We start from the raw sequence: 72,089 nt of genomic DNA, 5'->3' as shown, positions 1-72,089 counted from the left end.
CACATATCCATAACGGAGCAAACCGTGTAATACAACTTTAATAGCTAAGCACTAGTCTGTTTACTGGTGATTACGTTGCTAGCAAATTGCCCTAACACAACCTGAATATCAACACGTGGCTTCACAAATAATATTAAACAATCTGCACATCTATCAGCTATGCAATAAGAAACACAGCAATAGCAATATTATCAAGGCGATAATATATCTCTCGCACTCCAAATAAATGTCACATCGTAACACGGGCTAAATTTATTCACATCGTAGCATAACACTTATTGAAATATGACTAAACGAAGCGTTAACATTTAAACAGATAACTAGGCAGTAAACATGCTTTCTGACACGGGCCTCTGGACTAACACAGAACAGAAAAACAACTCACACCTTTTAGAAATTTAGAGCTTCCATGCCACCCGACACGCATGTATTTAGACTATAGGGTTTTGTATGGAACACGTCATCCTACTTAAAATCACTGCAAAATATATTCTCATCCTGAGGCACCCATTTACCTCACACAGCATGTACTGCAAGTCCAATAACATGAGCTCTACGCATCCATTTTAGCATGAGAAAATAGATCCATATCTTGGATTTCCTGGTCAGACCTGTTTGCTTGCATTTAAATCAAAGACTTGGATGTTTAAAATCACATCTTGAACAAGGATCCATATTTTCTGCACAGAGATGCTTATCATAGTGCAATACATCACAGGCAACATGCTAGCTTGCAATAGCCCAGCTCAAGCATCGAGCCAGGTTGACAAATGAGAGAGTAAAGAGTTGGAATGTGCAGATGAATGATCCTGATGATTGCCCGGGACTGTAGTAAAACACTATGTCAACTCTAATGCTGTAACCATTTCGTTGGTCTGCCAAGTGAGATGATTCTTGGCTTGTCTGAGTGCTTAGGTTTCATTTCAAAAGAAACCGCTGGATGCCGGTCGAATCTGTTAGAGTCAACAAAAGTTCTCGGCGAGCAGAGTAGCTTTTTAACAAAATTGTTGTCCTAATGCAGGTTAAAATACTTACCGTTCCTAGATATAAATAAGGGCTTTGTCTATTTTTCTATCCTTCGGCCTCATTTCAACTCTAATATTTGAATCCTGTGTACATTTTATTTTTTTAACAAGGTACAAAAAAAAGGACCTGTAATATTTGTATGCTTGTGTGTGCGTTGGTGTCTTTGTGTGTGCTGTAATTTTTTTCATAGTTATTACCCTGTCATAAATGTAAGCACCATCATCCATCAGGATAAAATTTCAAGACCGTTTTCAGGCTGATTCAGATTGTCCTATGATTTATATGTGACTGAAGTTACAAACCAAAGCTGACAGGGAGCACAGTAATACAACAACAAATTCATATTTAATTGCCTAATTGCCCCATGTTTTTTGTTTTGTGGTATTTCTCTGGGTTGGGTTGCTGCTGAAATCCCACACAGCACATGTTTCAGTGCACAATGCCACACAGTTTCAGTATTGTTCTGTCAAACTGTTAGCTTTCTGTCAGGCTATGATTTGAGGCAATAGCCTTTTCAGCTTCCCATGAGGTTTGATTTTATCCCGGCTCCAAATATCATTTGTTAAAGGTGTTGAGCAATTTCACTTTTTCTTAGTTTCAATCCAAACCCTTTTCTGCACTTAATCCCAAGTGTGCTTGTGGTTCTAGCCTTTCAGCTGAGTAACTGAAAAAAGGTCTTTATGGAGGCAGCCTATGGTGGGAAGCCAACTTGGTTCCCATTCGTAGAAAGCTTTTGAAGCGCAAAGAGAGGCTCCCTTGAAACAGCCAGGGTTGTCGAGTTGAGCGTTCGTAGAGGCCTGTGCCTGAGGCCATTCCTCTGAATGGCTCTCATCTCTGGCTTCCAAAGAGAGGGGGGCTGACGGAAAGCTTCCAGGTGACAACCGTGGGGGGGATGGCAAGAGAGAGAGAGACAAACAGTCCTAGTGTCTCACCCACAGAGACTTCTACCTACATACTTCTTTACTATTCATTTATTTTCTCCATCCTGTGGAAGTGGCTGACTTTCACATTCAGCATGTAAAATACTGCTGCACTATATTCATAAATATTATAAATAGAAAGGTGTCTCAGACTGCAGGAAAATCGGATTTGTGCGTCCAGACATCACCAACCTATCTGTATAGGTTGTTGTGGTAACGACGTAGGCGTCCATGTAGCTAAGCTGCTTACGTGGCTTTCCAAGGTGGAAGCTTGAGAAATGGAGGTCCATATTTCACCCTCCAAACGCACTGTCAAGTTGCCTTGTAGAACGGGCTGTTATTCTCCATTGCGATCTGCTCGTAGCAGCATCTCACACTGGATTTGAAGTCGTCAAAGTAAACAAAGGTGTCTTGGTTCACACTGGCTCAGACTACAGAGCCTCTATGTTTTTATTTTATAATCTGTAAAGTATAGGCGCAATTCATAACCCTCGGCTACACAAGTGACGCAAAAGACACTTTGAAATCTGATTTGGGCAGCCAGAGTGCCCGGACTGAGACAAATCCAAATCTGGTTTGGATCTGATTTGCTTAAGACTTAAGTAGAAGTGGTCTTAAATATATTTTTAAATTCATTATTAGTTTGTATTAGGTGTAGCAATGCCAAAGTATCCGCGCCATTTGCCAACAGCTAGCTGTTTTGGAGCAGGCTATTTCCAGGAACAAGAGTGTTCATTCCAAAAGTTACCACGCTGATGCTTATCAAATGTGCTTTTCAACCAATTTTCCCCCTAGAAGTGTAGGAACTTTCTGAGGTACTCATTGACGCTTCGACCACAGGGACTAGGATCTAAATTAAGTTCTGGGGGCTTTATTTCTCCCCCAACAAAGCCCTTAATCGGAGGGTAGTACTTTCTGAAAAAACAAGAACCTTGTTGTTGGGACAGACTTATTTAGTGATGGTTTCTCAGTGTTTAAGTTCTAAAGCACAAACAAATGAAGCTCAGCGCAAATTCTTTCAGGAAGACGTCAAATAACCCAATCACTACTCTTTCTTTTTAAATCAAATCAACTGTTGAGAGGTGCTACTTTTTAGTTAAACCAATCAGACTTGGCCATGAAATTCAAGACCAATCACAGCATTACAACTCTGCTTTAAATCTGTTCTCTCCCTGTGCTGTCAGCTGTCATTTCAGGCAAAGCGTTCAACCCTCCACCTCCCCTGCCGCCTCTGGTCATCGTTGTTCTTCGGGCTGACTGCTCCGTTGCCTTCTTCGGTCTGGTCTCTGGAGTTCTTCTCCGCCGCCATCAGTGTCTAGTCTCCATCGGGGGGTTATGTCCTATTCTCTACCCCTTTAAAATATTATTAAGACTGCACATTTTATTATGCAGTTGTACAATAAATCTGTTTTGCGTATCTGCAAACGAAGTCTCTCCTGATTGAAATATGGACTGTTTATATAAATAACCATCAAACACTCAACAGATGATTTTGTGGAGACAGACGCTCTGCATTTCCTTGACTGCAGGTGCAGCAGTCCTAAATAAGGAAGTAGGCTACTCAAGTAGCCTATCGATTTATGACCATTTTAGGACAAGGGAAAAACATTACTTTTTTGTTTGATATTATAAAAAGTAAAGTTAGGCTTTCCCTGCGCAATGGCAGCAAGCAACATTCCACAGAGAGAGGACAAACCCAGCCCCCCGTATTTGCCTCTCTATTCACATGCTGATTAGCAGTACTGTACTGAGGGAGGACCTAAGTCACACTGGACAGCGCACACGTTATACCAGATAAAATGCCATGTAGGTTTAATCATAATTCATTTGGAAAAAAAGATTAGCATTTTTGGAAGATAGACCTTAGCCATTCTGAATGGCGACGTCCGCGCTCCATAAACAGCAGAGCAGAGAGGTATAGAATTACAACATGTAGCACATGTACTAAACTGGGAACGATCCAGAGAAGAGATGACAACTTACGTTAACCTTGTTACTGTAAGTGCAACAAAACTTTTGTGAGTAAAAAGCCAATACTTTATCAATATGTTCAAGAGACATAAACATATACAAAAGCAATATTTCAATCTTCTCTGTCTGCATGCAGTCTCTCATCCACTGCCAACACAAGCACGGCACACTGCCACATTTGTGCAGTCGCATTTACCTTACCTTTTTTTTTTACAATTATGAAATAAATTCTACGTATTAATGTGGCTGAACTTGCTAAAATGTAAAAACTGTATAAAGATTACGTTCTTGGTTGTGAGAGTGAGTAAAATAAAACAGTAGCGACGCGGTAACATGTGCAGATCCGGTGTTTTTAGCTGAGCTAGACAGAGAGTATATAGTTAAAACAGCTCGGTGATGCTGTTCTGCCGTCATTGTTCTCCGTAAAGTTAGCTGGAAGTGAATGTTGCCCCGGTGTATTTTATGTGGACTGACTGCGTCGGAATCCGTTTAAAAATAGCCTTGCAATGTGGTAACTTAGAAGGCAATTGTGTCTTGTGTGCTCTGATTAATTTGGCATGCAGTTAACAGAACAGTCATCATTTAGTTTTAATGAAAATTTAACTCCTGGTTGTTTTAGAATAAGGAAATAACAAGAGTAAGAGGTGAACTAGAAGTGAGTCGTTGTTTTTTCACTTCTTTATAGAGAATACAGATATATCCCACAAACAAAACATGGCACATTAACAAATTCACTTCCAAACTAGAGACTTGCCTCGGGTCAAGCATAGAAATGACATAACCTAGTTTGCCGAGGGCAGACGCTGCGCAGCACAGCGGTCTAGCAGCTGAGCAGAGACAAAGCAGAGAGGAGTCCACAGCAGTCCGCTAACTTGTTGCTCTCTCTACAAAAATAAGCTGCTCTGTTTTAGGCTACAAAAACATGCATACAAGCTTAAAGCTCCATTGTGTAATTTTTTTGAATTGATTCTTAGCAAAAACCCCTTTGTTCTTTCACAAATATGTGCTCATTCATGTGTATCGATTGATTTAGATATTCTTGGACACACAGTTTGTTGCACAGCCAACCACCAATCACAATCAATGTTGATCAATTTATCAAACAACCAAAGCAGGCCCCACTAGTCGACCACAACCTTTAATTTAGAGGAAGCAACATGCATGCATTATTAATATCATTCACTTTGGCCTGGATTGTTAGTAATATATGAATACAATGGTGTCATGTCAGTCAACCAGTGTATTTCTACCTAATTTCGCTCTCCTAAATCACTTCAGAAGAGTAGTCACAGCGCTTACTTGCGTTGGTGTTGGTAAAGCATTTAAGTTCAACAAAGAATGGTTCACATAAGAGAAGTTCCTTTATCATTTTTATGCACTCCCCTACAAAATCACCCCAGTAGTTGAGAATAGATTAATTATTTCCAAATAGAGCCATTTATGTCAGCTTTTTTTTCTTTTATCATATCACAATATATATCGCAGGAAAAAAAATATTGCAATGTCAGTTTTTTCCTATATCGTGCAACTCTGATTATTGTGTTCACTATATTTTGTATCACACAACATATGCACTCTCACCAGCAAATAAATAAATAAATAAATGAGGTGATGACAGTGATGATGTCATCACCGTGGTAGTGTCACGTCACCGCCGGTATTGCGGTATTAAGTGCCTGCCCTTTTCTAACAGTTTCTAATGACAGTTTCTCACATGGTTCTGTGTTAACAAACCATCTGGCGCATTAAGTTAGCACAGCTGAGCTATTAATCCATTTATTTCTGCTCTATATAACTTCAGAATGTAGACAGCATTACCTCAAAAGGTGAGACAACATGCAACATCATGTCCAGAGGTGACATACACCACGGCTGAACAATTAGGCCCTGTAAAGCTCTTGAGGTTTGGCCATGCAAAGTGGGTTTTCGTTTACAAAATAGGGTGCAATCGTTCACAGACTAATCAAAAACGAGATGACGCATCCCAAGGTTACCTGACCTGTCACTGTAAGCAAACATAACAAGCAATCCTCTTTCAGCAGCCGTCCCTTTACTCATGCCTGTTTTTCTGTTTACACTTGTACACTATATGGCAATCACAGCTGCGCACAGCTGTCTCTTGTCTCCTGCTCATTAAACAGCTTTCTTTCAGTTAGCTAATGGACAAGGTGGATGTTTAAAACTAATCCTACATCCAGAAAAGGTAATTTACATAATGCAAAGGATGGGGTGGTGGGGGGGCAATGCTATCTACCTGGCTGTGGAAGATTTGTTTCTGTTGTTGTCTGAAATGGCATACCACATTTGTATACATGCATTTCATTTTTTCAGGTGAACTGGAAACTGAATTACTCCTAGGTGTGGATGTGAGTGTGAATGTTCGTGTTAGACATGTGATGAACTGCTGACCTGTCCAGGGTGTTTCCTTTCCTTCCAACCAGTTCCCCACTGGGGTAGGCTGACCCTAAAAAAAGAAAAAGTGGGTGTTAAAAAATGGAGGGATGTACTGTAAACGCTGTATGGACGACAAGCATCCAAGAAATATTGTGTCTGTACTTGAAGAATTTATTGAAGGATAGCCCCTTTAGATGAACCATCTCGTTTTCAGGGGGTCCAACATAGAACGAACTATACAACAGACAAAATTACATACAACCCACAACTCTCAAACTGAGAAAAAAAGTGAATACCACAAATAAATATATATATATATATATATATTTTTTTTAAAGTAAACATAAATAATGATAATAATAAGTAAAATTACTAGTAGCAAAAATAACAATACAATTATGGAATATGATAATTTTAAGCATAATTAATAATAAAGTTATAATGCTCGTAAAATGAAACTAAAATTACAATATATTGACAAGTGGATGCTTTACAAAATTAAAAGCACTAGAAGAAAACACCATTAAAGACAGCAACATGATATTTTGAGAAGGGATAATAGTGAGTTCTTGAAGATATGTAGTGATTTAATAGTTCCAATGTTGGCTAGGAGATTGTTCCAATCAGAATGTGCTTTAAATTTAAAGGCACGTCTGCCAATTTCTTTATCGGTTCTAGGAATAATGAAATAAGGTTGCTGAATATGTCAAAAGGGTAAATGGATAAATATAGGGTTAGATATTGTTTTAAATAGGAGGGATAGTTAAAGTTGATACATCTGAAAATACACAAGAGCCAGTGGTAATGACTTATAGCATTTGGGGATAACCAGTTCAAAGATGCGTACATGGAGCAATGATGAGTTTGGTACGGACACCTTAGGATGAATCTGCAGAGAATGTTGTAAATAAAATTGAGAGGTTGAAGATGCCGTTTTGCTTCCACTTATGTTTACTTTTATGTTCCATAAATGATGTGCTGCACACCAAAAAAAAAAAGAAACTCAGTTCTGTACCAACTTAAAACTTTGTGGTATTTATTTAAACATTCTCTGCCAGTGGGAGAGCAAGCTATGTGTTTCATGCATGCTTTTTAATTCATTGGTGGCCAATTACAGGCAATCCAAGTTAGCCTGCAATTGGCCACCAATGAATTATACTGCTGTGCGGAAAAACTCTGATTTTATTTTAAATATAACCTAACCTCTAGTCTTGTCTTTAATAAAAAAGATTTTAGATCAAAGGAATTGATTATTTTTAACAACACATAAATGTTTGCAATTTAACATATAAAATGTATGTAGTGTGTTTGTTGTTATTTTCTGTTTTTAATTCAATCAGCTGAAAGAACATGAACAAACAAAAGAACCAACAAGGAGCAAAGATGCACAAGTTAGAGAATAATACTTTGTAGATAAGCATTTGTATATATAACATGTTCAGCCACACAAAAAGCCCATCCTTTTAATGCTCACACAAATCGTACTCTGGCTACATTCCAACATACTGTACATTCTGCTGTTGTCAGTGACTGTCTATAGGAGCAGATCTTTAAGCTGTGAGCATGCAAAGAATGAGGTTGGGAAGGATCCATAGTTTCCATTAAGAGTAATTTCTTGTCTGATCATTTGCTGAGTAAACATACAATCCTTCCAACTAGCCCATTATGAACAATGACAATGCCAAACTGTGTAAAATCAATTCATCAAAATAGGTTAATGTAAAGCAAGTTAGTTTTGCTGGCAACAAATATGCATAGTATGGCTTTTATTATTAAAAATGCTTAGCAATATTCCTAGTAATACTATTTAATTTTGAATGTAAGATATTCACAATGACAGAGGGACATACAGGAAGCCAGTTTGTTACTGTAATCTGGGTACATCGAGGTCATCAAGTTCATTCTCACGTGTTTTAAAAACAGGCAGCTAAAAAAACAGCATAGTGCATAGCTTCATCACACCTTCTAAAAAACACATAGGTTTGAATATATTCAAATATCTATTTTTGCACATTATGTCCATAAGATGGCAAACCAATTCAACAGGAGAAATAACTACTTATATAGGTATATTTATTTCAACATAAACAGCAGAAGGCGGGACATGAGTCGAATTACACCGCGATCACGTATCCATTTTTTGATTTTGTCATAAATAGCAGAGTCTCTTGGTGTTTCTTGAAGTTTTCTGACGATTTTCCAGATCGCCTTCTCGTCGTCTTTCCATTTAGTCATTTTCTTCATGAACAGCAAAAGATTTGGGGCTTTGCTTGAAAAATGGCGGGCTTAAGTCCCATAAGACTACCCCTGGTGACGCCTATGGTTTTAGGTACATGATAGGAGTGGAACGTTACGGGCGTCTCGGTTCGGTACATGAATTTGAACTTGCGTGCAAATTAATTAATGTAATGTGGAACTACTGTTAGATACGCGTTTCTTTAGGGACACCTAATCTGTAGCCCCCCACCCCCACCCCCCCTTAGCTCTGAAGCTCCAGAGCTCCGCCTACATGTCGACAGTCCAGTGAGTGAGTCAGAGCTAGCAGCACTAAGGACGAGTAGCCTAGCCTAGCCTATGGCGAGTGGTGGCGACCCACAAGAGTTAGACCCGCCGGCCTCTTTAAGTTTCCCAGTCAGTTACAGTAGTACAGGCGACAGGGTGGTGGATAAGACGAGGACTGTGTGTCGGCGTTGTTCAGCAGTTGTCGGAGTGAGTGGAAATACATCTAACATGCTACCGCATATCCAACGCCATCTCCCAGATGTGCCAATCACTGGAACGAGACAAAAACTCCCTACAGTGCTTAACCAGCCTTTAGATACAAATACAAATAGGGCCAAAAAAATCACTGAAGCAATCGGAATTTACAATTTCAATGCGCCCATATTCACTCATAGAGGAACCTGGCTTCAAGTATTTGCTGTATGTACTCGAACCTCATTACAACATGCCACCCCGTCCACACAAGGCAAACTGTCCCTTCCCTATACAACAAAACACGGACGTTGATGGAGCATGAGTTGTCAGCTGCACCCTCCGTTTCACTAACGACTGATGGTTGGACTTCATGTGCTACGGAAAGCTATCTCACGGTGACTGCTCATTTTATTGACTGAGTGGGAAATGAAAGCGGCAGTTCTACAGACGCGGCCCCTGTATGAGCAGCACACAAGCACTCACCTGGCTGAGAAGCTACAGGAGGTTGTGGCAGAGTGGAAACTAGAAAGGTATGCCTGTCGCACTTAATAGTAAATACTTTCTTAAATCTTTTGTGGGGGAAGGTCTTGCCTTAAGTAGAATTTTTGTTTTGTCATTATCCTATGTAATTTGCACTTCGATAAATAAGAGATGCTGTTTTTTCAGTTTTATAGCTGACTGTCTTATTTTGTTTAAGGGGTGATAGAATGATTATATAGGGTATTTTACACTGTTCCTTAAGGTCTCCTAATAGGGTATGTAACATTGGTTGGGCTGAAAATTGCCCGAATGCTATTTTATTAGGCCTTTAACTACCCTGTGAATATGGCTCTATTTGGAACAAGAGCTTTTCTTCCAAATATGGTATGAACATGAATATTTAGATGGGCTGCGCACTGATTGGTTTGAGTGAACCACATAGAAACACATTGGAGACAAGACAGCAGGTCTTATATTTCAGACACTGCAAAGTTATACATTTGTCGGGCTATTTCGTTATTAAATTCACTTCTGAGACTTTTTTAAGAAGAAATCAACTATATAAAGCTCAAATATGGGCCGTTTTACGAAAATTGATGGCTAATTGCAAATTTGGTAAGATATGTCGGACTTTAGCTAGGAGCTCCACACAGTCTGACGAGAAAGCGGTAACCTCCATATCCAGTGAAAGTCACCGTTTCCCTGGGTACTGGACTACTGGAATACTCTGGGCTGGCTGGCTGCCAGCTGCCGACATAACTAGAGTAGCTACAGTATATTTACAGTTTGAATTTTGTCACGCCACTTATATAACATCTACCCAAGGTCTTATAAAGCTAACAATGGTGTCAGATTTCAATTTAATGCATTTTTGTGAACATTAGGGGTTTCTTTAGCTGTGACTGTCCCTTCAATCCTATGTGTACAGATTGCGGCTAGTTAGCTTCATTTTCAGCGTAATTAGAGTATATATACAGTTTGAATTTCGTCACGCCACTTATATAACATCTACCCCATATAAAGCTAACAATGGTGTCCGATTTAAATTTTATGAATTTTTGTGAATTTCAGAGGAATTCTAAGAGGATGCTAGCTAGCTCTCATTGATAGAGCTCCATCCAGCCAAAGGCTCTATCAATGATAGGCTCTATCGTTTGTTTAAATAACTCAACACATTATAATTACACACGCTATAAGATTAACTGGAACCTGTGGTAAGAGATTGCTGGCGTAACAAGCTCGCTGACCGCGCTCTCACTCACACACACCGGCCATTTAGCAGAAAGAGGGGAGCTGCAGGCTCTGGAGCTCTGTCCAGGCAGTGGTGTTTGGTAGTCCATTCACCCAAAAAACGGTGACTTTGCACGGGTATGGAGTGCCGTGGGCTGCCAGCCGTGACGGAGCTCCATCTACCTCACAGCAGGCCGGGGTCTGTGAAGGAAGGCAGGCCAGGCAGCAAGGCAGCTACACAGGCAGCACCGGCCGCTGAACTGAACCGAGGTATGAACCAATCCGAGACTTCTGTGTACCGTTCCACCCCTAGTACCTCAGGCTATCAGACAGCACAACAAGCACTTTAAACGTACATTTTTATAATTTTTTTACTATTGTATTGTATTACATTGTATTTATGATATTGTATTAGGCGGGTATGAGCACTGTAATTTCCATTTTTATGGATGAAATAAACTTGACTTTGACTTACATAATAGTCTGGCTGGGATAAAGCATGTTCTTTAAATTCAAAATGATTTTCCACCAAATCCATTGGTGGAAGATTTGAGTGTGTGATGTTTCAACCATAACTGCAGTCTTTCTTGTTTCCTTTGGTGTTGTTATGGCCTTTCCAGCACCTCTCAGCTGGCACACTGTGCACAAAGTTTTGATGCAACATAATTCTTCAGCAAAAAAAAACATTTCATGTTTTGTTTATGCTGGTGGTAAATGGTCTCAGGAGCTGCATTAAGAATATCCTGTAACTGCTCAGGTCTAAATGGTATAGAACTGTGTGTAGACCAATGTTGCCTTCTGCCACATGGACAGTATACTTGTCTGCTAGTTGGAAAGAGTATAGCTCAGTGCACTGTGAGATTAAGAAAACCAAAATACAGTATGTGTTTTCTTCTATTCTATTTTTAGAATTTAGGTTTAGTATTACATCTTTGAAAACTTCTATCCACAGATTGCACAAGTTCTTCCTTTAAACATGATCCTAATTATGATGGATATCAGTTCCTTATCTATCAGTTATTCATGTATTTTATTTTTGCAGAAAAATGTCCCCTGAGAATGATCATAAAACAAGTTACTCCCGATTAGCAGAAATGTGTTGAGATACACAACTAACTGTCACTTGCTTTATATGAATACAGTAAGATTTTTATGAGCAAATGTTACACTTTATTTCTTTTTTTGTGTCACTTATTTGTTTGTCGTGACACCCTCATAAGTCTCCAAGTTTCATCAGTCCAGGGGGACCTACAGTATTTTAACAACATCAAGTGTCTAGCAAAAATACTGTTGAATGGTACATAATTGGCAAATTATCATAACCTTATTTCTGATTATAAAATTGTGTACAGTTTTATTGAACTCACAACACTGATTTTCACCTGCAATGACACTCTGACTACTTATAAAACATAACAGGATGTGAGTTATTTATATTTACATACAATAAATTCAATTTACTCAAAAAGAGTTATGTACCAAACTGTAGAATGTTTAAAAAGGATTTCCCCTTTTACAACACAGCTACACTATAAAGCTGTGGTTGGTTTCTACCATTAACATCATAGCTGATTGGTTGCCAGCTATTTGGTCTAATGGGTGCATGACATGGTTTATTACCGTTAATTATAGTTAGATTATTGCCTGCCTCGGCTGTTCTGGAGAAAGCCAGGGGTGTGGATGAGCGCTGTCAGCTCTTTCTGCCCCAAGTCTTTGAATCGCAGCTTCATTGGTGGTTAAGTGTAACATATGGAATGCCTCTCCCCATCCATGTACTTCTCCCAGTAGAATAATCAAGTTACTCTCAAAAGCTCAAGACTGTGGCTGCCCAGCTTCATAAATTGTGCAGCCTGTTCATTGTCTCTGATAATGCAGACTGATCTCATGAAGTGGCATATGTATGACACGCCAATTCGCATGCCATTATAGGAGTTTTATCAAGATGCATACTCACTTTTTAGCGTGTTTATCAATGCAGTTTGGCCTCCATTGACTTATATTACCTTGCGATTGCGTGTGAATTTACACCGTAGCGAGTAGTATGAAAGGGCTAAAATCTGCATCAGGAGGTGGATGGGTCAAACACAGGACTTTCACCCAGGAGACCGGGGATCATGTCCCGTGTATCACGTTTCCTTCGCGTCCCGCATGTCAAGTTTCCTAAAGTCAACCGTCGCTTTCTTCTTTTACTAAACCCAACCGGTTCTTCTTTTACTAAACCCAACCTGTCCGCTGTATACGGTGCTCAAAATGCATACAGATAACACGCCACTTGGCTTTGGAAAGTGGTGTGTATGTTTACGTCTGCTGTAGAAAGCGTAGCCACACGCGGATAGCTCAAAATGCGTACAGCCACTTGGCTTAAGAAAGTGGGCGTGTATGTTTACGCAAAGTCATGATGTGATGTTGGATAATGATAGGCAGGGTGTTCATTGGCAACACACAGCAGCACAGATGCTTATGATAGCGTGACAAAAAGTAAAACAGTACTTTGATGCGCTGTAAAACAATAAGTATTAGAGGTTGGGTTGTGTACACTTTTTAGGGTACAACAGAATTACTCAAGATAAATCAATCAGTGTTGCGCTCCTGCAAAATGCCGGCAGAGGCCTTGTACGTATTCAAGGTTGATTCTCCTCCTTGGGGACTATTAGTAACAACCTTTCAGAAGTCCTGATTGGAATGAGAGGCGCTCTGCATATCAACAGGAGCATCCCCAGAGGTTGGCAGTCTGGTCGAAAAGGTGTCAAGAGGAGCTGACGAAGAGAGGTGGTGCGAAATGAATGAGAGGAGGGAAGATGCAAAAAGGGGAAAAAGACAGGGGAAAGCCACAGAGGAAAGGTGATTAAGATGCATTTAAGCTCAAATAAATTTACCAGGGGATTGGGGGGGGAGGGGTGTATATGTGAAGGAGGGGCGGATGGGGAATGCAAGAATAAGAAGGAATCAGTTAATCAAGGTTTTTAACTGGATCTAACTAGGGCAGGATGATAAACCAAATGTATTGAATTACCAACATTGGGCCTCATTCACCAATATCTTCCTAAGTTTTCTCTTAAATATGTTCTTAAAGAGGTGATAGAATGCAAAACCGATTTTACCCTGTCATAGTTGAATAACGACAGTTTGGTGGGTAAATAGGACATACATAGAAGCTCAAAATCCCACTTACACCCCTTTACTATGAAAATCTCATATTTTGAAACTGCCTCTGAAAACGGGCGAATCCCAACAAAGCTGAGTTGCTTGTGTAAGCGTCTCAAAATCCGGAACCTTAAAGAACAGTCACGCCCCAACGTTTACATAGGCTACACAACTGACCTGAGATCAGGTAGTCTTCTGAATCTAGCTAGGTCACGCAGATCTCTGCTATTCCATTACAAAATTCACTTCTGAAACTTTTTTATGTGAGAAATCAACCATATAAAGCTCGAATATGGGCCGCTTTACGAAAATGGATGGCTAATTGCAAATTTTCTCCGACTGTGTGTCGGAGTTTAGTGCCGGTGTTGGTGCTGCCTGGGTTGCTACATCGCCACCCTGACCGCAGTGTCAGCGAGCTTGTTACGCCCGCAGTCTTTTACCGCAGCCCGCAGGTTCCAGTTAATCTTATAATGGGTATGTGTGTTGAGTTATTTAAACAAACAATCGGGGAAATAAACGCTTCTTGTCCGCGAGTCTCATTGATAGATCCGTGGTGAGATGGAGTCCATCAATGAGAGCTAGCTAGCCTCCTCCTAACTCTGACATTCACAAAAATACATTCAATTGAAATCCGAAATCGGACAAGTGTTAGCTAAGCTTTGTAAGACCTTGAGGAACCTGTAATATTCATGCCGTGACGAAATTCAAACTGTAAATATACTTTAGTTATGCGAAAGTGAGCAAGCTGCGGTATTTCCCCATTGTAATGAATGGGACATATAGCAAGCAGCTGCTCGTCCTACAAAAACTCGTTCATAAAACTTTTCATGTAAATGCCTTAAAATCAAATCGGACACAACGGTTAGCTTTATAAGACATTGGGGAATGATGTTGTATAAGTGGCGGGACGAAATTCAAACTGTAAATATAATTTAGTTATGACGACAATGTAGCTAGCTAGCTGCGGTATTTCCCCATTGTAATGAATGGGACATATAGCAAGCAGCTGCTCGTTCCCTACAAGACGCACGTCAAGTTCATAAAAATGCCTTAAAATCAAATCGGACACAACGGTTAGCTTTATAAGACATTGGGGAATGTGTTGTATAAGTGGCGGATCGAAATTCAAACATAAATATAATTTAGTTATGGCGAAGTGTAGCTAGCTAGCGGCGGTATTTCCCCTTGTAATGAATGGGACATATAGCAAGCAGCTGCTTGTCCTACAAAGACGCCTCCGTTCATAAAAATGCCTTAAAATCAAATCGGACACAACGGTTAGCTTTATAAGACATTGGGACATTCAAAACCGTAAATGTATTATTTATAGATATAGTTATGCCGGCAGCCGGCCGCGGAGCCCTGTAGTGCAGTATCCACAAAGGGTGACTTTGCCCTGGGTATGGAGCCCAGCAGGCGTTTTCGTCAGCTTAGACTGTGTGGAGCTCCTAAAGTCCGACACGTCTTACCAAATTTGCAATTAGCCATCAATTTTTTGTAAACGGCCCATATTTGAGCTTTATATAGTTGATTTCTCGCTTAAAAAGTCTCAGAAGTGAATTTGGTAATGAAACATTGCAGTGTCTGGAATATGAGATTCTGTGGCTTCTCTAATGTATGTGTATTGGGGATTGCCAACCAATCAACGCGCGTCTCTAATGTCTGCGTATGGCAAGTCGGCTCAACCAATCACCGCGCAGCTCATCTAAATATTCATGACCATACCATATTTGGAAGAAAAGCTCTTGTTACAAATAGGGCCAAAACACAGGGATGCATAAGGGCCCATAAAATATCAACCAGGCCATTTTCAGCCCAACCAATGTTACATACCCCATTGGGAGACCATAAGGAACAGTGTGAAATACCCTATATAATCATTCTATCACCCCTTTAAGAAGGTTCCTAAGAAAAGTCTACGTCGGATTCATGACGTGTTCTTTAACAGCAGAATTGTTCGCATCTGTGTTCTTAGGATTGATGAATCCCATGTCTTCGTAACTGAAACAGTTGTTCCTAATTAGCATAAGAAAACGCCCCGCAAATTCCCATATAAGGACATGACACTTCCTGTGCACCTCCTGGGAGACTGGTTTTCGGAGATTGTCGGAGCCGCGGTGGAGGAAGTACTGAATCTCAGTACAAATAACCAGAGACATATTTACTTTAGTAAAAGTAGAAGGTGTCCACTACCACAAACTTTTAAAAAAAGTTCCTATCCTAACCAGCATAAAACGGAAATGTGTTGTTGCGGTTGGTTTTATTCATGGATGTATTTTATTTTCTTTAACCATGCAAGTAAGCAAATAAAGTGTGTGAAGCAGCGCAAATGGGGAGATGTGACGAGGTCCAGCCAAATAAATAAGACATGAACGTGTCTTACGCAGCCTGGCAGAGGAGTAAACGACGCTGTGGAGAGAAATAGATATAGCAAATTTGATTTAAAAATGGGAATAATAAAAACAAACGTTTTCATTTTCACTTTTACCGGGGGCTGTATTACCAAGGGTCAGCGGCGCTGCGCCCGGGCTCTGGAGCACCGGAGCCGGCTTGGATCAGCGGTGCCCCATATATACAGTATCTACGGCAACCAAACTTTACTGGTGAGACAAATGTGTGACGGTCAGGAAGACGTTTTGGCAGGTGGGAAACTGATCAGAAAATGTAACGGAACATTGTAGAACTGTAGCGGAGTAGAAAGTATACATAATTGCTGCAAAATGTAACAAAGTAAAAGTCAAAAGTAGGCTATGCACTATTGAGTCTACTTAAGTAAAGTACAGATACGTGAAAAATTTACTTAAGTACAGTTAGGACGAATTTGTACTTTGTTACATTCTACCACTGCATTTTGGCCCTATAAATAGCAATCAATCACCAAATAACGCAGGATTTAATCAGTTTAATTGCTGATGTAAATTGCAGTGTTAGTGTTTTTTTTGCATACTATGATATTTTCTTCAACAAATGATCAGAAATACATTACAGTACAATACTATCATTGTAAACGACTGTAGAATTAAATAAAATGCAGTAAGCAATCATTTGGAGCAAATTGTCATCACTCAAATGTGCGTAAGAGTGCTTTTCAGTGTTCGTAGATTTTGTTCTTAGCTAAGAACAAATCCAAGTTAAGAAAACATTAGTGAGTGCCAGAATCTTCGTAAAAAGTTCGTAAGAAGGGTTTAAAAACACATTTCTTCGTAAGAACGGTTGGTGAATGAGGCCCATTATGAATCTTTAAATAAACTAAATCCATTCTTATCTGAATTCAATGTGAGTAAACTAATGAAATCTCCCAAATTGCGATCCATAGGTCCAGAATGTATAACTGGTCATACTGTAATTAATCCTGATGAACAGTGTTAAAAGGGTTAAAAGGTTCATGATAAGTGCAGCCTTTCACCATTTAGACATTTTCTTTGTCCAATACATCTGTATGCTTAATTTTAATGAAGTGGCTCTGATATTTCTTTAAATCGCTCCACCAACTGTAGCTGTTTGATCACTGTGTTCCTTCCTCTCTCCACTGCAGCACCTCAAACACAACTCTGTGCCATGTTTTTTATAGTTCAGACAGATAGTTCAGTTCAAACACACTATTAGATGTCATAAGATACTGTATGTTAGGCTGAAGCTTTCTATGGCATTGAAACAAGGAAGAACAAAGAGCTGCGACACAGCCTTTAGCTCAGCACTCAAAAAAGAAAAAAAATATAGAGCTGTAACCTGATGAAGACATCCACAGCCGGAGACCGGCACTGCTGCGCTGTGTCACAGCAAACGGGTGAAATATCACCTCAGCAGGAGAAAAGTGAATCAAACAACACACACAGCAAACCTAAAGAAGAAAGAGGTTGGAGTGTATTGGTTCATCTATCAGCACCATCTCTCTGTTCAAGGCAGAGCAAGCAGCAAAACCATCATTCACATTTTTAAACAATAGTCTCTCCATCTTTGTCATCCGGTGGCGGCACAATGTCTTTACTTCAAATGTCTAGATAGAGAAATCTGTGGAGAGTGCTGGATTTTAGGGTCAATCTTAGAAAATGGCTGGGCAGGCTGTCTTGGAGGTTTTACTTCAAGAGACCGGTCCCTCTGCCCCCTTGCTGTGTGATGTTAAATTCTGAGAACTGAGGAAAACTGTAACAGCCAACACAAAGAGAACGTCAACATATTGATGGTGCAGTGGCTCGCTATAAGGCATTGATTCCTAGAGTGTGAAGACTTCTATGTGAAAAGAGCCTTCCATAAAAGTGCCATGAGTCATCCAGATTATCTCTTTGCTTTCTGTCTGTGCAAACACTTCTATATGTCTGTGGCAGAGTGGAGGGCACACAGAGGTACACAGGCTACAGCCAACTCCTTTACTGTGTATTTAGAGAATACCCAGCTATTCCCACATACGGCCACCAACATAATTTCAACTGAGACAGAAAATATGTGAAAAACAGTATCCTGTCTCCCTCAGGAGTATTAACTTTTTTTGCATTCACCCTCTCCAGTAAACAGTGGTAGAAAACAGTAATGCATGCAAACCTTTAACATTTATAAAATACTTCAGCCTTTACATCATCTCTCTGAAGTGTTTTAGGCTACATCAAATTATGCAAACACTGAATATTTTTCAAAATAGTCAATACAAGATTTACTGGCAAATAAAGCAAAATATAACCATAAGTCAAACAAAAAATGTCAAATCTTGCAGAGAAAAATAACTAAATTGGAGGAAAGAGGACAGAGGAAAGACTAATTTTGTGGCTTCAGGCCCTGATCTGACTGTAAAGCAGATTCTCCATCTAAGTGGTACCGAGAGTGTGATCCAAACTTTTGAAAAACGTTGTTGCAACAGACAACAACTGGTTCCAAACTTTGGCATTTAATCCCAATATTTACAGAGCATTGTATTGTAAAATGTGACCCAGGTCCTCTGTTCTTTTGGCTTTTCATACTTTCAGAATACAGCTACAATAAGATTAAGTTACAGGTCATTTAGCGGACGCTTTTAGCCAAAGCGCCTTACAACCGGCATGTGTGTGTGGGGAGTGTGTGCTAGAGCAAGTGAGAGAGTGATGGTGATTAGCATCTAGAGTCATAGCGAGAGAAACAAAGTTTCTCCCCCGTGCTTTCTGACCACGGTCTGAAATCTGTAGTAGGAAAAGTTAACCCTCAACTTGATTTCATGTTGTTATTATGTAGAAGGAGAACCAGGAAATGAGTCGGGGGAAATGCAACGTTACCAAGCTATGGCCAAGTGACGTGCGTCGCCGTGTATCAGTGTAGCTTTAACCGCAATCTCCGCCGAAATGACCGGCAGCTAGCGGTGCGCTGTACCCGGCTCACAGTCACCTATTCTCGGGTAACTTAACTATAAACTACCGCTGACCTGATGGAGCACCACGACCGGCAGCTCGCGGTGCTCTTGCAAGGTGTCAGCTGGCGTCTCCACAGAGGCTGGCTTGCTTGAGTTGTTTCTTGAGTTGATTTTGTTGCTTTTTTTTTTTTTTGACTGTTTAGTCTCGTCACCTCCGCTCCTCTAGCTCTATTTTTTACCGTTAGTTACTACGAAGGAGCTTAATACAGTTATGCTACATTCAGACCATGGAATGTTGACGTACGTTACTAAGCAACAGGTGAAAATAGGGGCAAGGTTGTGCAACTAAAGTTAAAATGAATTGAACTTCTAAGGCGAAGAAGAGGAGAAGAGAAGTCGGTCCATGTGATCAGTATACAACCAATCCTTACTACCGACTGCTTAGGTTTTGTGGATGAAACCTTGAAGCAGCTAAGGTTGCAAATCCTCCACAGGCACCAAGTTAAAAAGACACCCACTGTTCTCCCTCAGGCCTATTGGACAATGCGAGGGGGGCGGATGACAGCCCACAATTAATTGACATGCCTCCGAGAGGTTGTTCTCTAATAACATATTGATCCACCAGGCCTGATATGCAAAGCATCTGCCAGTGAGTGTCGCTGGCGAGGTGAGACAAATGCCCTCAGAATACCTTCAACCAAGCTGTGTTGATTAAAGAAGGTATTAGAGCCCATGATCACATAGAACCAGCGTGTCAGGTATTCCACATCGAACCATGTCAGAACCTGTCCTCATTAGCCGATAACATATTCCACTAGTACGAAAAGCTGTGACAGATCCACATTAAACTTTCATAAATTACAAGAATTCAGTGACAGATTCCAGCTTTTTGTTTTTGAACTGTGCTCCAGTCTTAAGAGGATAACATGTTAGCTTTGCTGCAAAAACTGTTACAAAAATCTTTCAAACTCTTCAAATCCGAAAGCTGCAGTAGTAAAAGTTTTAATGTGAAAACACAGACATTTAATCATCTGAAATCACAAAATATGTTGTTATTCTGTGTAAAAACTAATGTAGAAAGTTAAGTTAAGTACCACTGCAGTGTGGAAGTTATTTGTGAATGACATCATGTTTTATTCACTTTTTGTGTCGGTTAAGCTCTCTTGTGTGCTCATCTTGCTGACAGAAGGTCCAGAAGAATCTACAGTGAAGCCAGTGATGAAATTGAACTCAGTAGTGATGGTAAAGTAAACAAAGTGGCTCATGTAGGAAGTACACATAATTGTCCTTTAAATGGGGCTGCTCTGATATTACAATGATATTACAGATTATAAATGTATGTTCTTACAATTAAAATAGAGATGCACCGATAGACCGTCCGGTGACCGGAATTGGCCGGTTTTCACGTGCTTGGCCATGACCGGCGACCGGCAGGTCAGTCTGAAAAATGCCGATTTCATGCCGGTCAACGCTACAATTAACTGACAACATAAGTTATACGAGTTACAGTTCTCAAGGACGCACGCACACATGGACGCGACAGCACAGTCTCTTTTTCCTTTCTCTCAACTTTTCCGCCGTGTGTCACGTGTACCTGCTCGCGGTGTGACGCGAGTGTCCGCGCTATTCTCGCACATGTAGGGAATTAACCTGCAACATGTCAGCAGTTTGGAAATTCTTCAGCATGTGTGCAGGAGATAACAAGTTTGCAATATGCAACACCTGCAAGGAAAAAGTAGAGCGTGGAGGGACGACACCAAAAACCAAAATCACATTTTTTTAGTTGGATATTGGATGTGAAAAGAAGGAAATGGTTCTAACATTGCACTTTAGATGTGTGTGAATTTCCCACACCAGCAGTAATTTATATAGTTCTATTTTATAGTGATCCATTATCTGTTCCACAAATGTTCTATGTTCTGTGCAAAATGTTCTATTAAAGAAAAGATAGAAAATAAATATTTGTGTGTGCTGTAAAGTGGTTAGAAAATTTTTTAGCGGAATCGGCTAAAATCGGTATTAGCTGGCCTAACTCAAAGAAAATCGGAAATCGGAATCAGCCTAGAAAGTTGTAATCGGTGCATCTCTAAATTAAAATTAAATTGGCTTAACTAAAATAAATGTTCAAAAGGATCTTAATATAAAGTACATTTGTTGGGTTTTCTTGGGCTTGTTGTCTTCTTTTGGATGTAGCCCAATGTTCCTTAGAGAGGACTGGCCAAAGGAATAAAAGTTTAAATACTGCAAGTGGTCCATGAAAACCAGTATTGACAGGGACATTCCTTACAAGAGCAAGGTCCTCTGAAAAGGTCATACAAGGCACTCTTCTATAAATGAGACCTAGGTCGCTTTGGGTGAGGGCTCACTTAGGCAGAGAGATAGTTGTGGTAAACTCAGCTACAATGGAGTGCTCAACTTTACCCTCTCTAAACAAAGGCAGGACAACTCAAACTGCAACTATGTACAAATAAGCGAGCACTTGACAGTAAACAAGCAGTTTTATCATACAGTGCGTTTACATGCAGTTTAAAAAAACTAATTGTTGTTTACCGGGGTTAGAGTTACTCCCATCATTCTTACCATTCTTCCCCGCTCATGTATATGGGGAGAACTGGCATAACCCGGTTACTGCTGTGCATGTAAAGGCACTGATAGATTGAATTCTATACTTGCATGAAAATGGTGTAAAACTAATTTATTTGGTTTACATGTTGTTAACAGGTAACAAGAGCTGTTGATGTGCTGTCATATAGAGAGCTGTTTGAATACAATAAAGGGTGCATTACATGCTTCAGCCACTCCAAGCAGAGAGTACAGGTGCTTCACAGACTATGTGGAGAAAGCGCTGGGAAGTATCTGAAGACGATGCTGAGTGTGTCAAAATGATACAACACATTAGCCTACATTTAGTGACCAAAAATCTACATGAATTTGCTCCCTTCTGCAGCAGCTGTTTTCCATGCTTGGAGATACTGAAGCGTGTTGTCTACAGCTGTCTGAGTATAATTTGTATTTAGGGAGATGACGGTGTAGAGGGAAACTATAATTTGAATTCCATTTTTTTCTGTAAATAAAATAACACTATTAGATATATTAATACATCACTTAGGACTTCCTCTGAGACCCAGCTCCACATAGCGATGAATACAGCTCAGCAAAATAAACTAAATGAGAAAAAGTGCATGGTCAAAAGCGACACAGAGATAAAGATTTTAAATGACCTTCTATGAATTCATATCAAACCAAAACATCTATATACATTAACATCAACTTAGGAGAGTGAATGCTTTTATAGAATCAAATGTGTGTGTGTGTGTGTGTGTGTGTGTGTGTGTGTGTGTGTGTGTGTGTGTGTGTGTGTGTGTGTGTGTGTGTGTGTGTGTGTGTGTGTGTGTGTGTGTGTGTGTGTGTGTGTGTGTGTGTGTGTGTGTGTGTGTGTGTGTGTGTCATCATGGCAAAATGAAAATGGTTTTGAGTACTTTGCTAGGGGTTTATATTTCTGTCTGTCTATCTGCAGCCAGATATTGTCACCTTGATAGCATCTCAACCAGAACATACAGAACAAAGAAGGCTTTACAGGTGGGTAGTTGAGATCAAAATGAAGGCAGAGTTCGAAGATGGATGTGGTCCGAGCAAGGGCACCGGAAGTAGTAGGACTTTTCGCCCCTGGCCCGGAACTATATAAATTACACCTGGTGTGGGAAATTCACACACATCTAAAGTGCAATGTTGTGGAAGAACCATTTCCTTCTTTTCACATCCAATATCCAACTAAAGAAATGTGATATATTTAGCAAACTAAACTTCTGTACGAAAACAGGGAAAACAGGTAATGGCAATACAATAATATATAAATAACAAATAAAAAATAAAATAAATATAGCCTTGCAGTATAAAGATATTTCTCAAAACACACACACACAGGCCTGTTTGAACGTCAACAGTAACGTTACCTGAAAACAGTGTGTAGTTCCTTTTTTAGCACGTTTGCTTTATTTGTCATTGTGCATAAATACCGTTGCTGTCAACGGGCTTATCTGCTAATGTTAGCTACCGACGGTTACCTCAGAACAATCCAGCAAATAGACGGTACCGCAACGTCACCTCTCATTTTACAGACAGTTTAGCAACAAAACTAAATGGTGAAGGAAGATTACTACGTTTTTAATGTTGGTTTTGAGCGGTATGCACTCCCACTAACCTGGAAAGCATTTTAAACAGTAACGTGAATACAGCGTGTCGGAGGAATACAGCGTCTCCTGCAGCGGGACGTCAGAGGCTAACGTTAGCTTCTTGTCTCATCTGGGGTCTGATAAACAGACAGTGAGTGTCCACAATGCTATTTTCCGATAAACTGTAGCTGTCATATTTCACTGGACCCGCGTGAGTGTTGTTTTCATCCAGTTGTTCAGCCTCAGAGGGGAGAGAGAGAGCGGCTGACAGTTCGCCTGACATCAGTAGAGCAGACTGCTCTGCAGAGCCATGTATAATTACGACTTTATGACATTTCATAAACAGCTGATGGAACGGCAGTGAGCCGCTGCTACATGCATATAGCGGAAACCCTGCGTGTGCATGTGTGGTGCTGATGTTGCGCGATGTTAATCACGCGGCGCCCGAGTGCATTTGACCGGCATAAAATCGGCATATGTCAGACTGACCGGCCGGTCGCCGGTCATGGCCGATCACGTGAAAATCGACCGATTCCGGTCACCACCAGTGATTTATTCATCATTTACCAAACACACCCCTTCAATTTGGCAGTCTATTTAACCTGCACAATTTCCCCATCTCTGCCTTGTCAATGCTGCAGCCGTCCTGCACCTGTATTGCTGCCTGCTTTCAGCCCCACCACCACCCCAGCATCCACCCGCAGGCTCCGGCCAGGGGGGAAGCTACTTTATCATCACGCCCCAATATCTCATGTAAACTCAATCTGCGGGGAGGTGACGAGGTCGCAGTCTGGCCGCCAAACACAATATTCTGCTGTTATAATAAACGTGAGTTGTCTGACTGAACTGGGTTTTATCTCCAAAAAAGCAAAACGACGGTGGGCAAGAAATGGTATATGCCCAAACACCATGTAACACCATAAAAACACTTACTTCTGCAGCAAGCCTAATTCCTACAACATCACTATACTATAACATTTGAAATCCTCGAAATGTTGAGAGTTTAGAACAGCAAATCTATCTTAGAAATGGGTATACAGTGGGTAAATGTGACTGTTAGCATTGCACTAAAAAGAAAAAGCAAAGCACCATTTTTAAAACCTTGCTGTCTTATTTGATGTGTATTTCACAGACGGCACTTGGGAGCCATGCCCCGTATGCCAAATCAATACTTAATTTTACCAATAACAAATAACAAAACAATATATTTAAACAATTATTTATAAAATAATAATAATAATAATAATAATAATAAACTAGTTAAAACAAGCAGTAAAAATTTCCAGATTGTTTGACAATTGTTTTCTCACAGAACATCCCCGTGGAATACTAGGATGGATATAATTATCACGAATCATTGTAACTTATTTGCTTGTAACTTGGCAAGTGTTAAGTGGTTTTATATGGACAACAAAGTCCTTTATGCACCAGGAATGGACTGGCCAGCATACAATTCTAAAAACATCTAATTTAATAGTTTTCACAGATTTCTCCATCTTCTTGTAAAATTGGTTGGAACGGATTTGTCCATTAAGCTTTGCTAACTACACTAAATTACCCGTAATTCAAATGGTCATGTTTCAAGTTCTTGGTTTCTATGGCTTTCATGACAAGAAAGAGCGAGCAGCCAATCTGCTGTTCCTGGCTGGGATACAAAGCCCACTAATTAAAAGTCTGTCCAGTCTGTAGTCCTCCCTTTGCAGACAACTCTTATTGGATAGGATAGCTCATAGCCCTCTGTTTTGCATTTTGATGTCTTCATCATTGTAATTGCTGGTTAAGTCGCCCTGCATTATTGATGAGCCCATACGGTAAAAACAAACCAAACAATATGCATGCTAAACAAATGCCCTCCAGTGCACAATCCTCACACGGGCCTTCACAGTCTAATAATTCTTACTTGTAGTGTCTTAGAGTTATGCACACAAGCAGTTGCCTTCGGGTGTTTCATAGTGTCTGACTGGAAAAAAGGCCTGAAAGAGGGTACATGGAGGCAATTATTCACTGTGTCTACAATTGTGTTCCATGCTCCCTTTGGTGCCATATCCAAAATGGCACCTGCTGTACATAATGTATTTATCTATGAAGTAAATATATCTGAAAAACAAATGAACAGGCTGATATCTTAGCAACCATCATCAACCAACCAATGTTGGGAGGGTTTTCCTGACCTACAGCCCTTTTTTATAAAACAATATAAGGTTTAATGTACCTAAAAGCAGGCAAGTCACACAGCCTTAATGACATGCTAACCTAAATGAATTCCATTAGTCTGGGTTTCAGAAGAGAATTTTAGTATCTGTGATGGTCTAAATGCTGTTTCAGAAGCCTTCTCACCCTTACAAGAATAATATTCTGGGCGACACACTTATTATATACGCAAACACTGACGTGGACCACAACTACTGCAGCAAACTGACACTCTATTTGTATAAGCGTTGCAATGGATTTGAAACCCTGATGTAAGTTACTTGTCATGTATCCTGTTGGGCTCTGTCTGCCAAGTCAAATTTTTAAATAAAGTGACAGCACAGCTCAGCAAACGGCATGAGCAACTCTTATTTATGCGGAACAGTGGATTAGAGCTGACTGATAATTGTTTATGCCCTTGGCAGTGGTGAATATGTGTATTTCAGGAAAATTCACCAAAGCCAGGGCTACAAAGAGAAGGAGGAGTGCTAGCTAGCATGCAGAAGTGGGTGGTAAGTTGAGAAATGCATGTGATACAGTCTGTTTGGTAAACACAGTGAGCTTCCTCCTCCCATTCTCCGCTCTACAGAGACATCAAGCATGGGCTCAAGTGTGATAGCACTGACACATAGAAGTCTCAGTTATATCAAACACAACAACATGCCACTAGTCTTTTTCATCGGAGAGAATATTGGTTACTACCACCTAAAAGAAGGGCCCCAAACCACTTAATATGCAACTCCACTGTATAGCCTACTACTGACTTACAGGTTAGGCTACTTCTACATCAGAGGAAGACATTGTAGTACTATATTTACCTGACAGAGAACGCGGCAGATTCAGAATGTAATCACAAAATATCACAATGAAAACATGGAGTAATCAGACATTAGACACACCTGGCCCGTTATGAGAGCTAATCAGCACCTATCTGCGTTAATCAACCACCAGAACCGGACTGTTTGTGTGTGTGTGTGTGTGCGCAGAGAGAGAGAGAGAGAGAGAGAGAGAGAGAGAGAGAGAGGGGGGCGGTGTGATCTAGGGTCGTATAATTGTTAACAAATTTAACACTTCAGCAGAGGTGCTCATTTCCATACAGGTTTAGTGGCAGTAGGGTATTTGATTCGCGGGTTATTTTGGCGACGGTAATGTTATTAGTGTTGTAAGTTAGCAGTAGAATTAATTAACCCGACCCAGGGTGAGTCTGATGAAAAGTGCTGTGTCTGCCCGGTTCAGCTCTGAGATTTTCTCGCATTGAACAGCGCTGTGAAGGAATAATCTCCGAGATTAAGTTATGTCCTGCCTCTGTTTAGAAGTTGTGAATGTAGGCTACAGCTCACAGCAGCTTAATTAGATATATTGTCTGGCTTTTGTTTGATATTTAGTGTTGGCAAATGGCTTTTTGAGTTTACTGTTAGCGAAATAATAGACACTGAAAAGCCAGTGTTACGTAGCACCTTTTTTTCCCAACCTTATTCCACACAACAGTCTGATGTTCCTTTCGGCTGTCCGCTCATGCTCCAGATAAATGAAGAAAAGTTAGTTTGGTATATCCAGCAATCATGTAACGTTGGATGTAACGTTGGAAGCAGGAAAGACTGTAGCCTACTGGAGTCAAAGCCCCAAGAGGTAAAATGTGTCATGTAGGAGATCATGTAGCCTATATATGATTTGATGCACGGCATCCCATCCCTGGATTATATCATTTTATAGTTTGCATCGGTAATAAATAATTTCATTTTTGTTCGCAAGTTACATAAGTGGTTTTAACAAGAGGACAACCAAGGGTCAATGCAGACAATGTAGCCACTCTATAGCTATGGCCAAGCCATGTACTCAACGTGATAACCAATTAGCCTATTTTTTCTATTCCTGTTGTTCATGTACTGTGGTGAATACAGACTGTAACATGCTTTCCATGTCTTTGTATTGCTGACAGTACATTTCTTGTTGTTATTGTTAACATAAACCACTTTTGACAAGAATTGTGGCTTTACTGACATCTACTGTAGTTTAATAAAAATGCTAGCCCCCAGGGGCATATTTAAATGCTAAACCCCTGTAGGAGGGTCCAGGGACACCCTAACACAGAGGAACATGTACTGAAATGTATAAGTTTGATTTATCATCAATAAAATGGAGCCTTACAGCCACTTCATGTCATATTACCATTTCTATGTATTCTGCTGACAAAACAGCAAAGAAAGGGTTTTGCTGTTTGCACACTTCAATATTGTAAAATGCATTGACACATTTAAAATGTACAAGGAAAGCTACTAAACAAAAGTGCATGTGTTAATCTATTTTCTGTTACAAATTAAGAGAAGTAACATATTGGGAAATTGTAATTGAAATATTTACACAAATAAACAACACATTAACACGTGTAATACATTAGCCTCTTTATAAATACTCTATTCCAGTCATGCTGTGGCACCTGTCTGCACAATGTTTTACACGGTCTGATATCAGTTATTGAAAAAGGATAACTTCCAGTTGTGAAGTAACTGTATCTGCTTTTCTATCAATAGCATGGTTTCAGACCAACCTCAAAGGTCATGAGTTGACTCCAAACGTCTCGGTCCCGGTAGGTTTTACCCGTAGCTTTAGACTAGGCCTCTAGGAAACTGTATACTGAGCCCCAGCACTGATCAATGCCTTTTCAGCGTGCCCCCACCCAGCACAGGAAACCACATGTGGGCGTCCAACTGCCTGCCCCTAATCCATATCTCTCTGTTTATGTATTTACAGCAAATGAAACATTCAGACGGAAAGGACGCTGACATCGATTGGCTTGTGGGTACACTTGAGTGACATTTCACAATTTGAGTTGCCTCGTGAAATAGTAATGAGCCGATGGCGATTAGCATTTAACTTTAATATGGTATGATTGATTAGATATTCAAATGTTATTTGGCCAAGGTTAAATATTGAAAACAAGCATATGAAAATCCCACAACGATACCTAAATTATTGGAGGTTGCCATTTACACTGTTTACTGGTCAATGAAAACCATGCTATAAACTGACTCGAGCCTCCCTGCTGATGGGTCATTGTAAAAAGAAATGTGTTGTAATGAAATGAGGTCTGTTTTCTTTGCGAGCTGCTGTGTCTTTTTGGTACTTGAGGTGGGAAACACAAACAACCTTGTTGCTTAGTGGAGCTAGTCTTCCCTTCTGAGTACATTCATTTAGGTAAATAAATATCTAGACATGAATACATTGGAGAATCACAATATATTTGGAGAATAAGAAATATTTACTTTTCTAAAGAAAGCAATGTTATATGCATTTGTGGGTTCTTTGGTCATATCAAATCTGTGTTCATAATGTTTTGCCTATAGGGTGTACATTGCTTTAAAAAACCAAGGACACATTGTAGGTAGCACACACTTAGTATTCCATCCCTGCATGCAGAGAGAGATTGCACCTGTACAAGCTGTTAGGTGATGTCTGTGTCACTTGAATGACCAGTATCTGTAGCCAAGCATTTCCTTGAGGTATGGAATTGGTTGTCTCAGGAAAATCTGATTAGTCACCGCTGACAATGCGGAGACAAGGAAATTACTTTCTTGTGCATGTCATTAAAGAAAAATCAATATGACGAATGTGGTGGGGGCCCAAGCTATTTATTGTGGCTGAACTAAGGACAAGGCAGGCTCACTTTGCATTGGCCTCTTGTTATTCCATTTAATTTGTTCTCAAGACGTAAAAGAACACACACCAAATGGTTCCGAAAGGGCTCAAGGCACATCCTGCCATTTTCTCCCTTTACCATATGACTGTAAACGTCACCAACTTCTTTCAATTCAACCTGCTACTTAATTACCTCAAAATAAATTGACTCTTGAGGAAATGTAAGTGGTACTTCAAGGTGAGACCTCCTCACACATGTCTCCTTAATGCTCTCATTATCTGAAGGAATTTAAATTCAAGGCTCACACCACAATGTTGCAAGACAGACTAATCTATGGTTTTGTGGTGCTTCAAAAATTCTACGGGTCAAGTTATTGAGTACACTTCTCTTCGGCAAGTGAAACGATGTTGTGAATAAGGGCACATCAATTGAAAGGACGTGTTGGTAATTTGATGTTGAGAAGTCTTTGAAGTAACTGTGTTTCAATACCGCTGCACTTAGATTAAAAACTATCTTCATCAAACTGCCATTTTCAGCTTGTCACAGATGCTGAACAGAGCTTACTACATATTAAAATAACAAAAAAAATAGCATTTCATCTACATTATCTATATCCGTCATAAGTTGTGTTACATAAAAGTGGCATTAAAGTGATTTTGGGATATTTTGGTGCCAATAGTATTTGCTGTTAATTAAAATTTTGGTTTGGACTCACCAACAACATCAGAAAACAAGGGATGGCACCATTATTATTCACCTATTGACATAAGATGATCTTAAAATAGAGCTGGTGAGTAGGATCCACATTGCTGGAATCTACATGATACTCCATATGTCTTGCCGCAACATTTTCCATCCAAGCCTTGTCGGTCTAGTATTAACCATTCTCCCAATAAGGGAGGATGGTGTTGAAATAGAGCTGGTGAGTGGGATTTAATATCCTTGAAAATGAATAGTTTGATGCATATGGTGTGTAAAACAAACATTCTGATCTCTTGCGTCAGCAGCATCCTTGCCATGCTGTAGCCCAGACAGTCATCCCGCATGCTTCCCAAACAGGCTGTTCTTCATTCCCTCTGCACCCGGTGGAAGACAGGCACACAGGCCGCAAAGCCACGTCATTCAGCTGACCTGCTGCTGTTCCTTCCCTATGTTATGTTTTTGACTTTGTTTTAAACAGTGTAGTACACATTAAATAGGTTGGTTTCCACTTGAACTTAAAGGTACATGTAATATTTCTGCATTAAAATGTCTAAAAATTACCTTTACCTTTACCTATGTTATATATTTTGTTGAGTTGTCTACTCACACTATCCCAAATGTTTCCAACAATGTTTCAACCCAGACAAATCTGTTATTTTATTTTAATGAAATGGGACATTTCATTTTGTAGCCTGTCAGTGGCGTCATATCGTTTTTTATTTATTTATTTTTTCATTTTGTAATGGCGTGTATACTATTGTCCTGAAATGAGTTTAGCTCGCCATTCCCATAGATGGCGCTGCGTCATATTCACACTGACGCCTGGGTACTCTTGTCATAATCAAAAGAAGAACGAGTGCAGCAGAAGTAGTTTAGTCAGCGCAAACAATGACAAACCTCACAGAAAGAATTATTCAACCTGCTCCATCCTGGGGGACATTTTGGCTTTTATAACCTTGAGGGGAAGATGGAACATGGATAGGCATCATGCTATATGCAGGCTTTGCAAAATGAAAGTTAAGTATTTTGGAAACACCACAAACTTGAGGACTCACACGGTGCGCCATCACCCAGAGATTAACACTAAAGACGTGGATGAACAACAACCTAAAGTACCTAACATGTCAGTCAACCAACACACTCTTTCAATGCTCTAAACTCCCACCAAACTCTGAACGAAAAGCTCTTTTTATTTAACGGTTTTATTTTATACTTGAATTAAATGTATTTGAAAGCTGGCCAAAGCTTGGCACTTTGCAGTTTTTAGTCGCAAAAGTTTTTATTTTTGTATGAAGACATATAAAGTAATATCAAACTACGTTTCTTTTCTTTTAAATTGTATGTCTACTGCAATCACATGGGAAAAGTAACTACATTTACATACTGTGAATCGTTTTTTTGAATCGAGAAATCGATTTTGAATCGAATCTTAAGCCTAAAAATCAATATTGAATCGAATCGTGACATTTTCTGAATCGTGCACCCCTAGTAATACAGCAGAGACCTAATGTATTGATACATGTCAATTTCGATCAATCCAGCTTAAACAAATGTGCTACGCTGACATTAAGGCATGCATACCCAACCTGAGCCCGACGGGTCCCGACGGGTTGGGCTGGGTTCGCACAGATATTTAGAAATAATGGTTGGGTTCGGGTCGGGCTTGGTCACATCAGCGCGATAAGGCATTTGTTGTAAAATTGTGCTGCGGCTCCTTTAAGAGAGTTCAGTGTGTGTGTGTGTGTGTGTGTGTGTGTGTGTGTGTGTGTGTGTGTGGTAAGTGGGCAGAAGAGAGAGAGAGAAAGAGGAAGCAGACGTGTAGATGCGACCGGAGCGACCGGAGCAGAGTTGGTAGAATAAGTTTAAGTTTGGTACACAGTGTGTGCGGTGTCCGAAATAATCCCCAGACTGAAAGCCAAGTTCATTCATTTGCTCACCAGAAACGGGATTTTAACCCCGACATTATTCATTTTATAACGTCGGCCCTGGAGGTAACGAGTCTCCCCTGGTTTTTTTGACCACGGTCGGAAACGAAGCAAGCAGGAAAGGTTAACACATTGAACATTTTAAATTAAACAGCTTATTAACGTGAGCTTGTTACCCCGTGTGCGCTGATGCACTCATCTGTTTGCAATTCCGAATGCCTTCCTACAGTTGCTTAATAAAAGCGGGCTTTCCACACAAAAACATAGCCTACATGTGTCATTAGTATGAGAAAAAAATGAGATTTTAACTCAGGTCGGGCTCGGACACAAATTTCTTAAAGTGTAAATTGCAGGTAAAATTTTTCATGAAGTTAAGCAATGTGCTTATTAAACATAAAAATTAGAGCCACCCACCATTGTTTTGTATGGCTTTTTATAACAAAATGCTGAATATAATATGAAAAGTTGGTATTTTTTACAGTGGTTTTAAGCACTCCCCCTCCCTTCCACTAGGCGGGGTGTGACGTCATAAGAGGGACTCCAAGAGTCTAACGGCTAGTAGGCAGTAGGCTAGCAGTTATATTGGAGACCTAGCTAGCTAGCAAAAATGGTAAACTATTGTGTTTTTGCGGGATGTACGAGTACATCAGAAACAGGGCAGAGGGTCCACTAGGACAAACCGCTGATTCGTACCTGGGTGAGGTTTGTGGCTACGAAGTGGGCTGATTTTACTGCTGCCTCTGTGACCCACTCTCTCCTCTGCCTGCTTCGCTGTAGCGGTGTGTGTGTGTGTGTGTGTGTGTGGCCGTGTGTGTGTGTGGGTGTGGGTGTGTGTGTGGCCGTGTGTGTGTGTCGCCGTGTGTGTGTGTGTGTGAGAGACGGCTGGCCGGCGAGGTTGTCAGGTGCTTGTTGAGTTTTAACTCCGAAAAGATAATTAACCACAGGTTCCCGTTAATCTTATGATGGACATGTGTTGTGATATTTAAACAAACGATCCGTCAACGGCCAAATAAAAGCCTCTTATTTACGTGAGCGGTCTGAGAGACCTCCGGTTTACAGCGGTGTGTCCGACCGAGACTGTCCGACCGAGACTGTCCGAGCGATGAGCCAGCGGCCGGGGCAGGCGCTGCTGGTTGTCGCGTTACTTCATGGAGCTTCTCAACTCCGAAAACTTTGAAGCAAATTGTCAATTCAGCAACAATTGCGACTGCCTATATTCGAAATCTAAACAGTTAATTTCTCGCCTAAAACGTTGTCAGAAGTGAATTTAATGATGAATAAGATGGCGAAAATGGATAAAATTGTCCCGTTGTTGGTCTGTCTATGTACCTGCTATGGGTTGCTACTCCCTCTTATGACGTCATCACCCAGTTACTGTAAAAAACATGCTACCTTTGAAGAAACCCCAATAAATGTTATTTTAACGCATTTTAAGACATAAATGTTTAAATATATACATATTGAGCACTTTATTTACATATTAATTGGTTGTGGTGGTTAACCTGCACCTTACACTTTAATGCCTGTCGGGCTCGGGCCGGGTTCGGTCACGGCTCTGTTGGATGCGGGCCGGGCTCGGACAGAAAAATTCGGCCCGATCCGGGCTTTAGTTGACAAGTAGCTCATGCTAATGCTTGGTGGGGGACATTATAAGGTTATAACAAGTTTCAACACGCCCATCAAGTTATTTTAAGTATAATTGTTTTGACCAAGGTAACGTTAAACAGCACTGGGCTATACCAAAATTACGTTCGCCAGCTATATAGATAGACGACTAATCTAATGCTAATTTAGCCAGCTATCCCACCCTGGTTTTTCTGCCTCACTGCCACCACTAAGGGACTTCAGTCGGAATGAGAGCAGACAACAGAACCGAAGACACGATACATCTACAGTTAGCCAGCAGCCTGCCATTATTATTAACTTGGAGCAATCCTAACCCAGCCAGCACAAACTCCAGCGCCGGGTGATAACGATGCTAACGGCAGTAACCGAAGGTTTTAATTATTCGTTGGGGAAACACACCGTATCGCCCCAGGTGTCCAAGTCTGGCTGGCCGCGGTGTGAAATTCTCCCCCTTTTAGCGTTTAGCAGCCTTTTTTACAGTTAAGTTGACTGACAAATGGTTACTGTCCTGCGGCAACAACGGTTAAGTTTAGACACCAAAACAACAACGGCGAATTCCGGTTGCAACACCCGCCAGCCATCGGACGTAAAAGCTATCCCATGGATGTAAGTATCTCCAGGGCCAATACAAATCGAATCAAGAAAACGTAATTATGTGGAGGAAACTGCAGCTATTTTATTAGAATGACATGAATAACCTTTTCTAAACATTACTAAAGGTAACATGGATAAAACTGTAATGGATAAATCCATCTGTGAACAGATATATTTTATTCGGCAATTGTTTAAAAACAAGGAAAACTAAAACTCCCATAACCCCACACCACTTCACGACGTCATCAAAAGTCCGCTTTTACATCCATTGTTTTGATTGAGAGACCCCTAGCGGCAGAAAATTACATATTGTACGTTTAATCTATGAAATGTATCACCTGTGAGTGACCAATATAAATGTTTTTAGTGTTTTTGTTATTGGTGTGTACAATACAACTTTTATTTCATGAACGGAGGGTATTCAAGCTATAAATAGAAAATAGCTGCGTGATTTCACACATTCTTGATTAATTTCATTCCATGGGGAAAATTATAAAATATAGACAGCGGTACCATACGCCATCTTGTATGATTAAGATGACATCATAGACAAGGCAGGGAAACTGTCAGAAAGAGGACCGACTATAATAGAGAGCTTGTTCTTGCAAAAAGGGAAAGAGTTCATCCTAAAGATTAATTGGTTTGAGAGAAAGGTACCATGTTTCTGAGTTCAAGGTATGACATTTAGTGCCAACAAGGGAGTGAACTTCATTATTAAGATTTATGAAAATGATTCAGGTAGAAAATTCCATTCACCCTTCCTATTATTAATTCCATCTTAAAAAGCAAATTGAATTAAGTGGTGCATTATTCTCTCTAATTATGATGTCCATATTAGTTCTTTAGAAAAAGTGACTGATGCTGAGTAAAAGAGATGCAAAACATAAATGGAAAATGAATAAGCTTTGTACTGGTAACTCTTTTTTTGTTCGAGTAATACCACATAATTGAAGAAGGAAGCTCAGGCTACAGAGTTGTCTTCCTCAGCACAGTCTTGTTTGTTTCTGTAAAGCCAGCTCTGGCCATTAGTACACAGGGGAGATAAGGAGTTATTGAACCATTATTGATTGTGCACTAGGAAAGTCTAGTGATTTATATATATTGTCCTTTTCCAAGGTAAGCAACCAATAAGTATCACAATGGCTGAATTCTATACTTCTGTTATTGTAATTATAACAGTTTATCATTTCCTTACTTTTGGAGATCGCATTTCAGCAGTGGGCCAAAGAAAAGGGGTCATAAATCGAAAAAGCTGCAATCTTCCTATATTGTCTCGTATCTAATGCTCTACTAGCATGTGCACAAGCACACACGTAGCAGAGGTTGCGTTGCTTTCTTGTGACAGGGTTGTAAAAATGTTGTCATAATCTAATATCGCTCGTTATTTTAATTCTAATGTTTTAATGATAAGACATTTGATAGCAATACATTTTAATTCATTTTTATTTTTTATAATTAAGATACAGACAGCCATGATTATGCATTCATAAGGGCATAGAGAGATAAGATGAACAGAAACAGCCACCATGCAGTCACTCTTTATGTCAACACCACACAAAGCAGATAAATGATATGTTCCCGCAGTGACAGTGGAGGCCAATAAAAACACTGCGGCCATTGTGCCATGATAATTATTGGGCTTTCTAAAGAAACTTCGGACACTGTGACATTTTGCAATGGTATGTAGCGATAACAGTTTACAGATTGCCTCATTAACGTTATCAGGTTCCCTATTAACATTGGCTTTAAATCCGAAATATTGCTAAATAGGCATTGTATGAATTACTTTAAGTTACGGTCGATCGCCCTTGTATTTTAATCTGTCAAAATGATGGACGGCCTTTAGATTTTTTCGTTATTTTTTAAACAAATTAACGCAAAAAGCCCACTAAACGATAGTTAGTGGTGACTCATCAAGAAATGTAGCAATGTGTCAGCAAAAGAAGAGAAAGAAGACTACTTGCCAATGTAAACATGCATATAAGCAATGTAATTGTCATACTATTCCAAACACTGCCTTTTCAAATGTTTAATGAGGGAGAAAAAGCATAGCTGTGTTTACAAGAAGTAAACACAGTGGCCCTCATTTATCAAAAGTGCGTACACCAAATTTCCAGCATACACCTGGCGTACACCCAAAACCACGGTGACTTTGAGATTTATCAATATGGACGTTGGCGTACGGCACGCTCAAATCGTACGCCAGCTCAGGAGGTGGTGTACATGTACGCATGTTTTGAGTTAGTGTGGAAATGCGCAGAAAAACAATTCCTAACACCACAAAACGCACTGACAAACTAAAAGAAGACCTCTATGTGCCGGTCTGCAACATTGTTTTAGCCTGGGGGGGTTCTGTACAACATCGCGCAGGAAAACACGGTGCCATAAATGTAGCGGAGGACGCTCCCTCAGCTGTTGCCTCGTTCCAACTCATGAAAAAAAACACGAGTAAAATAAAAGACACTGCATAAACTCCGCTACCGTGTGTTTATTTACTTTACGTCTACGTTTATATTACATCTTGCCATGTCGTAAATTGTAGGGGCGAGGCCTCAAAACCGAGAATATATTGGGGCATGTTATTCTAATGACGATCGTTTTCAGCCGCGGCATTTATTAAGGGCAGGTATTGCGTACACCTGGATTTCAAAGGTACGCACAGCTTCATAAATCAGGCGGTGAGAGGAGTGTAAGCATAATCTTACGCCAACATATACGCCCGTTTCTATGCAAGAATGATAAATGAGGGCCAGTGAGTGCAAACTCCTACAAACACTGGTTGTAGGTCTCGAGGCATCAATGTGAAAGCTGAAGAAAATAAACTTACAGTACACAGCCTACATCGTCATTGCTCCAGCAATGTATGGGTGACTGAAAAATGCCTGATTATGAGGGCTCAGAATGCCGCTGGGGGGCATCATGGAATATTGGCCATTGTAGAAAACGCTGGGGGAAAAAATAATTTTAATAAGCATGAAAACTGTAAGCATGAATAATCATGAAAAATGTTTAAGATTGACTTAACATTCACTAAAATGCTCTTGTAAATGCTCTTGTATGACATAGCTTCATAAATTGCATGCACACACACACACACACACACACACAATAGGTCTGTTTGACTCTTATTATGATACAGTGTAGAGTATGAGTGATGGTGATGGCAATTAAAACCATTATTTCCTGAAGATGGAGTGTGAATGATAATATTTCAGAATGTCAAGACCCTAAGCCAGCATTATTTTCAATCAGACCTTATTCAGTGGAAGAAGCCAAAATCAAGTTAGATTCATTTTGGGCCATATTTGCCTTAATTTGCCATCTGTCCTTGTTTAGAAGGGGGTATCTGGACTCAGATGAGAGCGTCTACAAATCTTCCTCAAAGTCCTGCTTTCAAAGTCCTGGAAGGCCCAGAGAGGACTGACATGTGTGTGTGTGTGTGTGTGTGTGTGTGTGTGTGTGTGTGTGTGTGTGTGTGTGTGTGTGTGTGTGTGTGTGTGTGTGTGTGTGTGTGTGTGTGTGTGTGTGTGTGTGTGTGTGTGTGTGTGTGTGTGTGTGTGTGTGTGTGTGTGTGTGTGTGTGTGTGTTTGTGTGGGTGTGTGATGTGCAAGAAATTACCATTCACACAAAAAACAGCAGAAATTCTCTTTCCCTCTCTGACTCAACTTTTTCTTTTTTTAATTTAACAGTTGATATCTATGTAATCATGCAACCATTAATTGGGTTTTCACCAGCATTTTCACCAGCAACACTGTTATCATCATTGGCATCATTTAGCAATCGCATATTATCAGCAGCTAAAAATCTCTTTTAACCACATTATCACATGTACCTCTAACACACAAACACAAGCACACAAAAGAGAAGCAATGACAAAAGGTCTGTGCTGAAGAATTGACTGGTTTCTATTTTCGAGTTTCAAGGTGAGCACTGTCGTGGAGACATCAGGTTTCTTATTACTTGGCTTAACAGGCTCCCTTATTAAGGATTCTGGTTGGAAGCATCTTCTCCGAGAATCCTAATTAGTGTGACTTTAACAAAAGACAGAGGATTGTGCCATCTGCCTCACATAACGAGGATTCCTCACTAATTAAAAACACCTAGGAGAGCAGTTAGAAAGTAATACCTGCTTAGCTTTGTAAGGTTAAGGAGATGTAATGAACATGAAAACGAGCGATACTGCTAAAGTTCCTCCTTTAGAATGGAAGTCATTGTCTCTTTAGGGAAACGTGCATGAAAAAAAACATTTTTTCCTCTTCATGTTTGGTTGTTAAACACCTGAAATAGATGATAGAATAATACTTGTGGTGATAGTTACACCAAAAAATTTAATTCCAAATACTGATGTATAGTATAGTACATTAAGTTTATATATAGTTAAACATTAAAGGGGTGATAGAATGCAAAACCGATTTTACCCTGTCATAGTTGAGTAAATAGGACATACAGTACATAGAAGCTCAAAGTCCCACTGACACCCCTTTACTATGAAAATCTCATATTTTGAAACTGCTGCTGAAAACGGGCGAATCCCAACAAAGCTGAGTTGCTTACGCAAGCGTCTCAAAATCCGGAACCTTAAGAGAACAGTCACGCCCCAACGTTTACATAGGCTACACAACTGACCTGAGATCAGGTAGTCTTCTGAATCTAGCTAGGTCACGCAGATCTCTGCTATTCCATTACAAAATTCACTTCTGAAACTTTTTGTCGAGAAATCAACCATATAAAGCTCAAATATGGGCCGCTTTACGAAAAAGGATGGCTAATTGCAAATTTTCTCCGACTGTGTGTCGGAGTTTAGTGCTGGTGTTGGTGCTGCCTGGGTTGCTACATCGCCACCCTGACCGCAGTGTCAGCGAGCTTGTTACGCCCGCAATCTTTTACTGCAGCCCGCAGGTTCCAGTTAATCTTATAATGGGTATGTGTGTTGAGTTATTTAAACAAACAGTCGGGAAATAAACGCCTCTTGTCCGCGAAGTCTCATTGATAGAGCCGCGGGTGAAATGGAGATCCATCAATGAGAGCTAGCTAGCCTCCTCCTAACTCTGACATTCACAAAAATACATTCAATTGATATCCGAAATCGGACAAGTGTTAGCTAAGCTTTGTAAGACCTTGAGGAACCTGTAATATTCATGCCGTGACGAAATTCAAACTGTAAATATACTTTAGTTATGCGAAGTGAGCAAGCTGCGATATTTCCCCATTGTAATGAATGGGACATATAGCAAGCAGCTGCTCGTCCTACAAAGACGCCTTGCGTTCATAAAAATGCCTTAAAATCAAATCGGACACAACGGTTAGCTTTATAAAACATTGGGTAATTATGTTGTATAAGTGGCGTGACAAAATTCAAACTGTAAATATAATTTAGTTATGGCGACAGTGTAGCTAGCTAGCTGCGGTATTTCCCCATTGTAATGAATGGGACATATAGAGAGCAGCTGCTGGTCCTACAAAGACGCCTCACGTTCATAAAAATGCCTTAAAATCAAATCGGACACAACGGTTAGCTTTATAAGACATTGGGGAATGATGTTATATAAGTGGCGTGACGAAATTCAAACTGTAAATATAATTTAGTTATGGCGACAGTGTAGCTAGCTAGCTGCGGTATTTCCCCATTGTAATGAATGGGACATATAGCAAACAGCTGCTGGTCCTACAAAGACGCCTCACGTTCATAAAAATGCCTTAAAATCAAATCGGACACAACGGTTAGCTTTATAAGACATTGGGGAATGATGTTTAATAAGTGGCGTGAAGAAATTCAAACTGTAAATATAATTTAGTTATGGCGAAAGTGTAGCTAGCTAGCTGCGGTATTTCCCCATTGTAATGAATGGGACATATTGCAAGCAGCTGCTGGTCCTACAAAGACGCCTCACGTTCATAAAAATGCCTTAAAATCAAATCGGACACAACGGTTAGCTTTATAAGACATTGGGGAATGATGTTGTATAAGTGGCGTGACGAAATTCAAACTGTAAATATAATTTAGTTATGGCGACAGTGTAGCTAGCTAGCTGCGGTATTTCCCCATTGTAATGAATGGGACATATAGCAAGCAGCTGCTGGTCCTACAAAGCACACCGCGTTCATAAAAATGCCTTAAAATCAAATCGGACTCAACGGTTAGCTTTATAAGACATTGGGGAATGATGTTATATAAGTGGCGTGTGACGAAATTCAAACATAAATATAATTTAGTTATGGCGACAGTGTAGCTAGCTGCTGCGGTATTTCCCCATTGTAATGAATGGGACATATTGCAAGCAGCTGCTCGTCCTACAAAGACGCCTCCACGTTCATAAAAATGCCTTAAAATCAAAGTGTGCGTGGCGAAATTCAAACCGTAAATATATTATAGTTATGCCGGCAGCTGGCCGCGGAGCCCGTAGTGCAGTATCCACAAAGGGTGACTTTGCCCTGGGTATGGAGCCCAGCAGGCTGCCGCTTTCTCGTCGGACTGTGTGGAGCTCCTAAAGTCCGACACGTCTTACCAAATTTGCAATTAGCCATCAAATTTTGTAGCAACGCCCATATTTCAGCGTTATATAGTTGATTTCCGCTTAAAAAGTCTCCGAAGTGATTTGGTAATGAAACATTGCAGTGTCTGGAATATGAGATTCTGTCGCTTCTCTAATGTATGTGTATTGGGGATTCGCTCAACCAATCAGCGCGTCTCTAATATGTGCGTATGGCAAGTCGCTCAACCAATCAGCGCAGCTCATCTAAATATTCATGACCATACCATATTTGGAAGAAAAGCTCTTGTTACAAATAGGGCCAAAACACAGGGATGCATAAGGGCCAATAAAATATCAACCAGGCCATTTTCAGCCCAACCAATGTTACATACCCCATTAGGAGACCATAAGGAACAGTGTGAAATACCCTATATAATCATTCATTAACCCCTTTAAAGAGGACTGCACCAATGTTTTAGGTGTTGGCCCATTGGTCAGTTTGCCCAATATGTGGGCAGAGGAATTTCACATTATAATTTGCTGGTTAATGGAAACAAACAGAAAGGCTGGTATAGTTCTTCAAATCAAAAACATGATAATAGTGTGCAATTCTGCAGGCAGTTTTACTGTACCTCTTTATAAAATGCCATTGTGTTTCCTAAATCCAGATTACAATCTCTGATAAAGTTTTACATTTACAAGAATTATTCAGTTATTGTTAAATGTGGTACCGGCATATTCCATTAAAGGACAATTCAGGCACAAAATGAACCTAGGGGTTAATAACAGATGTGTACCCACTCTGTCGTTCTCTGGGACATGTTTTCATGCTAATTGAATGTGTTTGTAGCTTGGAACATGAAAGCGCGGACCGCTGATTAGCTTATAACGCTAGTATATGGGGCACAGGGACACTCAAATTAAATCGCTATTTAATACTACTAAAAAGGCTCAACATATCACCACACCTTAAAGGAGAATTCCGGCCAATTTTTACGTTAATCTTGATCGCTATAGCTACTTTCGATAGAAAAAACCCCAACCCGAATTAGTGCAGCTAACACGGAGAAGCTGCAGCTACGTACTACAAGCGTCCCCTGAGCTAAAACGGCAGTGGTCGGGGCAAGTTTTAGAGTGCCTCTGTGCCTCTTAACAGACACAAAATGCAATTAATATATCTGTGCCACATGAATAGGGCCCTTATGTGTCAACAAGATGCGTTTTCAACTCAGACATTGTTTAAATTCACCTATCCTGGTCCCTGTCTCGATCCTGCCGGTAGCTAGCTGCCATCCGTTGAGTGTATTCAGACAGGCTTCTGTGATAATCATCCCAATAACAATCCATGGAGCGGCAGTAGTGTGGCTATGTCCTCCAGAGGACATGTCATGTCACGTCTTGAAGTGTATTCCCCCCTAAAAAAAACAGTAGTGCGGTAGTAGCTGTTAGCTGCTAGCTGCCCTCCGGTGAGTGTGTACAGCCAGATAGCTAAAAAATAATCTAAATGGTCCCACGCCACACTTGGCCGTGTCCTCTTCATGATTACTTTTGAAATCAAAAGGGAAACTCGCAGCCAGGTAACTGAGTATGGAGTCAAATATTGCCCCCGGGTGGTCAAATGTTTAATTGCTGCCACACTGTGAAATAAATTTCATTGCTTCAAGACTCACACTACGCAACGCAAACAGCATTAGTTTAATCGATAACAAATTAACGTGATCGACGAAATTCTTAATAATCAATTATCGATCGTCAAGTAATCATGCCCATCCCTAGTCAGTATATTCCGGCTCGAAAAGATAAGGACGTCCATCAAACTGAAAGGGTTCGTTGTATATGTTTTGAAATTCGGTTGAATAATCCGCCATCTCTTTAGTGTATATCCTGTGGAAGCACTAGCTAGTCTGTTGTTGCGTTGAGTGCTTCTCTTATGCGCTCAGTGCTTTCTTCCAGCAACATCGGACCATGGGAGATTCCACGTTGCACGGCGTTCGGCTAGTCATGACTGGTTTCCAAGATGGCACCCGCATGTAAGCATGAATGCGACTGTCTGTATAATCTATCTTTTCAATAAACTATCTGTACACTTACAACATTATCAATGCTTTGGTTAACATTTAGGGACCCTCATTATGCTAACGTTAAGGTGTGGTGATATTTTGAGCCTTTTGAGTGGTATTAAATTGCGATTTAATTTGAGTGTCCCTGTGCCCCATATACTAGCTTTGTAAGCTAATCAGCAGTCCGTGCTAGCATGTTCCAAGCTACAAACACATTTGATTAGCGTGAAAACATGTCCCAGAGAACGACAGAGCAGGTACACATCTGTTATTAACCCCTAGGTTCGTTTTGCGCGGGAATTGTTCTTTAACTTCTTTACAACTCAAAGGGAGCTGAAAAATCAATTACTCAAGCATAAGACTGGAGTCCATTTAGTGGTTGCATCTTCAATTGGTGAAACGTCGCCTTCCCAACTGCTCGTAACCATTCAAATAATGACAGGTGCATGTATAAAGGTCTCATTACACAATAAACAGGTCCCAAAACAATTTTACTCAGTGAGGCGCAGAGAGAAATTCTGTAAGGCCTTAATTGATAGTTGATGCTAAAAACCGTTGCACTTGAGAAGATAATTTGTTATAAATGAATTTGTCACAGTGTTCAGTTCTCTGTGCATGTCTAGATAAGGGAAAAAAGAGGGTCAGTAACTGTCGGGCCACAACAGCGTCCAATTCCACTCGATTCTACATATGTCTAATAGGATGAAAGGAAGGGAAATAAATCAGACCAAGTATTTTGTTGACAATTAAGGTATGCATAAGCATGTGCTTCACTTTGCAAACTAAATAGATTTACATTGCCAATTCCTATTAAAATATTATAACAGCTGTCATTTTCAAAGGCACTTTTCCATTGAGTTGAATTTTTTACTGGCTTAAAGCTACATGCATGACTGTGTCTCACACACACACACACACACACACACACACACACACACAAACACACACACACACACATATATCATCTCTACCATACACTGCAAATGCCCTCCAGACACAGGTTTCATTTGAGCACATTCATTACCTTTTAATTGCCTCTAAATTGCAATGTGACCCATCACATCAATAACACTATCTTTGTAACAGGAGAAATGAACCTCAGCTGGGTTATACTGTGTATGCAGTGTTTGTGTGTGTAAATGCATATATGCAAATAATTGTACGTATGACGTTTGTGTGTGGGATTGGGGTTTTCAAGTGGAGCGGTTTCATTTGTGAAGTAAAGAGGACAAGGTGTGTGCAGGGTACAAACAGTAGTGGGTGCTTTGTGCTCTAAGCTGAAGTAGTCAATGAGTTTTTTAAGGAGTGGATATTACCACGATGAAGGTGAATCAAAATGTGGTTAAATTTAATCCCTTCTGATTACACACTGTTGTTCCCTACCTAAGCTTGCCAGCAATGCTGATCTTAGACATTCCCCCTGACCTTCAGTCTGCACAGAGGTGGCATCCTGCTGGCTGAAATCATTATACAAGAACATTTGATTAAAACAGCAAAGCCAAACACCAAGAATCTATCAATATTATATTTGGCATATTCTTACCAGCATGCCAGAAAATATAATATGTTGAACCCAGATAACTTCTGCAGAGTTTGTACCTGAGTAGAGTCATAATAATAAATAAACAAACAGCTCTCTCTGGGTGGTGGAGGGAGCTGTGAAGCAAGAAGTTTATTCCACATAAGCAGGTCTCTGATATACCTTTACGTGAACTCTTTCAGTACAAAACAGCACATTGAGCTGAAATGGAAACACTGTGCTGCAATCTTTTTATAGAGTCTATGGCTGCAACATATGTTGTAAGGTTTAAGCAGATGTTTGTCAGGGGGGACCGCCATTCACTTTACCGACAGTATTGACAACAGATAAAGCCACTGTGTCTTGAGAAGCAAGCTTGTTGTTTTATTGTTCACTTTTAACTCACTTTACATTATCTTTGCTATCTCTTTTTCCTCTGCTTTCCCCACAGCTGCTACTCTACCCGTTACCGCTCGCTCTCCTCACCACACGGGCACTGACGTCACTTACTTTACTACTGTCTACTCTTGTAAGGGGTTGCATTATCTTAGTACATCCATTGGTTGCAGTTAACCGCCATACTGCAGTGATGAATGCTTCTTCACTGCGGTGAGAAAAAAACGCCCTAGTTGTAATCATGGTTAACTAAACATGACTTCTTCATTACTTCATCATGTTTGTGGCACTTCAAATAAAGTGCTGACCTAGTCCATCTTTAGTATTGATAAATAAGATATTATTAATGTTGGCATAAAACTAAATGTATTAAGAATTAAAGTAGTGGGTTGGCAAAATGATACTGAGGTCACTACATTGACACAATATACAGTATACAGCAAATGCATTTTTATAGTTGCATTATTCACAACAATTTAAGGCACCTAAACAGTAATGCCTGAGACCAATCCTCACCCAAGTAGGATATTTATAAATTTGACTTTTTACTAACTTCTAAGTGTCTGAAGACCAGAAATGTCTTGACAATTTCTTTTATTTGAGGGTTCACAAAGATGATAGCTAAATATGCCACCATTAATCATATCTTATTTATCAATGTTAAAGATGGAGCAGGTCAGCACTTTATTTAAAGGGCCACAAACATGATGAAGTAATAAAGAAGTAATGTTTAGTTAACCATGATTACAACATTACAATTCAGTTAATTTAGCCTATCACTTTAACTACAGATTTACCTATGAGGACGACATGAACATCATCAATATATCAGAAATCATGATGATTAAAATACCTTAATTGATACATCAATTAACGTATTGTTCCTGCATTAAGTCATGCATGAAATAATATTAATCCAGGTACATGAGTGATATCATTAAGTACTACATGAAATAATTAATGCTTTTTCATGCATGAATTCATGATAATTCATGAACCATTATTATAATTTATAATTATTTTTTTCTAATTAACAATGTATTTTTATGAAAGGGAACATTGTTCCATTCTTTTTGGGAATGTGGAGAAATTAGGACATTTTGGGGTGCAATAAAGCAAACTGTGAAGGATATTATTTCTAAAGATCTTCCTCTGGAACCTTCTTTTATAATTTTAGGCTTATATCCCAAGCACACAGGATATACAAAAAGCGAGAAGCTGTTCATCGATATATGTTTATTACAAGCTAAAATGTTGATTGCACTGCACTGGAAAAGCATAAGAAGACCAAATATTGGAAAGTGGGTTAAGCAGATGTTGGCTACTCTTCCATTGGAACGCATCACGTACTTGCTAAAAGGAAAAAAGGACTTGTTTGAAAGTATTTGGAGACCTTTCATGCTTTTCGCAGAAAGCACATACTTAAAGGAACACGCCGACTTATTGGGAATTTTGCTTATTCACCGTAACCCCAGAGTAAGACAAGTCCATACATACCCTTCTCATCTCCGTGCGTGCTGTAAGGCTGTCTGACGGCTCCAGCATTAGCTTAGCCTAGCACAGATCCTGCAGGTAACTGGTTCCAACTAGCCTACTGCTCCGAATTGTGACAAAAGTGAAAAGTCGCCAACATGTTCCTATTTACATGTTGTGATTTTGTAGAGTCTAGCGTGTACAAAAACAACGTAACATGAGACACGCCATCTTCTATCCGTAAACAAACCGGGACATATATTCTCAGACAGGCTTGCTGCGAGCATATCACTTCACCCAAGTACTATATTCTTCCGCCTGAGAATATAGTTCCGGTTTGTTTACGGTTAAAATAGCGGCGTCTCAACTGTTACATTGTTTTTGTAACACTAATGACTCTAAAAAAACAAATGTAAATAGGAACATGTTGGCGTTATTTTGTCACTTATTCGGAGCAGTAGGATTACTGGAACCATTCACCTGCCTGTTCTGTGATGGGCTGATGCCGCTGGAGACGTCCGACAGCTTTACAGCATGCACGGAGATGAGAAGGGTATGTATCGACTTGTCTAACTCTGGGGGTTACGGTGAATAAGCTAAATTCCCAATAAGTCGGCGTGTTCCTTTAACAGAAGATCAAGAGGAGGACGACGTTCATGAATAATTTTACAGTCAGTGATCTGCTCGTTGGGAGATGGTTGGTCTCTGTTACTTTGTGTCAAAGAGCATTATGGATATATCATTTTATATATGGTAACATTGTATTTTGTGTCGGAGAGGGAGTTCTGTTGTATGTCATTTCAAATTCTAAAAAAGACAATTAAACATATTGTTGGAAAAAAAATAGATTTTTATAGTGCACAAAGAGCAGTGGCCTCCAGGCCCTCCCCTTGAAGCTGGCGCGTGCGGGACAGCACCAACGATTCATTTCAGGCTCAGAGGTTGGTAGTAGCTGCCTGTAGTGTTGTGGCTTCCCGTGGGAATAACTTCACTGATAAACTGTAAAAACACTGCAGCCACACCGCTGTGAAAGCACCCTGAATGTCATCTTTGTCTGGTTGTTTACCCTCCCCGCGGCAGTCTCCTCCGCTCAAGCTGATCCTTATGCTGAAGTTAACTGGAGCTAACCGGAGCTAATCGTTGCTAACTGAGCCTGTTCCCGTTCTTCGTTAATTTTGTTGAGCCCATGATGGATGATGAATGAAAATCCTCACTACCTACTACTACCTGTACCGTGACACTACTACTGTCACTATTACACATAGTAGCTGCTATTAATGTTACTATTACTGCTATTGGTACAACTATCACTCAAATACTGCTACTACTCATACTTCTGATATTACACATACTATTATTAACAATGCTACCTATGCTACATTTGCTGATATCAAAGCTACAACTACAAATACATCTACTAGTGCTACACATATAATCCAGAAATCTATAATTGGAAAGTTAGGTTTTTATGAGGAAAAAAAAATGTCAGTGTTTGAGGAACACATCATCAATATTCAGAATCATTTCTCACTAAAATATACAATAATGTACACAATGAAATCTATCAGCTATCAGTAGTTAGCGCTGGTTATAGTTTTGAGTAGACAGGCTAATGAATGCCCTTACAACAGCTCCAAACAATACAGTGGTGATAGGAGGAATACACTGAACTTTGTAGGTGTGTGTTAGGTTACTACTCCGTTGCTTTAATCCACCCACTCAAACATGCCTTGGACAGAAAATTCAACCGTGGCTAATATTATCTGAACTGCACCAATCTAACAAAAAACATGAAGCAACTTTCCATATTGGTAGCTATAAATGACAGGAAGAAGAAGAAATAAATTGTTTGATTTGTATCTATTTACTTAATTTATTAAAAAAACAGTAATCATGTAAACTGACAAGAGTAAACTGCATGGAGCACACATGTTTTGGTATTGAGCACAGCTTTGACTTGCTGTTTAAGAGACACTTTGGATTTCCTTCTGAAGTTGTGATTCATCATTTCTTGTGGAAGTGTTCATACCCGACAGCAATATGTATTTTGGCCAACAAAGTGAATTCTTCGTGTTTCAATTACTGGGAATGAGACAATCCTCTCTGAGGCGATGAATTATCAAGCATTCCTATCATGTGATTAATTCATTGCCATTATCTAAAAGCCTCAAACAATACATCTGGTCTTTATATCTTTAGATATAGCCAACAGTTGCCTAAACATACAGAGTACAAAATAAACCATTGCAAGCCTCTAATCTGTAATAGACACTCTCCCAGATTGACCTGCAACAGGAGTGTGCTGAAGGTTATTGTGTACATGCACTTCATTCACTTCATGACTTCATGTCTAGAGTTTGTGAGAGGCTCATATTCACACATGTGGCATTGATAATGGAGCACCTTAAAAACCTATTAAAGGGAAACATTCTAATTCCACTTGTTGTCTGGTGACACTTACAGATATAAAACAATTAAAATTAAAATTGTTTTTTTTAATCTATGCTGACAGTGCACCCACTGTGCAAAAAGACAGATCCAGGCAAATTGTCTTTATTAAAGAAAGCATTTATAGCTCATGTCCAAAAAGTCACAGGATCCATTCAAATGCAGGTAACTTCTATTGCTACAGCCAAACGTGGCACTGAGTTTACAGTCCCTCCAGCATTCTCTCAAATCAAACTCCTGCAGTGTCCTACACCAGACATCCACTTTGAACTCTGGCCGTGTTGTTCATACCGGCACTGCAGATCTGTGCTGTGAGCTGCATACCTGCATCGCCATTACCTTTGAGTATTGCTAGCAACAGAATTAATTAAAGTCTAATACAGCCTTGTCTGGAGAATGTGGCGGTCTAAGGGGTTGTTAACAGCAAATCAAGGCCAGAGCCCCTTCCTGGATCTGAGAAAATGACTCTTAACTGTAAGGCGCAATTAAGTGGGAGAGCAGTGTACTGGTATTGAGTGTCTGCAGGGAAATCTTCAGTAAAGCTACACTTTTCTTTTCCACTCATTCTGTCAGCACTCATATCACAGTGTTTGACACAGCGGTGACAGGCAATTGTTCAGGTTGGATTTTCTGAGGGACTGCTTCTGTGTAAAAATGCTGATCCTATGATGTAATACTCCACAAACAGTAACTACTGTAGACTTCTGCGAGTTCATGGTTCTCATTTCTAAGATTTTGTTTTGATTTTGCAACTCTGGTGTTAAGAACTTACTGCTGTGATGCTATATGCTGTGAACTTCACAGATATCACTTGTCAGTCACTGTGTCCAGTAGTATAACGTCCTTTTTATTGGACTTTCTTTTATTGAAGACTGATTGTCTGTGGCCCTGGTTCAGTGTCCAGATCATCTTTTGTTCATTACAAACAAACTGATACCCATCACTTCCTGGGAGAAATTTATATCTGTGAAAGCACAGGGCAAATTTTCACTGTACCTTTCATTCAATTTGTGCTCCCAAAAGACAGACTTTAAAGGGGTGATAGAATGATTATATAGGGTATTTCACACTGTTCCTTATGGTCTCCTAATGGGGTATGTAACATTGGTTGGGCTGAAAATGGCCTGGTTGATATTTTACTGGCCCTTATGCATCCCTGTGTTTTGGCCCTATTTGTAACAAGAGCTTTTCTTCCAAATATGGTATGGTCATGAATATTTAGATGAGCTGCGCGCTGCTGGGCTCCATACCCAGCGCAAAGTCACCCTTTGTGGATACTGCACTACGGGGCTCCGCGGCCAGCTGCTGGCATAACTCTAATATATTTACGTTTTGAATTTCGTCACGCCACTTATATAACATCATTCCCCAATGTCTTATAAAGCTAACCGTTGTGTCCGATTTGATTTTAAGGCATTTTTATGAACGCGAGGCGTCTTTGTAGGATGAGCAGCTGCTTGCTATATGTCCCATTCATTACAATGGGGAAATACCGCAGCTAGCTAGCTACACTTTCGTCATAACTAAATTATATTTACAGTTTGAATTTCATCACGCCACTTATATAACATCATTCCCCAATGTCTTATAAAGCTAACCGTTGTGTCCGATTTGATTTTAAGGCATTTTTATGAACGCTGGTACGCCTTTGTAGGACGAGCAGCTGCTTGCTATATGTCCCATTCATTACAATGGGGAAATAACGCAGCTAGCTACACTGTCGCCATAACTAAATTATATTTACAGTTTGAATTTGTCACACGCCACTTATACAACATCATTCCCCAATGTCTTATAAAGCTAACCGTTGTGTCCGATTTGATTTTAAGGCATTTTTATGAACGCATAAGGCCTCTTTGTAGGACGGCAGCTGCTTGCTATATGTCCCATTCATTACAATGGGGAAATATCGCAGCTTGCTCACTTTTCCATAACTAAATTATATTTACAGTTTGAATTTCGTCACGCCACTTATACAACATCATTCCCCAATGTCTTATAAAGCTAACCGTTGTGTCCGATTTGATTTTTAAGGCATTTTTGCGGAACGCTAGCGTCTTTGTAGGACGAGCAGCTGCTTGCTATATGTCCCATTCATTACAATGGGGAAATATCGCAGCTTGCTCACTTTCGCCATAACTAAAGTATATTTACAGTTTGAATTTCGTCACGGCATGAATATTACAGGTTCCTCAAGGTCTTACAAAGCTTAACTAACTCTTGTCCGATTTCGGATTTCAATTGAATGTATTTTTGTGAATGTCAGAGTTAGGAGGCTAGCTAGCTCTCATTGATGGACTCCATCTAACCGCGGCTCTATCGATGAGACTCGCGGACAAGAGGCGTTTATTTCCCCGATTGTTTGTTTAAATAACTCAACACACATACCCATTATAAGATTAACTGGAACCTGCGGGCTGCGGTAAAAGATTGCGGGCGTAACAAGCTCGCTGACACTGCGGTCAGGGCGGCGATGTAGCAACCCAGGCAGCACCAACACCGGCACTAAACTCCGACAAACAGTCGGAGAAAATTTGCAATTAGCCATCCTTTTTCGTAAAGCGGCCCATATTTGAGCTTTATATGGTTGATTTCTCACATAAAAAAGTTTCAGAAGTGAATTTTGTAATGGAATAGCAGAGATCTGTGTGACCTAGCTAGATTCAGAAAACTACCTGATCTCAGGTCAGTTGTGTAGCCTATGTAAATGTTGGGGCGTGACCGTTCTCCTAATACACCCATGGGCTGACAAAGGTTCCGGTTTTTGGGAGGTTGACGTCAACTTCCAGCTTTGTTGGGATTCGCCCGTTTTCAGCGGCAGTTTCAAAATATGAGATTTTCATAGTAAAGGGGTGTCAATGGGATTTTGAGCTTCTATGTATGTCCTATTTACCCACCGAACTGTCCTCATTCAACTATGACAGGGTAAAATCGGTTTTGCATTCTACCACCCCTTTAATAACGCAGTCAGTAGGAGGGATCTGTGTAACGCTTGCAAACTCAGGAAAAAAAATAAAGTAATGAAAAAAACGATTCCAAAACATTTACTATGGGTGCAATTCAAGTCTACCTTCGATAAATTATTTGGGAATGGTTACAAATACTTTAAAATTTGAATAATAATCTCAATTTATTAAGATTTGAAATATGTAATGCAACAGGAAATCATATAAGATGCATAAAACAAAGTACAATCTAGCAGAAGCTCAGACTGGAGCAGGTGGGGGACATGCATGGCAGTGATACAGCTGATTTGTACCTGCTAAACTAAGTGCTGCCAAGTACACAGTAGAAATGTTTTATCCAAAGGTAAACTCAAAAGACAAAACTGTCATATTTAGCGCGAGCTAAGGTTCGATTTTAATGAACACAACACCACAACCCCCCAGGCTCATATTTTTAGGCACTCTTTTTCTTTCTTAAACACATAAAAGTTATTATAAAGTTATTAAAGCCAACTGCTTTATATACATTGTGCTGTTCTCACACTTGTCTGCTGCATGTGATGGAGAGTTCTGTTAAATACAGATTGATTAAAGTGTCTCTCTCACCTCTCTCTTAAGAGGAAAGGAAATTACAGCACAAAAGTCCTGTACATATGGCTGGCTGCATACAGCTGCTGGTAGGTAAGTTATTTTATTTCTACTAAGTGTACTGAAAACAGGACACTTCTGGGTAATGCTGTTGTAAGACAATGTTTAAATCCACATTTAAAATTCCACATTTAAACATTAAACAAGCGTCTCCTGTGACCCTGTTGCCAACCAGCAAAACAAGGGTTTGCTTTGATCATCTCTGCACCTGGCTGTGCAGGAAGCACCCTGCAGTTTCCTTCATCTCAACTCAAATGGCTGTCCATCCTCCGTGCCACACTGATGTCAATATGATAATTTGGCATAAATGTATCATATTGACTTGTTTTAATGCGGTTATTTCACTACTGAACTGACTACTTTAGTCAATTAATTTCTTTTGTGGATTGTTGACACTAAACTAACAGATAAGATATAGAAAAGCAGCCACGACAGGTGTAACAATGAGTTGAGTAGTTGCATGGCCAATCAGATCAAAGTCGACCAGTGACTTATGCTCCCCCTCTTCAGTCAAGCCATGCCACGAAACTACTTTCTAAACTACTAATTATATTCTTTGTTGTTGTTTGTTTTTTTGTTTTTCAATCCTAAATCCAGAGTTGACAGAATTGACAATATAAGTCAACAAAGTGTCCCAATTCTAGGAATAGACCGATTATCAGCCCTGGCGATTATAACATTCCAAAATCTTAATTTTGACTTAAAGATTTTAATTTTCACTGTAAATGCATATTGGTTCCAAATATTGGTTATCAGTTTCATTAACTACTAATAATCGTATCGGTATTGATTAGAGATGCACCGATTGACTGGCCGGTGACTGGAATTGGCCGATTTTCACGTGACAGGCCATGACCGGCGACCTGCCGGCCAGTCTGACATATGCCAATTTTATGCCGGTCAAATGCACTCGAGCACCGCATAATTAACATTGCGCAACATCAGCGCACCGCCGCTCAATCAGCTGTTTATGAAATGTCATAAAGTCGTTATTACGGCTCTGCAGAGCAGTCTGCTCTACTGATGTCAGGCGAACGGTCAGCCGCTCTCTCTCTCCTCTGAGGCTGAACAACTGGAACATGAAATCCGCACTCACATGGGTCCAGTGAACTATGACAGCTACAGATTATCGGAAAATAGCATTGTGGACACTGACTGTCTGTTTATCAGACCCCAGATGAGACAAGAAGTTAACGTTAGCGAACGCTGCAGTCCCTCTGCCGCCCACGCTGCAAAAAAAAAAAAAGAGAGAGAGACGCTGTATTCCTCCGACACGCTGTATTAACGTTACTGTTTAAAACGCTTTCCAGGTTAGTGGGGATGCATACCACTCCAAACCAACATTAAAAACGTAGTAGCCTAATCTTCCCTAAGCGTTTAGTTTTGTTGGTAAACTGTGTGTAAAATGAGCGGTGACGTTAAATCATCTGTGTGACGTTTATGTTTTCAGGTAACGCGTTACCTTTTGACGTTCAAACAGGCCTGCGTGTGTGTTTTGAGAAATATCTTTATACTGCAAGACTATATTTATTTTATTTATATATTTTAGTGTGATATTGGATGTGAGAAGAAGGAAATGGTTCTAACATTGCACTTTAGATGTGTGTGAATGTCCCACACCAGGAGTCATTTATATAGTTCTATATTGATCGATTATCTATTCAAAAAATGTTCTATTAAAGAAAAGATAGAAAATAAATATTTTTGTGTGCTGGAAAGTGGTTAGAAAATATGAAATCAGAATCGTCTAAAATCGGTATCGGCAGTTCAAACTCAATGAAAAATCGAAATTTTTTTTATTTTAGCTCTAACCCTAAACCTAAACCTAAATTAATTTCCCTTTTTTGTACCTGTGAGCAGCTCTTCTATTCATTTGTGCGTTATCTTGTATGTAGTGCAGATATGGCACACAGCTTTGACCTTACAGATAGATGAGAAACAAAACGTAAACATTTTGAAACCTAAATTCAAATTGGTTATATTCTAATAGTGCTTTTAGAAATGAAGCACCGTATGCTTTTGCCAGAATCATCAAACACTACTGACTCTGTGAATTAGCTGGTCTCAAATGATTAACCTGATGCTTATATGTAATTTCCCACAATTACATCCTAAGACCTGCAATATCCAGAAGGATGAAAATAAATTGCAAAGGAATCTATTTTAATGAAAGATAATACCACTGTCTTAATTTCACAGAGAGCCAAGTACCTTGAAACCAAAGCATCAAAAGTCACACACTGAAACCACATGTCATATGTAGTGATTTGATTTTTTTGAGTCCAAGTCCTTTACTTGGCTCAAGCTCACCTCTGGGAGCTGATTACAAGTTCAAGGAAGGACTTTGCCTTCCTCGGAGCAAGTAAAGGCCACAGCCCTGCTGATCCATGAGGAAGAGGAAGTGGACTCATCAAAGCCTTCCAAGCTCTTTGAAGGTACCATGTTCGGCCCATCCCAATCCCTTGCAAGACACAGCACTGAAGAAAAGATAAAAAGAAAGTTCCAATAACCTCCCTTACAGTGCAGTGGGTGCAGGCATTATGTAGGAATTAAGGTAGATTGATAGAGAGCTGAAAATGTATCAAGTGTTATACATGAGTAGAATAATCAGAACTTTAACTTTTGTCTTTAAAATAGGGTGTGACTGTATGTGAATATGGTGCTAGATTTGTTGATGTAATTTGGGCAGCTTCCTTCAGGGATTACTTCACAGAAAATGTCGAGAATTTCAGCTCGGAAACACTTTCAGGCACATGTGGAGGTGTTGATTACCTTAGCACTCAGATGCTGTTGGTATGTAATTCATTTTTGCCAGTCCCTGAGGTATTAACTAGATTGTCTAATATTTCCATCTTTACTGCTTTAGCCTCTTGCACACTTAATCCAGGCACTACTCCCTTTCTATATCCATCCACTCTTATAGTTACTCTGAAATCACAATTTAACTGCCTTTGCCTCTGCCTGAACTATGTTTAGCCATAGTTCACACTGGTTCACACCCACACCACCACCATGACTAAGTAGGCAGCTAGATATTTTATTCATTTAGCATTCTTCTCATCATCTAAGTCTGAAAAAATGCATTGCCAGAATCAGGAATCATCCATGATCCAGGAATAGTGATAAAAAGGAGGCTATATATAGATGATGAATTACTATCCCAGGAAAAAACAGCTTTTTGAATATTTCATGGGACTTCTCTGGTGGGGAGAAAGAAGAATTCCCTTCGTTCTTCAAGAAAAGTTCCAACATAGATCAGTTAATTACTTTATCATCATTTTAATGTGCCTTATTTAGATCTATTAACTAGAGAGATGTAGTCTGAGTCACACACATACAGTACATACTGTTCCTTCTTCTTGTTTTTTATTGTTTGAGTATCCCTTATGAGCATATCCCTAAAGTAAAAGTAAAGTCTTCACTTTCTGGTGTGAAATGGCTTGTGCCAAAACATCAAACGCAAACAGGTGTTTATAAATCTGTTGCCTCTTGGCTCAGTGCCTAATTTCCATAAAAATGATGCATTAACATTTTAACTGAATATTCAGGTCTTTTTACGAGCCCACTTGGTCGGTCTTGTTAGTCATTCAAATGAAATTATGAAAAAATGCAGAATGGTAGTATGTCCAAGAGACAGTGCAGTGTACTACACGTAGGCAGCATATGGGATTGGGAATACCGCTCATTCAAGTAGTTGACTGATTGGTGAGCCATTGCCATCCGGCTGTCAATCACACTTTTGCTCCATTGAATGAGACTCAAAACAATTGCAAATATTAATATTCATGACAGGCTCATGTTTTTTCTTCAATGTCTTTCTCATGTTGTCTTTGTTCTCTACTGCACTGGCTTCTGGGTTTCATGTGAATGTCAGGATAACTTACAGTTTGACTCTTTTGTACTGCAAGCTACTTCTTGAAAGTTGTTTGTTATTCATGCTATTGTAATTCATCCTAGTTATTTTTTACTGCACCACTGGTGCCAACAATTGCAGATGGTAACATATATTTGTCAAAACATGTTAATCTTCTGTTTTGCAATGTTTCTCTAAATACATTCCAAAATATTGCTGCCTGTTTGAATATCAGATGGAAGGGCGGAGGGGATAGTTGCTTGCAAGATACCACACAGGAACACAAGCCTAATAAAAATTCACCCAATCAGTCTAGTATAGTTGCCTGCTAGTGCATGCAGCATGGCATGAGGCAACCTGTGACAGCAAAAAAAGCCCTCTGTCAGCTTCCATGATTACACACTACTGCAATTATGCAGCCTTCTGTCCTGTATGCTGCTTTCTCTGCAGCCTTGTTAAAGCTCAGTACAACTGCAAGTTACAATAAAAAAATAAAAAAAAGAGTTGACACACAAGGAGCCTTCTCTCCTTCACTGGTGTGAAAGACGCTTTGCAATTCACCAGGTGGGCAACATCTGGAGGAGCCGTTTGATTAAAACCCTTACTTCCACCCAAAACCACACCCCCATTCCTCTGTGAATATCTGCCCCAACATATGGGCCACACACTGGCTTTCATGATACAGCATGAGGTAACCTGTTAATGCCCCCAGTCATTCTAGGGAAATATTGCACTGCATTGTTAAATAAGGTGAAAATAGAATACAATCTCCAATTTTATAAATAGCATCAAGGACCCCAAATGGCTGCATTTTTTGCCAGTCTGTGATAAACTATCACACAAGAGGCATTTACCATTATCCTAGAGCTGCAAAGATTAATCGATTAATTGATTAGTTTTCAACTCTTAAATTAATCGCCAACTATTTTGATAATCGATTTGAGTAATTTTTTAAGACAAAAGTAAAAATTCTTTGATTCCAGCTTCTAAAATGTGAATATTTTCTAGTTTCTTCTCTCCTCTGTGACAGTAAACTGATTATATTTGAGTTGTGGACAAAACAAGACATTTGAGGACATCATCTTGGGCTTTTGGGAAACACCGATCCACATTTTTCACCATTTTCTGACATTTTATAGACCAAACTCGAATAATCGAGAAAATAATCAACAGATTAATCAACTATGAAAATAATCGTTAGTTGCAACCCTACATTATCCATAACAGGATTTATTGCACTCCAACCAGCATGAAAAACAAATGTGGCTCTATTCTGCTTTGAATTTAACGGAGCAAAAATCTAATTTTTAGTTTACTAACAACTAACATTACTATAGCAGTATGGGCATGAGATAAATCAATACGTCTTAAAAAGGGCCTTGATGTCAGCTGTGGGAGGAATTGATGAAAAGTGCTAGACCTAACTATTCAGAAATGCTTTAATGGGGTTCTAGGACACTTTAGTTTGTATTGAGAAGGAAGCTATTAGGGGTGTCCCCGACTAAAAATTTACATTCAGTGCGTTTCCATGCAGTTTAAAAAACTAATCATATTCGGGTTAAGGCAATACCCCGATTTCTCAAATGCCATGTAAACACCTTACCCTGGTTAAAATCAGTGTTCTCATAACCCGGTTAACAGTATTATGTATTAAATTGGGTCATTCATGTAGTAGAAATGTGAAATTGTTTTCGAAGTTGGTGCCTTCTAGACCGAGAAAAGCTAGAAAATTTATTTTTGGGTCATGTGGATCAACAACAACAATTCCCAGAATGCACTTGCTTCACTTCCCTACGAGTCCACTCCCAAGCCACGCCTACCAGTTACAGACATAGACAGTGAGGCAGTAAAGTCAACTCATATGTGTTTTATTGTCATTTCAACCATATTCACAAAATTATTCACATTAAAACACATATTCACATTAAAACACATTAAAAATATATAAAAACGACATAAAAATGACATACGAAACAGGCTACATTTAGTGCACACGCATTATAGGCTCCGTAAAGTTCAGCTAACGCATTGGTAGCATTAGCGCTTGGTGTGATGTAAATACCAAGTATAAACACAGCCGTGAATTAGCGTGGAATGTAGAATGGTCGGCATTTAACAGTCACAAACTCCACCAGCAGTTAGCAGTAGTTGGATAAAAGCAACCCATTTCTTCACCAGTCCGTGTCCATGTTAACGTAGCCCACCTCCACAAGTCTTACCCGACAGAGCAGCATCTGCTCGGAAGGCTAGCAGACCTGGTAGCTGGATAGCGGAGTCCGTTACACTGTTGTTCAGCCATGTTTCCACAAAACAAAAACACAGCAGTCTCTGGCTCTAGCATTGGGAGTTTCGTTGAAGTTGGATGTAGTCCAGTTTGTTGTCTAATGAGCGGACACTTGCAAGCAGGATGGATGGGACAAGTGGCCGGCTAGCGTTAGCTTTCCACCTAGCTCGAACTCCTGCCCTCGGTCTGCGTTTCCATTTTCACACACACCACTTTAGATGTCCCCTTACCCGGTTAGCGGCGTCGAGAGACACCACAGACTGAGGTGCTGGTCCCGTAGCAGGCGAAGCTCGCGTAGTGTGTCGAGTATTCCGTCTGATCTGTACCAATGTATCCCGGTGGTACACATGTGCGGTAGTTTGAATGCACATAATTATTGTAAAAGTTTGCTGTTTAAAAGAGACGGCCTGTTTAGCTTAGCTTCAAGATGACACTCGTCTCACATCAGATAGTGACAGTCTCACAGTCTCTTGAAAACATGTGGAACTAGCTGGCTGTAGTCCATAGCCTCTGGGCAAAAATGCCTCTGATGACACTAAATGGCGATTTTTGCGTTATCAGAGGCTTTTTTCCAGAACCACATTACAGAGAAATCTAGTCTCAGGGGCACATGAGGGAGGGAAGCACGGTCATTCGAAAATACTACCAGGTTTCTACTGATACAAAGCTTAATGCTAATCGGTGAAGTGTCCCTTTAAGCGTCTGCACATGCTTCAACTGCCCATCCCCACTCCGCTGGGGTTGTTTTTTTAACCGGAAATAATCCATCAGTGCTGTAGTTCTCGTAATACATCCATGTGTGAGTTGCAGTCGTTGCTATGACACCATACAACAAAACAGCGATGCCCGAATCAGCTGGCCATCGGCAGCATGGAGCCTGCGGTCCATGTGTTTTACTCCCTGCAGAGGCAGCAGCGGACACTGGGAGATGGCTAAACAGATAGTCCATCTCCGGGGCTGTCAACGTTGGGTCTCTTAGCTATCTCATGTACAGAGAACTGGCATAACCCGGTTATTCACTAACTGGGGTAAGACCATACCCCTGTTAGTGCGGTGCATGTTGCTGATAGTTAAATCAGAATTGTCAAGTCTTGAATCATTGAATCCTCTTGGGGGGTAATCTAAATTGGACCAAAAAAGGTGCCGGTACTGTAATTCAGCAGTTGCATGACATGATCATCTATATTTATAAGCTTTGTCATCGGAATATATCACTTAAAATGTGTTGTTGCATGTATTTCATTACATACATTCAGGGCCTGACATTAACTTTTTTGCTTGCCAGTTCTAAAACTTTGTGGCTCTCTCTCTTTAATGTCGCAGAGAGGCTGCACAGTGGCACTGTTTCCCTGTTCCCCCCCTCGTGATAGCAATGACTCTTAGCTGGTGTCCTTGACCAAGTAAGTTTGTGTGATCGGATGTGGTGCTAACAGCAGTCCCATGGTGAGTTAGTGGACTAATTAGAATCGTACCAAATGGCCATTCTTGTAGAAGTCAATCTGCTCCCAGTAACACCACGTCGCCTTTCCTCCTGTGCCTCCGGTGTCCAGAGATTGTTTTAATGCCTTAATGAGATTTGGTAAACTGTCTATTTCTGTAGCACACTGGACCTGTCTTTGTCTATGAGATTTTTAAAAATATTGGTATGAAATGTTTATTGATGATTAGTTTGTAAGAGCAGACTTAAGTACCTAATACATCTATCAACCTCTATTTGTAGACAGCAGTATGTACGACAACATCTATAGATCTTCCCCTCCTATGCAAGTCTTTTCATTTTCACAAATATATTATTTAACTCTTAAAAAAAAAAAACGTATATAACAAGACACACTAGCTTATATAGTTAAACACATTCCCCCTGCAAGATGCCCTGTACAACCAGTATTCTACTCTTAGCCACTAACAAGTTCAGCAGAACAAATAGGAGCTGGCTGCCTAGTTCTTAAGCACTTCAACAGTATGTAATGGTGGGGAAAGTGTTATGCACTGATTCTCCCAGATATTTCCAGCTGGCCAAATAACATCTGAACTGACAAACTGTTATAATAATGATTAAATTGTCATTTTCCCCCCAAAAATGATACCAACTCTAAAATATTTCCAAAGACTGACCTTTGATTCATATAACAGGGAGTTTATATTATTTAAAGTTCTGTTACAACACATAAGCAAGCTTTAGCACAAGTCCTCTGGTGGCATGCAATCAGCTGTTGTTTATTCATCTTATTCATATTCTCGGGAAGGGTTCAAAGAAAAGATTTCCTTTACACGATTAGTCTTCACTGGGTGTGCCAACTCTGCGCTAGTATTCCAAAGGCACATCTTATCGCAACCCCAATCTCCATCTTAAGTGCCCTCAGGTTACATTCATATTGAATTAGCTCACCTCAAAGCGATTCCACACAACAAGCCTTTTAAGATTAAATGCTCTTTTAATTCTCTGATTACAAAGAATTTACCCCATTGAGACACTGTTACCTAGATGAAAAATGATAAAGACCCTATTTATCACTGAAAGGATATATTATATGAAAACATCACATTTGAGTAAAAAATAAAGATGACGATGAGGGCTGGCAAAGTGCACTGTCAATTGCCTCTGATTCAAAGAATTTAATCAAGAACGTTCCAGAAACCATTTAAAGCAGGCGGCAAAGTTCTTAATTACAGTAGGAGGTATTCAAACATCTTGGTGGAGTCCAAGACAAACAAGAATACAAAGGAAGCGTCAGCATCAAAGAAGATACCAAAGCTTGAAACCACCCTGTCTTGATTTGTGATTGTAAAAAGAAAGGATTAATAGAAAATCATGGGCTAACTTCCCCTTTCAAAAGGCTAATGGCATTACCTGCCTATGAGAAACAAATGCAGATGGATGCTCACATGTCAGTATGGTCTTCAGAAGATGGATGACTTAGCTGTCTAATCAGTGGTTTGGTATGAGCGTTGAATATTTGTCAGAGTTGGTTATACCAAGATCCAGTCGGCATCAGTTGTTTCAGGCATTTAGGGAGACTGATTCATTTTAAGGGAGAATTGGGCTCCACCAGTCACCTAATCTTGATAAATGTGACAGTTTAGGGAAAGCCGAAGAAGAGAGCCCAGAAAGATTATTATGGATGAATATTTTTTTCTGATGCTGCCTGATTGCAGACCAACAACTGAGAAACTTGCACACATACATTTTAAAAACAAAAAAGTACTTTGGATTAGCCAAGTACCATAAAATGCCCTGTCTCCTTTAGCTATTCTTCTCCTCCCTTGTCATTAAGCTGCCAATCAGAGTTAGGGAGTGGCTTGGGATCCAATCAATCAAGCTGATTGGGAGTGTCAGGAAGTAGCTGCTATAAGCAGCCAGAGGTTGCGCCTGTTGCAAACACCATTTAACCGACACAGCATGTTTAGCCAGCATGATAATTAGGGCAAAGTCCTTGCTCATCTCCTATCTTAAGCTTCAGACTCAATGTAACTCAAACTGCAAATGGCACAGACAATGGTGCTACTAATATGGGTTTCAAATGCCAACACTGACACTGTACTTGGATATTTTCAGTTCAGTTTGTACTGAAAGAGATACTGAAACTGACAATGGCAAAACTAATGTTTTGGCAGTAATGAGTAGGTTAATATCCTGCATCTTTCAAACACATTACTGATAATAAATGAAAACAGTGTTGTCTAACAGTGTGCCCAGTTTTTGTTTTCCTATTCCCAATATCTATGGCACTGTTTCTCAAAGTGTGGATACCAGCAAAAAAAATGTTATCTTATGTTTAATCCTAAGAATTTATCAACAAATACAGTTGTGAACAAGCATGTGTGCGTGTGTGCATGCATTAGGCCTGTCACGATAACAAAATTTTGCTGGACGATAAATTGTCCCAGAAATTATTGCGATAAACGATAATATTTTCGTTCCGAGACCATTTTCATCTAATATAATGATAATGGCATAATAATGCAGGTACACCTTTTCAAAGATCAATATACTTTTATTTCTAAAGAATATTTAACACTGGAACTGGAAGACATTTTAAATATCCACAATATGTCTTTGATTTCCTTTAGTATGTCGTCTTTCACGCTGTTGTACAGTTGTGGAATTGCAGTTTGTGACATGTATGTTCTCCCAGGCAATTCGTACTGGCTGTCAGATGTTTGCAGCATTCCTCGAGTGTTTGTGCGATAGGATACAGACTCTGTACTACATTTAACAATTATTTATTAAACACTAAATATCAAATTTAAATAATATATAATTAATAAATTATATCTATCCGTATCTATGTGGCTATCTGCCACATGGCGAGTCAATGTTTGTACCAAAATAGTTCTGTTTTTCAGTCTTCATTTTGGCAAAGGTGCAGCTACTTTCTTCTTCACACACACACACACGCACACAACACACACACACACAGGCGCAACTCTGACACACTTTCCGCACTCGGCTGTAGGCTTGCCTTGTACCGGTTAATGTTCTGTGCATTGTCGGACACATGCAGCCACTTTCCTGAAACCGCTTGCGAGACTGACAAGTCCACAGTGGCGTGTATGTCCGAGCCTGTCTCCACCGCCTACACCTGCAGGTTGTCAACTGTGTGCTTTGGAATGAAAGGGAGAAAACAGGACGCCGGACATCGCTCATATACTTTTTTTTTTTTTTTTGACAGCGCCTTAACTGCAAAGTGCTGCGGGAAACCCTGCTCCAACTCTCAACTAGCGTTTTCTGTCTCTTTCTCTCTCCGCCAGGAGTCCCCCTCCACACAAAGACCATGCGAATGACAAGAGGGTTCACTCCTCGTTACGCTAAGGAACCGAGAGTGTTCATCCAGTCTCTTTGGTGTAGAGAGAGAGAGAGAGAGAGAGAGAGAGAGAGAGAGAGAGAGAGAGAGAGAGAGAGAGAGACGAAGAAAACAAACAAGCATGCAAATGAAAGTTATCGCTGCCGGAAAAATTGTGAGACAAAATCTGTGTTGTTGTTGTTGTTGTTGGCGAGTGTGCGAAGTCCTGTGACGACTGTCCCCCTAATAATTTATTACATTTATATAGCGCTTTACCATAGACACTCAAAGCACATCGGGGGGAGCTACTCTCGTCTGGGGGTGGCTTGAAAATATTTGTATCTACAAATGGGGGGACCTGCAGAACCACTGCCCTAAAGCATGCCCTGCTTTATCATCAATTTTTAAATAAATGGGAACATAAATTTACTAAATGAACATCATGCTGTATTGGAGAAGACTTGAAACTAGCAATTTAGGCCATAAACTTTTTAGGAAAATGTTTACTGAGGTAATAAATCTAGGTTATTTCTCATAGACTTCTATAAAATCGGACTTTTTCCAAACAGTGAAACTGCTTGAAATTAGATTGAATGCAGGTTTAAGGCAGTTTTCTTAGACCAGGAACCTCTGTCCATTATTCATTTACAGTCTATGGTCGTTAGTCAAAGCTACATATGAGATGTAACAAGCACTTCATTAAAACAGACTGTGATAAAAAAAAAGAAAAGATAGAGTTTCCTTTCCCGTTTGTTAATTTTACAGCTGCAAAACATGTAAATGAAAAATTATATTAAATAAATAACCTATAATAAATCAAAATAGTCCTATCTCTGAGAATGCCCCTTTAGTTGTTTTTAACAACAATAACAGACTAATTAAAACAGAGTACAATAACAGGCTTTCCTTTCCTGCTTAACAAAATACACAGCTGTGCAAATAACAAAAACTATTTAAACGAAACCAAAATAACAATAGGCCTACTTGCTCTGCAAAGTAGTTAGGTTTTAGCGAGAGGGAACGGGGTTTGAACGGAGAGTGCGAGAGAGGAAAGATGCAAACACTGGCACTGCTTTAAGCAAGAAACGGGTTATGTAACACAACAAACTATATTGATATAAATGGTATTGTCTCATCCTAATTCTCCTTGGAAAATGTATCGATATACCTTAAAAAGCTGATATAACGGCCAGCCCTATGTCATACTCAATGTAAATAGCAAGTTTATATGGCAAATCAGGGCAGACTATATAAACCACTAATACACACAGAGGAAGGTTGCTCCAACACACATGGATTTGCACAAGAAGCAAGGAACGCGTATCAGCCTTGGTAATGCTATTGCATTACTTATGTACAGTATATAGGTTAAAGGGTCTTAATATTCCATTTTGCTGTACAGCTTTCCTGTTACTGTGCAACTGAAGCTAAACTTAAAAAATATCTGCGTCTTTGATTTTCCAGTTATCTACAGAAATGAAACAAATACCACCAATCCACAAAATGGGTTCATAGCTGAAAACAATGCACAATGTTTTTAGGTGCAGTCTTCAGCACCAGATGTTGATTTCTTCTCTTATCAAACTATCTAGACCCAAACCTTGATAACTGTAGAGCAAGTACCTTTAACAATAATATACAAGTTATGAGCAGAGGTTACAGCCACAGGGAGAGCAGGTTTGCATTGATTACAGTGGCCAGCTTGAGTAGAGAATATGACCCAAGCCTCTAAGCCATCTCTCCATCACTCCACCCTCCCCTCTCAGCTGAACCAGTACTGTCTGTCTCCCTGAGCTGTCAATAGAGCCTGATGGGCCTTTTAGACACTTATCAATATTTAACCAGCCTCCCCCATTGACTCAGCAATTACTGCCTAATTGATTTGAGATTGATTATCATCAGCGTAATATAATGGCAGTGTCGGTCAGCTGCAAGTTGTGATAAAAAAATCCTTGGTGTAAATTAAATTATCTTTTTATGCCACCAGTGTGTGAAGTGGAGCGTGACTACATGCATGTGCGTGTGTGTGTGTGTGCGTGCCCGTGCATGCGTAAAGAATGAAAAGTGACTGTACCATTTCAAGGTAGAAGCCTCAAGATGCCAGTAACGAATCCTCTTCCTTCAGTGAAAAGAAGGGTGCAGCTTTCAGCTCAGATCGGTGTGTACACACTCTGGATGTGTTTTCATGTCTTCCTTTGCAAGACTGATATAAAGACATAAATTGACATCATAAAATGTAATACGTAGTAGTAATTTCATAAGTGATACTGTCTCATATGATCAAATGATTCATGGCTAGCAAGCTCACCATTGTACGTGATTAGCTAACCATCACTTTTGTCTTGTAAACACATTAGGTTACATTAGTATTGAATACAACAGTTGCATGTTTTCATAAACTGCTTTCTAAATAAGTATGCCCATAATTTACTTAGCTAACAAAGCCAGAAACAGTTTGTTTAGGCCAGACTGTGCCATCCCTTCCCATTATAAAAAGAGACAAGGGTTAAAAGTGTACTCCAATTATTGCAATTATGCTTGTCATACAGTAAGAATGCGAGAAAGAAAGAAAGAAAGAATTTTTTTTAAACTGGTCAAATGCAGAAATCCCTAAGGTGAAGCTCCAAGAACGCTGGGTCCCATATTGCAACTCAATAGCCTCTTTTGTAAGACCCTCCCTGCTTGATGAACACTCAAACTCCATGCTCCTAGTTTTTATCACAGTGTACTGATGTAATGATACACTCAACTCATGACTCAATACGATTTACGATTTTAAGTATTTACATAAACTGTGCTAAACAACAGATGTGTCCTCTTATCAAAAGTGCAATTGAAATAGTATGTTAACTTAAATAACCGATAAATAATAGTGATGCACCGAAATGAAAATTCTTGGCCGAAACCGAAAACCGAAAAAAGAGGAAACCAAGACCGAAAACCGAAACCGAAACACCGAAAGAAATTAAGCCAATTATTAGTACCATTGCATTTATGGCTATGACTGTGTAGCTACTAACTTTACTAAAATCAAGGCATTGCAATTGTATAAATTAATATTAAAGTTTAATTAAAAAAATATCTAGCAGAAATATGGCTACAATCTGATAGTCACATACAGTATACAGTAGCCTAAGAACAGAATAGCTTACCTATTGTTATTATTATTATTATTATTATTATTATTATTATTATTATTATTATTATTAATAATAATTGAGGCACTTTCTTGCAGGATTTCACTGAACATATCAGACAACGAGGGTGCATGCCCCTCATCTGGTGCAGCGAGACAAGTCTTTTTTTCTGCGCTCTGATCTCCTGCGCTGGGCGCTGCTCCTCTCCTTTCCCCAGCGGGTTCTCCGCATCCATCGTGCCTGGATCATTTCTCGTGCGCCCTGCTTTATTTCCGCATCCAAGTAATGGTCTTTATAACGCGGATCAAGTACAGTCGCGATGAAGTGCAGAGGATCCGAACAGATCTCACTGAAACGTGTGCTGACAGACTCTAAGAGCGTACTTTTCATTGTTTTCACTCCGTGGTCCGTCTCAACCTCTTTACCTAGGAGACGCTTTGCAGGTGGAATGGATCGGGTACTGACACACGTGCAGGTCGCGTTTTCTGTTTGCGTCATCACAACATTTTCGGCCGTATTGTTTCGGTGATAAAGGTATTTCGGCCGAAAACCGAAAATGCCCTTTTGGGCCATTTTCGGCCGAAAATTTTCGGTGGCCGAATATTCGGTGCATCCCTAATAAATAAAAGATTAAAGAATGGCTTTTTTATTGCTAAGGCCATATGCTCAAATTTAAATGATTTATTTAAAATGTAACAACAATAACTCATAACAACAACTCTTTTCATCAACCATTTGATGTTAAACGACAAAAAGAAGAAACACTAGATGACAGAAAGGTATATTATAACCACATTGAATGCACCACAACCTCTGCTTTGTGTCTTTAGCTGCAGACTGTCCTCTGTCCAGTGTTAGAATACTTTCCAGTGAAATACAGCCACACTTTACACCACAGAGCTGCGATGTAGCAGCATTTTACCAGTTTAAGCCAGCTAACGTTACCTGCTGTATGTTAACTAATGTCACACCTAGAGCCGTTTAAAAATTGCATCGCGATTACATTTTTATCTCAACCGGTTGTAATCTTTACCCATTTAAACCAATTTTGAACCGATTCACGATGCATTGTTACATCGCTATCGCAGGCTTTCAGTTAAACTGAGATGAATTAAGTGATACCACTTGAGTCACTTTCTCAGACTAGACAACGCTTCATCCAGAGTGAAATTTATCAAAAATAATAAATGAAACAGTTACAGTTACAGTAATAAATTAATTCAAAGGGTTGCATATTTAAAACAAAATTATGAGTCAGAAAACACAGAGAGTTGAAAACAATTCTGTGTAGCAATAATTGAAGTTGAGAATGAATTCATCCTTTGCTTGATATTAAGGCTGTCTGTTCCAAATATATGAGTGATAAACATATGAGCATTTTTTCGAGTGCATCAGTACAGTGTGGAGTGATCCCACCATCAACCGAATTCAAATGATTGGGCTATATCACATCCTTTTACAGAAATGCAAAGCTGCATCGTTTCACTTGTTCATTCGTGAGGGTTGTGAACGAGCTCTTTCCCTTTAGGCCAAAATACTCTATAATTAATGCCAGTAACACTAATTAAAGCTTTCTCTACTGTGTGTGTGTGTGTGTGTGTGTGTGTGTGTGTGTGTGTGTGTGTGTGTTTTTATGTATGTTCCAACAGCAAGGGAAGGCTGAAGGAAGCTTTCCAGGAAGTGACACTCTGGCCAAAGCTTTAGATGCATCTCTGATGTTCCCTATGAAATCTTTCTGTACATCATCACATCCCAAGTCCTTTGTGATGTGAAATGCTGTGGACGTAAGTGTAGAATGATTGAATAGGATGTGCAACAAATTGATTTTGGTGCAGAAGGTCAGGATAACACTTGAGAAAGGTGCATTGAAGTGTCACCTTGGCCTTTTTTTATTTTATAAACTATGTTAGACTACTTATAGAATACTTATTAGACCATATTAAACTATATTTACAGACTGATTGATTGATTGATAATAAAAAATAATTGCTGCACTAAAATGAATTGTTCCTTTTAATTTATGGGCAATAAGCTAGTGTTTAATATTGTATTCTACCACTCTTCCAAAACCGTATTGTACCCAATACATCCTGATGTTGGCAGACTACATCATATTAACAAGCTCTCATTCTGTCATTCATGTGCAAACACATATCCTCACACACTTCAAGTGCTTTATTGAAGCTGGATGAAATACTGAAGATATACGTTTTAAATATTAAACATTTCACTTACTGTATCAACTTAATTGACGGACAACACATGTGAAACATGAACCGAATTTTCAAAATCATATAACCTGTGTTTATTATATTACTATTAATAAATATTACTTTTATGTTACATCAAATATCCTTACTTCCAACTTTACAAAAGGATACAAAGAAAAAAAACATTTAATGAAGAAAAAAAATGTCTTAGAACTCAACTGGTTGCTAGTTCAACAGAAATGTTTCACCTGGTAGCCGGCTGATGTTTTAAATCCATCTTTAGAATTCTTCCTTTAGCTGCCTGCCTCAGCTAATTCTGACACCTTTCTTCAGAGGAGAAGGCCACTGTAAAGTAAAGGAGCAACACTCAAAGTGAAGCTTCATGAACATTAACATTAACCTTAGCCTTAACGTTAGCTAACCTATATCAACAATTAGCCATGTACATGAAGTAGCTAAGTTCCAAGATACAGAATTTAACTCAACAATAACCATTTAACAGTAATGTTGGCCTCAGCAGCACTGCCAGTTAAATGTTCATACACTGTAGTATGGTCTCAAGGCTAACGGTTTAACGTTACAACACGGTGAGCACCAAAGCAACCACAAAAATAGCCGCCGTGTGTCGCACTTTACACTAATTAACAAGTAATAAGCACCAATTAAGAAGGAAATGGTCATAACTTTCTTTCAGGCAAAAATACAACCCAGCCAAAACTGCTTATTAATCACTTACATGTTTATAGAGAACAACGTCGTGTTTATTCATGTTTAGCGATACAGAAAGATGCAGGGGAAAGAGTATCCTCAACTCAGTGACGGGAGGGTTCTCCGGCTACGGTGATGTCATCACGTCGGACGTCGGACGCCCGGCAGACAGTAGCCGACGTTTTGACTTGTGTCGCATTCGGAAAAGAACAGGTGTAGTGTGCAGTGGTTGGAAGTAGCCTAACTATTTACTCGAGTACTGTATTTAAGCTTTGAGGCATGCATTTTAACTGTATATAAGTATTTCTACTCCACATTTCAGAGAGTAGGCCTACTTTTTACCCCACTACATGTAATTGCTTTATGTAGGCCTACTAATTATCAACAGTATACAGTATAATACAGTGTATTTAACTCGAACTGGACCAGCTGCAGCATTAAAATGCTGCTAACATGTTAATGCATCAAAAATAATTAATGTAATCTATATGAAGTAACTCTCTAATAGAGGCTATTGTGTATAATTAGTTCATTTTCTTTTGATACTTTAAGCCATAGGCATAATTTAATAATCAAAACTCGCCGCGGTAATTAAGTCAGAGTTTAAATACTGTGGCAAGCAAATATTTGTTGTTAAGATGTGCATGATTCCTAAAAAACACATCCCAAAGCATTAGTAATGTTTTGAATCTTCAGAAAGTTTTGAACAATACAGCAGATTCATTATTTAATCATACTAATATTTACATGAATAAAGACATTTGCATGCAGAAAAGGCCCAAATTGAAAAATTCACCAGAATGCAGGTTGTTGAACCCAAAGTTACACTCTTGCTTTAAGCACAGTTTGCTAAATAATACTTCTGTACTCTACTGAAGGTACTTCACCATTGTGTGTCAGTAAGCCATGCCAGTGAACCGGCATGCACCATACAGGACCCTGAAACAGACAAACCTACATGTAATCTGGTCATTATTCATGTTATTAATAACACTTGGGCTTTTTGTTGTGTCACAATGTCTGCTGTGAGAAAAGGTCCATAGGGTAAAATAACAAGTAACACCAGCAGCGACAATAAAAGTAATAATTATAATATCTTTAGTTGGTGTCAAAATAAATGAAAAGTTAAAATAAAAACACTAGCTGGAAAATATTGACTTATAATTTTGTGATGATCATATTATTAGCTGTTATCATTCGCTGAATAATCACTAAATGCCGAATCATCAACTCCAAAATTCAGAAATCAAAAAACAAATATGCCTACGATAAATCAATCAAACAAGTAAAATCACAGACATTCTACCAAAGAGCTAAACAATAAAAAATAAATATATTAAAGCAATATTACTGCAGTAATGTGAGCATGTGATGTCATTACGCACAGGTTTTTATTTGCTTTAAAGCTGTCAGATGGAAACACACTTTCACCGGCTTTATTCACATGAATGTTTTTAGCGAACTTCAGATAATTCGATTGACAAGTGGATCGAAACATAAAGAATATAATATTTACCCACAGAGTCACAGAGCAAGAGATTAAGGACAAAGTAAGTGCTATTCATTACTCCTCTTTGAACATAACAGCTTAGTAGAAGAGGCTGGCTGTGAGGACCAATGCAGGTCATTAGCCCACTGAAATACCTTCAGCTTAATTTATTTCTGAAGTGATTATGACTGCAAGATAGGCTAATTAGGAACTCTGCTTAACATTTCACAGAGACTGTTTGTAAAGCATTAACTTTCACTGATTAAATACAGAATCCTTGATGAGTGCTCGCCTGTGTGTTTGACAGAAGACCTTGCCTTAGCTGCATGCATATTCAAACACTGCACTTATGTGTTTTATAGAATGATGAGCACTCAAGTGTGTATGTCTTAGTTACTATGAAAAGATTATTATTATTATTATTATATTGAGTGTGTGCATACAGGCAATAGTGAGCGCTTCTTCCAGAGCAAAAAAATAGGCTGTCAAGTCAAAAACTGAAATCTTCAATCTGCCAAAAAGGAAAGTTTCTTTTACATCATGTTATTTTTTTAGTCTCATATTTTGTCTCTAACCTTTTCTGCTTAACCTATCTGCTTACACTGATTTGATTTTGTCCATTCTGCCATCCCCCTCGTCCTCCATCTTCTCCTTCTATCCTCCTACTGCCCTTCACTTATCCATTCTTTAAAAGTCATCTCAGGTTAGCCGGAATGTCACATCGCTCAAGTGTGCCCTCTGGGGCAGCTCCTGTTATTTTAAGGGGTCATGTACATTTATCGAAGCAATAAATAAAGAAGCACCCACAGGCTGGAATAAGAGGCCTGAGTAGTGCCACGGCTGAAAAGTGCGTTTCAACAAGAAGCCTCTCTAAAGGTCAAAGGGTAAAGATGGCCACCACCTGTCGTTGGCTAACTTTTGGCCTGGCTCAATGGACTTGAACTCTTGGCCACCCACCCAAGAGACCATACCTGGTGACTTACAGAGATTTTTCAATGAGAGGAAATCTGTTGGAGTGCTTTCAGTAACACCATGTATTTAATAAATCCACTCTTAATGAGTAAGCAGGACTATTTCCAACAGAAAACCTCTGCAACAGCATTCAGACCACCACAGCATATTCAAACTCCACTCAAATGAAATGTATTCATTTTAGGGCCAGCAGCTCCTTAGGTGATGTGACATCTATCCATCGTGAGGGAAACTCTGTCAGTTCTCCATGCATGTGGGTGCTTGTTTCTATGAGCATTTGAACCTGGTCACATTATTTTGACAGAAACAATTACATCGAGTTGAATAATTTACAGTATGAACATTTTTTAATTAACTCAGATGTATAGTCATTCACACACGGAGAGAGTGAAAGAAAGTGTAGCTTTCTGACCATTAGCGGCTGCCTGGAATGCATGCAGTGGGTGTAGTGCTCATTAAGCAGTGATATAAAGCACAATCTCATAATGACTAAAGATCTGTTGTCTGGTAAGCACTAACAAAACGATTGATTCGTAAGCAGAGGAAAAGAGGAGGCCAAAAGGCAAGGGAGAAAATTATAATGAGAGTGTGGGAGAGGGAGGGAGGGAAGCAGGGAGGGAGAGGCATTTAGTTGGCAGACAGTTTCCTGATTCAGCCAGGCTGGAGAG

General features: G+C 39.7%; 1 long non-coding RNA gene across 1 annotated transcript; it reads right to left on the bottom strand.

Moving 5' to 3' along the window:
• Positions 1-36,865: 36,865 nt before the first annotated feature.
• On the bottom strand, positions 36,866-69,077 carry LOC120551942. Its single transcript, XR_005637936.1, has 4 exons — positions 68,989-69,077; positions 68,501-68,597; positions 64,980-65,108; positions 36,866-36,968 (listed from the first exon to the last, which is right to left on the bottom strand). It is a non-coding gene; the product is annotated as an uncharacterized LOC120551942 (long non-coding RNA).
• Between the last annotated feature and the right edge of the window lie 3,012 nt (positions 69,078-72,089).

This window comes from Perca fluviatilis, chromosome 22 (genome assembly GCF_010015445.1).
Source record: "Perca fluviatilis chromosome 22, GENO_Pfluv_1.0, whole genome shotgun sequence".
Classification (NCBI taxonomy): domain Eukaryota; kingdom Metazoa; phylum Chordata; class Actinopteri; order Perciformes; family Percidae; genus Perca; species Perca fluviatilis.
The sequence above is the reverse complement of the archived record's forward strand: the minus strand, read 5'-3'. Positions and strand labels throughout refer to the sequence as shown.